The 71,840-nt window shown below is 40.2% G+C and overlaps 4 protein-coding genes across 9 annotated transcripts in view; 2 read left to right on the top strand and 2 right to left on the bottom strand.

The window, feature by feature from the left end:
• LOC111322475 (ATP-binding cassette sub-family C member 4-like) overlaps positions 1-20,563 on the bottom strand; it is a 21,931-nt gene extending 1,368 nt beyond the window's left edge. The window contains exons 1-8 of one of the 3 annotated variants that reach the window (XM_088761542.1): positions 15,911-18,009; positions 15,023-15,388; positions 9,613-10,326; positions 8,087-8,463; positions 6,098-7,407; positions 1,608-2,178; positions 720-856; positions 1-348 (exon numbers count right to left, since the gene is read on the bottom strand). The exon at positions 1-348 is cut by the window's left edge and continues 1,368 nt beyond it. In XM_088761542.1, the coding sequence (XP_088617668.1) occupies positions 1-348; positions 720-856; positions 1,608-2,178; positions 6,098-7,407; positions 8,087-8,463; positions 9,613-10,128 (3,259 nt within the window). In that variant the 5' untranslated portion in view covers positions 10,129-10,326; positions 15,023-15,388; positions 15,911-18,009. Of the gene's footprint in view, positions 349-719; positions 857-1,607; positions 2,179-6,097; positions 7,408-8,086; positions 8,464-9,612; positions 10,327-15,022; positions 15,389-15,910; positions 18,010-20,361 lie in introns of those variants that run through there. The other 2 variants (XM_088761541.1, XM_088761543.1) reach the window with 2 other exon arrangements.
• A 3,778-nt stretch (positions 20,564-24,341) lies between these two features.
• Positions 24,342-29,063, top strand: LOC148730696 (KRAB domain-containing protein 2-like). Of its 3 annotated transcripts, XR_016002175.1 has the most exons (4): positions 24,342-25,596; positions 25,680-26,124; positions 26,995-27,113; positions 28,325-29,063. XR_016002175.1 is itself a non-coding variant. In XM_088762317.1 (2 exons), the coding sequence occupies exons 1-2, from the start codon at positions 26,898-26,900 to the stop codon at positions 28,355-28,357; spliced, it is 249 nt and encodes an 82-aa protein (XP_088618443.1). In that variant the 5' UTR covers positions 26,767-26,897; the 3' UTR covers positions 28,358-29,063. The 3 variants fall into 3 exon arrangements, 1 of the variants encoding a protein (XP_088618443.1); XR_016002174.1 differs by having other exon boundaries at positions 24,342-26,124; XM_088762317.1 differs by lacking the exons at positions 24,342-25,596; positions 25,680-26,124 and having other exon boundaries at positions 26,767-27,113.
• Positions 29,064-39,702: 10,639 nt separating this feature from the next.
• LOC148730695 (uncharacterized) lies at positions 39,703-40,437 on the top strand. The gene has a single exon (XM_088761840.1). The coding sequence runs from the start codon at positions 39,703-39,705 to the stop codon at positions 40,435-40,437; it is 735 nt and encodes a 244-aa protein (XP_088617966.1).
• Positions 40,438-54,759: 14,322 nt separating this feature from the next.
• LOC148730694 (homeobox protein DLX-5-like) lies at positions 54,760-56,972 on the bottom strand. 2 transcript variants are annotated; one of them, XR_016002072.1, is made up of 2 exons: positions 55,854-56,044; positions 54,760-55,425 (listed from the first exon to the last, which is right to left on the bottom strand). XR_016002072.1 is itself a non-coding variant. In XM_088762097.1 (2 exons), the coding sequence occupies exons 1-2, from the start codon at positions 56,301-56,303 to the stop codon at positions 55,069-55,071; spliced, it is 498 nt and encodes a 165-aa protein (XP_088618223.1). In that variant the 5' UTR covers positions 56,304-56,972; the 3' UTR covers positions 54,760-55,068. The 2 variants fall into 2 exon arrangements, 1 of the variants encoding a protein (XP_088618223.1); XM_088762097.1 differs by lacking the exon at positions 55,854-56,044 and adding an exon at positions 56,163-56,972.
• Positions 56,973-71,840: the final 14,868 nt, after the last annotated feature.

The raw sequence follows: 71,840 nt of genomic DNA, 5'->3' as shown, positions 1-71,840 counted from the left end.
GCATGCGCAACAAACAAGCGATAATAGACGACTTTCCAGCACCTGTCCGTCCAACAATACCTATTTTCTCACCGGGTATGACACTAAAGCTTATATTTTTCAAGATAGAAGGGCCGCCTAAGAAATAGCTCAAAGACACAGCTTTAAATGTGACACAACCCCTTTGCGGCCAATCATTAGGAGCGCGCGAGATAGTTGTGTCGTAGCCTGGTTCTGGCTGAAGTTCTGTGTAGCTCAAAACCCGTTCAACGGACGTCATGTAATTCTCCGTTTCTCCGATGGCTTGAAGCATCCACTGAACTGTGTTGGTAAGCTGCAGACAATAGCTTATTGATAAGCCTGATAAAGCTGAGGAAATGAAATAAAGTTGTATCACTGGAAAACACACTACTCTTCAAATTCCTGCGAAATTACTCCCAGGACCCAAGCAGCGTGTCTTCCACGGTGACGATTTTGACAAATTTATCACCTAAAAACTTTCTTCCGAGGGAAAATAGAGGAGGAGGTACGTACAGAGGAAATATTAGCCGCCGAGCTGCAAGAATCCGAGGAAAGATTGTGCTTTGCCTTCAGTTTTGGGGTCTGCATAATAAAAAGAGCTGAAGAGGAATTCTGTTTTCTCGGGTACGAGACGATTTCTTAGCTCTTATCACCGTGTTATAATGAACTTCTAGCAGGTTGGTTACAATATATGATAGCAAAGAGCATGAGTCATTTACCTGTATCACCCGAAAGGAAAATGGCGGCTAAAATAACAACAGTAACTAGTAATGAACTTAAAGAATCGAGGCGAATACCAAGCCACTTGAGGGAAGCAGTATAGCAGAACAACGCTCTGTTGTTCGCATCTTGATAACTGAAAGAAAACAGACTTTGTTATCAAAAGAAACAAAAGCAGGAGGTCTTTAATCTTTATGATAGAAAAATGGTAACAAACTGACAAAGAAAAGTGGCCCATGAATAGCAAAATATATCGGAGTTTGAATACCCGTAGTGTTGTAGTTGAAATCTAAGAGCTACACATTCCAAAAAAGAAAATTTACAATCGAATCTACCTCACTTTGCGATGGACTAACAGCACGTATTCCAATGCGCAAATATCGAGTACATGCGCCCAACTACACAATGATACCTAAACGATTAAGCATCGTGACGACTTACAGCCACAAACAAAGAACAGACAGAGTTTTCTTTTCGTGCCAATCGCTAAAACAATTTCCCTATTACGGCAACCACAGGAGAAAAAAATAACGCTATGAAGAAGCCACCGCCTCAGCTAATGCCTTTGAGGCCACGCCGATGTTCAAATTCAGTTAATCTCATTAATTCTGTAGTTCCAGCAAAATTGTCGGCCTTGTTTGGTCTATATGCGGTTCCTTTCAGCATTAGCACAATGGACGAGATTCAGTCACGGTAGTGATAAGGAGTTAGCTGTCATACAGTAGATACAGTGCAGAAAGCCTGCATTCAAGAATTTCGTTTTTGATTTTAAACGAGTTTACTATCATGTCAAAAGGACGAAATAAAAAAACCAGTATCATCATGCACAAACCTCGTTCCCTTCTTAGTTGATTTACTTACGATTTTGCGATAAAGCATATAGTTACCTATAAAAACGATCCAGGAATACTCCCTCTCTTTTGTACACACGAATTGTTGCGATGCCCTGAATTGTGTCTGTCACGTGTGCGCAGACTGGGCTACTCGTAATGGCTTCGATTCTCTTAATCTCGCGTGCTGCTCTTATATGGCGTTTACTAACATACAGCGACAGGATTGTGAAAGGCACACTTGCTCCAATGATCCACAAGTTGGCAACAGAGATCAAAACCAAAATACTTATGGTGAACATGGCGTATTGAACAGACTCTGACAGGACATAAGGCAATACTTCGTCCATGCACCCGACGTCTTTAGCGAAGCGATTTAAGATACGGCCCGCTGGATTGACATCAAAGAAAGAAACAGGAGCTTTCAAAAGTGAAGTCAACATGGCGGCATGCAGGCGGGAAGAACTCTTGATCATTCCGTAGAAGGAGAGAATGCAGCGGGTTAAAGCAAAGATGAAGCAGCCGCTCGCCAGACCGATGTAGACATAAGCGTTGTCAGCATTCTGTTGATCTTCCCAGGATAGCTTAGTCCAATTTGCAAGCCAAAAGCTGGAAGCTAAAACAGCTCCTGTCAAAAAGCAAATGGACAGTTTCGAGCCATTGATTTTATTTTGGTGGGTAAATTCATTCAATTTTACATGTGTCATTTACTCATCTTATAATCACTTCAACACAAAAAATAGTTTTTTTTCGACGGCAGGGCAGCCCATAAAAACACTATCCTCTACTGGCTAACTACTTACAACTTTTGTTACATCCATTTTGAAATCACTGGTGGTCCCTGCAATCTGATTGGCTCTAATTGGTGCGATTTATTCCCAAATCACTTTTTTTTGCTCTAAGCCGCATCTTTTTTCTAGCCAATGAGGAATTTACACTTAAAACAAACAATCAATCAGATTTCAAGGCTTTTTTAAAGTGACCAATCAAATTGCAGGAAAATGAAAAACAAAGAGATAGAATAAATATATGAAAATCATATATTTTGAACTGCGGTATTTGATACGTATGATGCACGATCCTCGCAGTAGATAGCGCTATTTAAGCAATAGCGAAAATCAGACCTGAAAAAAATCAGGCCTGTACGGGACTCGAACCACTGACCTCTGCGATACTAGTGCAGCGCTCTTACCAATTGAGCTAACAAGCCAACTGAGAGAAGGCCGTTAAGTTGATTCGTAATGAACCCGTGATTTTCGCTATTGCTTAAATAGCGCTGTCTACTGCGAGGATCGTGCATCATACGTATCAAATACCGCAGTTTAAAATATATGATTTTCATATATTTATTCTATCTCATTTATCACTTTCACGGGTTCATTACGAATCAACTTAAGGGCCTGCTCTCAGTGGGCTTGTTAGCTCAATTGGTAAGAGCGCTGCACTAGTATCGCAGAGGTCAGTGGTTCGAGTCCCGTAAAGGCCTGATTTTTTTCAGGTCTGATTTTCGCTATTGCTTAAATAGCGCTATCTACTGCGAGGATCGTGCATCATACGTGGAAAAACAAAGAGTAGCATCCGGCAAATTTTGCAACTTTTGTTTCCAAAACTCTTATTTTTTCCCCTCAAAGTGGATGAGTTTAATTTCTTCCAGTTTTTGAATGATGACAATGAGATCCTTCAGGCTGAAGACTAACATGCCAGGGACTTTCCCACTTTTGTCTACATTTTGGTGAATATTTTGACGATTTTGTACCTTCTCAAGCTCAAAATCCGCGCGATCCTGAGTCCACCGAGTCAACAACAAACGAAGAAAATCAAAATCCACTCCAAGAGTTGGATGTTGCAAGACTTCCTATCATTTCAAGCGATGAAACACCCGAGCTTAAGTCTGTCACTTACAATAAAAATACGTCCCGCTCCACAAAACAATGGAGGAATGCTTTTAGAAGCTGGTGTCAATGCCACCATCTTGAATATGCCTTCATCGAAACAATGGCGCCTGAAGAACTTGACAAGGTCCTAAGTAAGTTTCCCACCGAAGTAAGAAAAAAGGATGGAGATGATTACGAGCCAGGATCCCTTAAAATCATGCAGAGTGCCACAGAACGATATCTAAAGGAGAAGAATTATCCATTCAGCATCGTCCAATCGAGGGAGTTTCACCCATCACGAGAAATCCTCAATGCGAAAGCAATTTCCCTGCGTCAACAAGGAAAGGGGAAGAGACCAACAAAGCTCAGCCAATCACATCTGAAGAAGAGTCAACCCTGTGGGAAAAAGGTCAGTTGAGTGATTTTAATAGAAAGGTCTTGACCAGTGTCAACTTTAAATATTTGACGGAACAACTGGGATTTCGTGGTCGCCAAGAACACTACGATGCTTACGTGGAAGACGTGATTATAAGACAGCGAGAAGGTGGAACTGAAGTTCTTGATTTCAGGGAAGGTCCCACTAAAACACGGAGCGGTGGTCTCACCATCAGGCGAAGAACAACACCAAAAGCAATGTTCAGCACCGATGGCGGAAAAAACGATCCAGTGCGGCTATTCAAGCTTTGGTTGTCCTAGCGACCCGAAGGAATGAAGAACACAAGGCCACTCTATCTAGGCATCATAAATCGTCCTAAATAAGCAGATGATTGGTACACCAAGGTTCGAATGGGACAAAACATCATCGGCAATTTAATGAAATCCATGGCCTCCTGTCTCAGGACGAATAAGAAGCTGACGAACCACAGCATAAGGAAAACAATGGTATCAAAACTGAAGAAATCAGGTCAACCGCGCGATATCATTTGTGAAATAACAGGCCATGCACGTGAATCTTCGTTAGACGACTGCGATGAAATAGACGAGAATCACAAGAAAAAACTGTATCACATCATCAGTGGATATAAAGACGTGTCAAACGAATATCAAGCAAACAAAGTCTCCCGAAGTCTTTCTTTTGATAAGCTTGACTGAGTTTTTGACACGTCAAAGTCTTTCTGTTTTTCACACAAAAAAAATGTAAATGCGTTTCCGGTTCCGCTTTTTTTTTAAAAACCGGCTCAGTACTGCATCAATAAAATATTTGAGTTGACCAAGTTCTGTATTTGGGCGATTTCAAAATGGATGTAATAAAGTGGTAATTGAACCTCGTGTGGTGCATCATACTTGCGATTTCAAATCGAACTTGCGCTGCGCGCTTGTTCGATTTTCAAATCACGCGTATGATTTCAGCCCAAATTGCACTCCACTCAGTTCAGTTACCATTACAAACAAAAAAACCATGTTTTACAGACGTTAAATCAGTGTAGAGGCTGCATCATTTGGATGACGTAATATCAGAGATTAAAATTATATTTTACTGAGATAGCGAGAATCTAGATTAGGTTATCGAGAAATTATTTCTACATATCACAACTTTATTAAGCGAGCGGAAGAGTAATGTTGCTAAATAACAAGCTTGGTTGATTAATGATGCTTTTAAAATAAATTGACTAAAAACTGGTGGATATTTCTTTGATACTTCTTTGAATTCATGGTATGCACTTGAGTAAATTTGGGGACATCAGCATTGACCACCTGTTTATGGAAAATGACTAGAACATCAAAACAACGTTAAGCGTAGACGGTATCAACTGAAGCAACATCGAAACTCCAAACAGGAGCATAAATCAAAAGCCTGAAATAGAACAGAGTACCACGAGAAAGTCCAAAGCACGGGAGGCCCGGCCACCGATTAAGCAATGGTCATTTCAATACCGCAGGTAGTCCAAACTCGCAAATTGAGCCCCATAAAAATGGAATTATGTTAACATGGCCCAATGGGATAAATACAACTAATTAAAAATCCAGCTCTTTAAAAGGCCCTAAATAAGCTTAGAAAACTCACACGGCAGAATGAAAAACCACTTAAGCAAGCTAAAGTAAGTTTGTTTGTTTGTTTTTTTTTCGAAACTAGTTCAGGTTGCCTGATTGTATGATTACTTATTCCTAAATAAATCCTTCTACTTCTTCCATTGCACAAAGTAAGAATATTTGCATATCTGCAGAGGCTTATCGCACAGGATTGGGCTACCTGTGTTAAAAACAGAAATTGTTCTTGAAATGTTCATTAGTACAAATAAGAGCAAGGCATCGAGTGTGGCAAAAGGGTTTTCGCATCTTTCAAATCATATTTTCTGTGCGTCACCATATTCAGTTTACTTTGTATTACCATCATAGTCCCCTTCGGAATCTTTGATCATAGTAATTCTCTTTTTGTCCTTGACTTTAGTTTAGGCACGGCTCTGTCGAATTAGATTTTTGCACTTTTCTTGGGGAATAATTCATAAATGCAAGAAAGAATATCCGCGTGGTTTTTAGCTTCATGTAATACTCAAAAGTTATCCAAACCCTTTCCTGTCTCTAACCACGCCTCCCTTCTCTTTAGATAAGGAAAGCTTTTAGATAAGGAAACTTACATAGATAAGGAAACTTACATAGCGCGATTTGTTCACCTGATAACGTTTCAAATGTAAATGCGCTAAGTGCGTTCTGCAATGTTCATATCTTGCTCACCTTCAGGTAAAACTACTAGAGCTCCCCAGATCATTATGAAGAACTTTGACACCCCATATGCAAGGTACCTCCAGTAAGTTAGATAGGAGACGGAACCAGTGAGGCGATCTTCTTCCTCAATTTCCAAACACGAGGAGTCGTCATTCTTACTTATCGAAGCTCCGTATGGCATCAGATTACTAGAAAGGCTTCCTTCGTTTGCTTTATCAAAGGATGATGCTATTGCAGAAATTTCAGATAATTCCTCCATTTCACAAAGCTCTTTATAGGTACCTTTGGTCAACTTGCTTTCCTTGTCCATCAAGAGAACCAGATCTGTCTTCGCAAGGAAATGAGGTTCATGGGTAATCATCAGTCGGATACGATCAGACAAAGCGCCACAGATACATCTCTGGAAAATTTCATTTGAAACTTTCACATCAACAGAGCTAAGTGGATCATCAAGAAGATAAATGTCGGCATCAGAATATACTGCGCGTGCCAAGTTTAGCCGTGCACGCTGACCGCCACTCAAACTTACCCCACGTTCTCCGACATAGGTCAGATCACCACAGGCAAGTGACTTCAGATCTTCATTTAACGAACAAGCATCGACAGCCTTTTCAAAATTATCGTGGTTGAACTCCTTGCCAAAAATGATGTTTTCGCGGATTGTTCCCGAAAACACCCACGGTGTCTGGCAGACGTAAGCAATTTTTCCTTGGCGACTAATTTGACCTGATGGAGTTTCTCCGAGGATAAAGTCAAATAGTATTGATTTCCCGCAACCCACTGGGCCTGTGATTCCGATTAACTGAAAGTCGGAAATGCATACGCTTAAATTGAAAGAGTCATCCCATGGACGGAGTTTCACTGCGTTTAAACAAAGGAACGGTTTTCCTTTATCACAAACGTGATTCGTCAGAAAAGTTGGTTCCACCGCTGAAAACAGATATTCGTTCATTTGTGTTTTGCTTCTATGACTTGCGTCAAAACTCCCCGAATAATCTTTTGATTGGGATGGATTCCGTTTTTGTGTGGAAGATAGTGCTTCATCGCAATCATCGTCGAGAAGAAACGACTCTACTCGCTCAAGTGTTGTAGATGCTTGAAAAAGAGCGCGGAACTCATACGAAAACAGAACAGTCACTGGTTTTTGGAGTGTACCCAGGAGGGCCAAAGTAGTGAAGACATTTTGAGCTGTAAGGTGATTCCCAGTCATGAGAAATGGAAATAAAGAGACAAAACTGGACACTATTGGGTAACAGGAATACGCTGAGAGGTAACCAGCTAAAATAACTCCTTTCTTGTACACAATGTTGAGTTCTAAGCTATATGGAATAAAATTTGACGATAGTGAATTAGAACCTTCGCAGAAAATTTGGAGTTAAGGGGCAGTTTGCAAACTGCTCTGTATCACTCAGCAGATAATGAGACAAGAACGGATGTAAGGCTTCTTCGATATTCCCTTTGGTTCTCGAGAAAGTCTATTTTAAAGTTGGAAAATAGAAAAAAAATTCAGTCATTGTCACGCGCCTTGAGGTCATAGAAAAATATTTAAAATTTCGTAGAAGCATCACAACCGTTGCGTATTAATATCTAATGAGTAATACATTTTGATCGAAATCTGACAAAACTACATCCTCTATTAATTCGTATAACCGGAAGCAACTTGCATAAAAACGAACCGCAGTTTACGGCCTGCAAAGATGCAAATTTTGCGGCGATTTTGTAACTGAGTTGTTCTTTCGGGTCTTACGTTTTGCGAATGGAGGACTGTACCTAAAATCAACAAAAACTGATACCGCAAAAACTTCTTCTCGTTGTCAGCAAATTTGAGAACATAAAGGGGCAAATTGAATTTACAGCATTCACTGCTTTTTTAGCTCTGATGATTAGATAGTAATTATACAATTGATTTTCTTTCCCTTTTGAAAATAATGTTGTTGACATATATATTGTCATCAGTATAAATAAGCTATAAATTTTTGTTGACTAGGAAATATTTACCTCCTAACTTTGGAGACCAAATCATAAAAGCACCATTCCCAAGCATTCATTTTTAGCACACGTATACCAGAAATGACGTCATATATCAGACGCAGTCTCTTATCCGTCAGCCTGGCGACCTTGTCCTGAAGTCTTTTGAAAACGCTTCCCAAAGTTGTTTGATAGACGATGAGAACTACTGAAAAGACCGCGCCTCCAAGTGTTTGCCAACCGACAAAGATCCACAGAAAAGGGAAAACGACAAGTATCCCCAGAGGAGCAGAGAGCGATCTAAGGTTAGAACAAGCTTCATAGACTGGGACCATGTCCTTAGAAATCAAGTTTATCAAATACCCTGAAGTTCTTTCAGTGAGAACACGATGGCGCGTATTCAGGATCTGCAAGAAAAGAACGAGGAAGGAAAGAGATAATTTATGATTAGGTGGATTGAGTGGTTCAACTCTATTATTCATACATTATCAAGGGAATTCTTGTTTTAAGAATCTTTAGAGTAGGGCCGAATACAGAGCTGGAGTTACAACAAGGAGGAAAGAGTGGATCATAAATGATACAGAAAAGTGCTTATGGATCACTAGGAAAAGGTCTCTGAGGTAACACAACGAAAGTGTGGGTGAAAATTGGTCTGCTGCAGCAAAATAAAATTGATGTTAATCTCGACATTTGTACAAGACGTTTACTTAAATATTTAATAAGAGAGTAAATAATCGTTTATCTAATAGTTTTCTATGTTGATCGCAGCGTCTCTACTACATTCCGGTTTCCGTTTTTTATTGCGAACCAAAACATGAAGAGCTACGCCCTAAAAGAAACGGATCGAGGAGGATATAACAGAGACGTCCACCGTTTCAGAGCATGCGCACAACATCGAAAACTCACCTGGCTGTGCTGTTGAATTTCAGCCAATCATGAATGAGAAAAGGTCATAATATGACGCATATACCAATTAGATGTTGTCGCCTTAATGACTCAGTATGCAGTCAAAACATCGCGATCCGCATGTGATAAACGATTAAACCGTATGTACAAAGTAATTGCCGCGATGGCAAACCGCAGCCCTAGCTTTTTATGATATTATTTTCGATATTCATCTCCTGCGTATTTCTTGACCCCAAATCCAGACTTTACTCCCTATACCATTAGATCTTCCATTACCAGGTGAGAGATGAAACATCTATTCAAAATTTCTCAGCTGGTTAAGCCTTACTTATCTTTTTATCCAAATTTGCTTCGTAGAGAACGCGCAAGACGAATACAAATATCACGCAATATATGTACTCCAGAAATATCCGCGAAATTCGCTCGCACTGAATAACAATTTGGCCGGTTGGATAATTACTCTCTTATTAAATATTTTGTTGTGTAGTACCGCTGATATTTTTATTTGTTGTCTGTATTTTGACTCGCCCCACTGGCACAAATATGGCAAAATATGGCACAAGTCATAAAAATGCTCAGCCATACTACACAACAAAACGTCTAAAAAGATCTATACATCATGACGCAAAAAAAAATCCTTATCCACCTACCTTCTTGTAAACTATACCTGTCAAGGAAGCTTTAACGTTAGCCGCCATTAGAAACGTGGCATAACCACCTTGGTGAGTAACAATCGTTTGAATGAAACAGCTCACACAAAGAAGTGTTGAATAAACAAGCAACATTTCCACATTGACGGGGGAATTAGAGGACATCTCGGTCAGGAGAAAGCTTAGTAGAACAGGCTGAGACATTGTGCAAAATGTCTCTAAATTTGCTAGTAGTAAAATCACAGTCATTAAGTATTTGTCGACGGCTCGTAGGACTGCATTTCTCAAACGAGGTTCAGACCTTTGGACTCTTCCAATTTGGATTTCTTTTTTCCACTCTAATTCCAGTTTTTCAGTCAAATACTTGGTGCTTTCAACATCTAAGGAAGGAATATCGTTTCCCTCTAGAGGTCGCTTGTTTCCTGTTTCGATAACACTCGATAAAAAGCCAAACGTAAGTCTACTACAGATTGTAGGTCCTTCTTCAGATTCCGCTCCCAGCTTTTCGTATTCCATATGTGGATCGTGTCGTGTTTGGTGTCAAGTTGACTTCTGACTGTTTTGTTTTGTCGGGGTTAATGTTGCTGGTAATGATAGTATTGATATTTTTGCTGTAGTTGTTTTCTGTGTTAAACAATGACGTTACTCAGGGCATCATGCAGCCGATCAGTTTACGATCTCTTTGGTTCATCAAGTTACCTTTCGTGACTTAACCTGAAAATAAAAAGACCTAATATATAGATTTAGCCAAGCCTAAAAGCGGAGCTCCCAATAAGTGAAAATTTAAGTAAGATTTCTTTAAGTAAGATTTCTTTAAGTAAGATTTCTTTACATGTATTAAAAAACTCATAGCCAGAAATTCATTCAGTATAGATTAAACCCATTGACACTTAACGTGTAACACGTGCCTGTGAAAAGTCAAAATTTTGGAGAAACCAAGAAAGTAAACACAATGCGGAGTAAATTTTTAAAACTCATCATTCCCGAAAAACAAGCTCCAGCGAAAGAGGACTAATTAAAGAACTTATTTCCGGCGAAAAAAACCATAGGTGCATGTTATGTTTTAACTCAAAAATCAAGATGAAAGATAAAAATTGCTAAATATTTTCGCATGTGTGGCAATGGCCATGTCGATCATATTTCAAAATGGAATTGCGAATATTTGCCCGTGAGTGAAGAGATCTCAAGTTCTATGGAAGCAAGACTAACTGAATGGCCAAGAAATATTTCGGGACGACAGATTTATTCAAAACAGTTTTTGATTTGCTGTTATAAGCGAAAAACATACGAATCTCTTACTAGTACAAAGCCCACGCGGTAAAATTCATCATACTTAGATCGCTGTTTACTTGCCCTCAAGGCCAGAAATTGCGCAGCGTTATGTTGAAAATTCTGAAAAAACTTCAATTTGGCGCAAAATCTTCCATTAAAAGAACCTTTTGAACACATTGTTACTCAAACATAAAATTTACCGCGTCATCGAATCATCAAATAGTCGCTAGGCCTTGCCGAAAGTTCGGTTTTCACTTTACGTCCATAATTCGCATCGCCTTAGAGAATCGTAGTGTCGTTGACTCGAGAGCTTATTCTGTCACCTTTAATACCTTGATATCCATACTTTTCCAAGCAGAATATTCTACAGCATTGTTACTTTACATTCTGAGATCCACAAGGTCTAACTCTATCGCAAATGAACGAAAACTCGGACCTGAAACTTTTGAGGGTTGGCCGCGCAGACGCCATATTTTCAAATTTGATATAGTACTTTCGTGATAGCATCCATGACAGAGGGCACGTACATATATACGCACATACGTACGTACGTACGCTCGGTCAGTCACGTGACAACCAAACGAAAAGAAGTTGACCGTATTCCATTAGAATGGAGCTCGGCCCAACCCGCGCGAAGCGCGCGTGGGAGCCCCCCTGTTACTTACATAAGACTTCGTACGCACCCTTTTTGCAATACAAAGGCGCATTTCGGAAAGGGTGTACAGTTCAAGATTACAAATGAAAGAGCTTAAAGTCAGTTTTAGGGAGTGATATTTTGAATCAAGAAATAATTCTTTATCCTTCCTTTTTGAACTTATTACAGGTGGGGAGTCCTTTCCACAAACCGCAATTATATCAAACCACTCCAGAGTTTTAGCTTCCGATTGTTTTTACACTTGTAGTAACATAGGATTCTGTAGTTAAGTAGGTTGAAAAGGCCATCTTTTGATTCGCACCCTAATAAGGATATGTCTGTGCAGGACTATTTGGCTATTGATATGAGGGGTAAAGCTTATTCAGTCAGGTCGAATGGGGTTGTTATTTTACAGCACTCGTGAAACATCTTCCTTATCATTCAATGCGAAAAATTTTGGAAGTCGAAAAGCATTATAAATGCACAGCAGGGGCGCAAATCTACTGGAGCTAACGCTGATATATCAATGTATGTCACCAGAATAAAAGAAGCCGTCGTCTCTTAATCATAATTAAACCACATTTAGGAAATAAAGTGACTCTCCCAGAATACAGTTTTGAAAGATCAGGTAAAGATTGAAATATCTGACAAATGCCTTTTATAGCACCTGTATTTAATTCAAATTTGGGTGTTTTCAAAAAAATTCGTATTAGTAGTGTGCATTTCAGTAACTGAAGAAAAGTTTTGAATTAAATAAGCATCGAAAATGCTTTGCTTCTACTAGAAAAAGCCAAAGAGCCAAATTATTTCAAAAGAATGTAGGGCTTATGGGAAAGAAATGTGTCCGTCGTGGGCTACTGATGACATTCGTGATGAAGGAGCTACGGACGAGAAGTAAAATGGAGAGCGAATTCAGGTATCCACATGAAAAGCCATCGTTAGCCGACACGAGATGGTCCGTATGATTTAAACGCAGTACAGCGGAGTGCTCGCATATATGGAGAGAGATGTAGCTTTCAAAGTTACAGTTATATCAATTGCTTTGATTACGTTTCCAATCTTATGGAGTGTATGTTTACGTTGGTATTTAAACAGAGTGGAGTGAAATTTGTTCTAAACTCAGACCAAATTTGCACAACAACGGTTAAGTACTATTATGTGTCACTTTAAATACTTATATTTTGAAATCGAAAAATTCAATAACTCAATAATTCAAAAACTATAAAGAATTTAAATTTTACATTTTTTAGAAAAAGGTCTCAGGGACAAAATTGCAGAATTCACCACTCAGTCTCCTAATATGCGATGGTTACTTAAAACATGCCTTCGAAGGTTTCTTTTTAGTGTTGCTTTCTCATTACCTGAGAAAAAAGTACGATTTTGATGCAAAAAAAACTATGCGATTTCTAAATTTTCTAACTGCCCAGGGCCAATCAGATTGCAAGGATCACCAAAAATGGCTGTTATAGGGATTTGCAACTAAGGGGTGTAATCGAGTATGATACATCGCCCTAATTTAGGCCGAAGTATACGTTTAACCTTTTGTGTTCTGTGTGGTATACGCAAGAACAACTGTTCACTTCAGTGTCGGTGAAAGTGGTGGATGTTTCACCTGGCTGCATTGTGGCTAAGTAACATCAATCGCTATTGTCGTTTATGCAAAGAAGGTTGGGTTTGTGGACCCACGGAATTTAAAGTTATTTTTATTACAATTTGCCGCATAAATCATGTGTTTTGGGTTTGTTATGGGATTCTAGAGAAACAAAAGTATTTAAATGCTCCCGTTAAATTTATGCACAATTTCAAGCTGATGATTTGAAGAGCAGAGGTCAGTCAAGCAGATCAATATTTCACCTGACGTGTACTGAGGTAGTGGAAAGGCAGTGCAAACCTACGAAAATAGTACAAAGTTTCTGGAGGTACCCATGACGGGGGCAACGCTTACATTAATTCGTGGCGTGATGCTTAAAGGGAAATTGAGATTATTATTTCTAATCCCTGATAGAGATTGAAGAATATTCTGACCTATTCCTTGTTTTTTCTCGACATGAATTGGAGTGTAATTCAAACTCCGCTAACAAAAATTAATTTGGGAGAGGAATGTTATCCATCGAATATTTGGGAAACTGACTAAATTTAGTAACGCTAACATCAACCACTTAATTAGCAAAACTTTTTTCTAACCGGTTTCTACTTTTTAAAAACTGAAAATACACCATAAAGTATATGAGGCTTCTCTGTATTTACACTGTAGTTCTCTAAGAACAAACATTATCTAAATGAAAAGGAAAATTGACATACACTGTATGCATTTGGTTAGCAATGGGAGATCTTACAACAGATTCCTAATCTGTGCGACAAAACTATTTTTAACAGTATTGAATTGTATTTCAAGTTTTAAAAGTTCGACTCAGTAATTAAATAATGATTTCTCGCGCTATTCTCCCTTGCAGCAGTGCTGGTTCTCTATTGGTGGTCGCTGGTCATCACGTGATAGTTTGTGAAAATGGTTTGGTTTGAGCATCTTTTCTATGACCGCTGAGGATTCTTCAAACTGACTGAACCGGTATTTCATGTAATCCTCCTGTTTGGCCGCTAACTTCATATTACAGTATGAAATGGAGTGTTATCTGATTGGTTGGATGTTCCTACTGGAGTGCCCCAAGGGACCCGTTTGGTTCCATGACTATATCTGGCGATGATAAACGATCTCCGTCTTCCAGAAGTTAGCAGGTTTGAGGTTTGAAGGTAAGAGTTAGAAGTTTCGAGACTTTTAGTGTTTTAGATCGACGTCGGATTTTTTTAAGTGAATAAAAACAAGATAACCGTGCAAAGTCCAGACAGTTCACTGTTGTGCCCTTGCAGCAGAAATTTTACTTGAAGCATTCACGGCAAATTTTGTGTAGACTGTCAAAATCAAACATAAATAATCAACCAACCTATTCAACGATCTTACATCTTCGGCCCTACGTTTTTGAAGCCGGCGTTCTATTCGCTCCCTGCAACCTTTTCCCTTCAGTTCTACGAAGTTTGTACCATCACTGAAGGCTTCACTGAGTCTCTGAGCAATTTTATCCCACTCGGCCGGTTTTTCGGGTCTATGGCAACTTACTTCCCTCGCTAAATGCAATTCTTGTTCCACAAGCAGCCAATGAAATGGAGGCATGCTTGGAAAAAATCATGAAAAAACAGCGATATGTTTTTCACGCTAGGGTTCCATTCGATTCTGAATAAACAAAACCGGCACAGATATGTTCACCGGTCCCAAAGTTGGAAGTACCATAACACATCTTTATCAAAACAAAAGTGAAATGTGTGCCGCCATCTTGAATTACAGACAGGATGGAAGTCTCATTTCAGTCACAAAATGTTGCCTAAAGTTTGGTTTTCTTCCGTCCCAAACACATGGGCTGAAACGAAAATACCTCAAATGACATATATTTACGGGACCTACGTGAGAACTTTCAAACAAGAAGAAGAAAAGCACTGAGGGATTTGACCAACCTGAAACTGCGTTTCCCGAAGTTGAAACGTGAACAGCTAACGGCAAACGTGACGGCTGGAGTCTGGTCAAGTGACTTGTAGCGGTTTCCGGTTACACGGAATAAGAAACAAACGTGGATCTAAAACTCTCTATTAATTCGTCTTCGTCCTCTGGCATCAAATATGGTCTCTGTGCAAACACTCTCTCCAGTTCCCAGGTTTCCAGAAGTCCGAAACGTGTTCCATAATTTCCCCTTCACCTTTCGTCGCCCAGTGGTTGGGCTGTATTGGTTTGTATCGCTATTCACGTAAGTGCTCATGGCGTCAGTGCCAACGCTTAACGAGTGCTCGTGGTTTTTTTGGCTGTCCTCTTTGAAGCTTCTCTTACTGCTCTCGGTTGTTGAGTTATCATAAGGTGAAATGAAACAAAAGATCAAATAATGATTTCATTCACTCACGGCTAAATATTCAAACATTTTAAAAATGGACAATATGCATCCAGCTTATGAAGCCTAGGTCTCGAAGCAAGGCATGGAGGTTATCATTCATATGTTTTATTCAAACTAACACGTTAATCTGAAAGTTCAGAATTAATTTGCACACCTTAACGTTTGTGTGTCGTACACTTTCCAAGTAAGTTAGCACTCAAGGTCGTATATTAACGGGAGATGGTTTTCTCTCGGTTTTCCATGGAAGGAAACTGATTTAGTCGTACAGTATTTCTTTGAAGTTTGAAAGAAAAAGATTTTCTAAAGCCCTATTTCCCTAGGACGCTTAAAAGACTAGAAATATAATCAGGAAAGTCCCTGAAATTGCTCTCTTTTAACCATAAATGGCATTTATTAAAACATAGTGCGAAATCGTTGAGAAATAGACTTAAACGTTTAAGATATAAGAAACTCTGCTTACCAGGAGGCAGCGAATATGACGAAGGAAGAAATGAGTTGCCTTAACACCCCAAAATCCGGGATATGGAATAGGAAACTGGTTCAGGGGAGACTGGTTCGAGGACAGGTTTCTGTGGAAGCACACTGGTCGAAGCCATTCGGGATGAAGAAGCCACGGACGAAGCGGTTCAGCGAAACAAGAATTGAAATTTCCACATGCGAAGCCATCGTTAACGGACAAAACACAGGATGCGCTTTCAGCCCTGATCTGAGTGATTTGAATGCAGTTTTGCGGAGTTGTTACTTATGTAGAGGTGTAGCTGTCAAGTGACAAGATCAAAGGCGGCGGATTTCTTTTCCGTCTTACAAGCATCGTACGTACCTTTCAGCCTGTTCGTGTCTTTCGGAAGCCGAAAAAAAGAGATTGCGTTTCGAAGTTTTACGGGGCCGCTCTTATCGTGCAAGCCGGAAAAGTAAAAAGCACTTCCGCGCGCTAACTTCAGTTCGATTTACTGTAGAGATCTGCAACTGTTACCTTTTACCTCGAACTCAAGATCAACTGTGTCTCATGCTGATTTTAAGTATTTTTCATTTCCCCTTACGCCATTTCTGAACACCTGCACTTCAGATGACTCAAATTATGTTTTTCAATAAGTGAAATAGGAATGACATCTGCGCAGCAGTCTGAGGGGTCAATAATTGAACAACACTGTTATCACGCTAACAATGCTTGTACTACCTGCGTTGGAAAACAACACCTGCAAGTAGGCACTTGTACCTCAAGTATCTCCTAACTATTTTTTATCTTTACTGTTGCTTGTAAAATTGCCGCTATCTCACAAAGGTATATAAGCCAATTGACCTTTAGAGTCGCCTCGTGGAGTTGAGATCAACAATTTATAAAATCACCAATCATGTTTCTCTAAACGAACTTACTCTGCGGCAATACTGTCAGCTCGATTTCTCTATTTTAAATGGCAGGGAAAGAGGGGAGAGACTAATCTTTGCTGGTCGCGAGTGAATGTGAAGATGTATGGGTGAATCCACTTTGACCCTTTTCCTTTTATCGGCCATAGTTTTTTAGGTTTGAGCCAGAGTTGTTTTTCAACTCTTTTAGGGTCTTGACCTCATTACGTGACAAATTGCTCTGCGTAGCCGTGAAACAGAAAAATGACAAACGTATGATAGAATGAGTGAGCCGTCAGATAAGATTAGCATATTCAGGTAAAACAGTGGTAAACCATTCCTGATGATAAACCAGTTTTTAGCCATCCAGTTTTCTCGGTCCTATCAAGGCATTAAGAAATGGTAAAGCATTTTTTATGGTAAACCAGTTTTAAGCCACCTCGAGTTTACTCGGTCAGCTCAAGGGCATGAAGTATTTGCCACCTGTTGCTCTATTTCTGACTGAGTTTTCTGCGTGGTTGAAACTATAGTTCATTTTGAGACAAGAGCGAAGAAACCTGAAGGTGGTGGCTAAGGATGCGTTTACTTTAATTTGCTGATCAAGAGAGAGCACGTGAAAATTTGCCACCGACAATTATATATATTTTCCGCGCGACACTTCTTTTAATACATTAATTTTTTTCCAAGCATGGGAGAAATATGGTCCTTGTGATCGCTTATCAGGCACATCGTAATCATTTCTCTAGCGAAAACTGAATATCAGTGTTTGTGCATTCTCAGCGCAATTTTCACGCAACCGAATATTGCAGAGTTTGCACCTCAAACGTTTTGTTCAATCCATTTTACTTCAATTATTTGTTTCTCATTTTAGCAGACATTTCAGCGCTAGCTACGCTATCGATTTCAGTCAGTCGCTCCGCTCAGCAGGCTGTTAAACGTTTTTAACCATAATTAAGCTAAAGTCACTAGAGCTTTTACTGCATGCCCTAGATATCTTCGTCAGCCGCCCTGTTGCTACGGCCGTCCGTTATGTGAGATTTCGCTCGTGCTAAAAAAATCTTTAGCTATGTGATAGGCTAAGCTAGTTAGCCGTTAAAGTGTTTGGACAAGATATTAAAACGGTGTCCATGCCGTTATTGGTCACTCTTTGACGGTTTAAAAACGTAAAGGCACAGGCTTTCTCGGGTACAGTCACGAACTGTCGCAAATACATAATCACGGTGAACTGAAGTGGTAATGAACTGTGATGGAGACGCACGGTTAATTGGAAAAAACGGTGGGTGAGGAACATCTCCGCGATGAAATTCCCAACCGTAGCTAGCAAATAGGAGGGCATATATATATGATAATTACTCTTCGACTGAACGTGAGAGCGACAAGTAGCTAACACCAATTATTATACATTGTAGCCACCATCTGTCGTCTCATTGGCTAAACGCCAACAGTTAATTCTGGAAAACAGCGCAACCTACAGATTATTCACTAATCTGTACCAACAGATCAGTGAATACTTTGTTGGTTGCGAGAGCAATGCATGATTTCCGGTGGAGTGTCAAGTTCACAGACGGCGAAGTAAGAATGGCTTCTCGATTCGCTTCATGGACCCAGCGAGAAATTGAGAAATTACTTGAAGATGAAGATTCATGAAACACTAAAAGAATGTATAATAAAACAATTATTGGATGAGGTTTTTGTGATATCCGGAATAATCAAGGTCTCGGTTAGTGTTATCAGCCTCAGCCTTCGGCTTCGGCCGATAAAACCTCATCCAATAATTGTTTATAATCGCGTGGACGAAATGTCTTAAAAGCGTGCAGTCTGCTGTGAACATAATAAAGCGAATTCGTTTATGCTGATGAACGTTCGTTCTAGATCAATTAACGCTGAATAGTTATGAGTACTTGTTCAACCAACCACTGCTACAAAAGGTGATGATTTTCGTCGGTGTTGGTGACTGCAAGTCACAAAAATCAGAATAAAGCCAAATTTATTCAAAAGCACTACGGTGTGTATTGCATTATTGGTCAGTCTTTAACGGTTCAACAGAAAAACATAAAGTTACAGGCTTTCTCGGGCACGGTCACGAACTGTCGCAAATACATAATCACGGGTGAACTGAAGCGGTTAAACTATTGCCGGTAGGGAACTGTGATAGAGACGCACAGTAAAATAGAAAAACAATGGTGGGTAAACAACATCTTCGCGACGAAATTCCTAATCGTACTTAGCAAATAGCAGGACAGAATATAAACTATTAATAGGAATTATCCAGTGAACGGAATGTCCACAATGTCCACAGTGCGTACGGTTTCTCTGAATATAAGGGAGGGGGGCATTGTGATCTATTAGAAACCGCGAAACCGCAAGAAAATCATCCAAAACCACAAAAGTGCAAAAAATTCTATCAAAACCGAAAATCGCCCGAAAAACATCAAAACCGATCAATTTTCACATCTCAGTCCTCCAAACCCTAAGAGATCCGATACGAGGCTAACAAGTGGATCATAAGGAGATTTCGTGGCTATTCGAGATCAGTGGAGGAGCATAATTGCCGCTAAGATCGAAGAGAAAACAAAACCTAAGTAGAAAAAAACCGAAAACCACATCGGATACCAAATAAGAAAAACATGGTAATATTTTTGACGAAGACGGGAAAAAACATTTGCTAAAAAACGGAAAATCTGCACACCGCAATGAAAATCAAAACCAAAATTTTGTCTGGCACAAAAATGAAAAACCGGTCTAAAAATAAATAGCCAAAACTGCAAAACCGAAAATCCCAATGCTCTCCTTCGAATGTAAGAGCGAAAAGTTATTAATAGCAATCAATGAATGGACGAAATGTCTTCAATGCGTGCAGCCTTCTCTAAACATAATAGAACGGATATGGTTTATGCTAATGAACCATTCGTTCTAGATCATTTAAGAACAGTTATGAATATTTGTTCGGTCAACCATTGCTACAAAGGTGATTATTTTCGTCGGTGTTGGTGACTGCAAGTCTCAAAAATCAGAAAAAAGCTGAATTTATTCAAAAGCACTACGGTTTCCTTACCATTATTAGTCAGTCTTTACGGTTTGTCAGAAAAACGTAAAGGTACTTGCTTTCTCGGGTACAGCCACGAACTGTCGCAAATACATAATCACGGGTGAACTAAAGCGGTTAAACAGTCTCGGATAGTGAACTGTGATAGAGACGCACAGTAAAGTAGAAAAACAGCGGTGGGTAAAGAACATCTTCGTAATGAAATCCCCAATCGTAACTAGCAAATAGGAGGGCAAAATAAAAGCTTATGTGATAATTACTTTTCGACTGAACATAAGAGCGACAAGTTGCTACTGCCAGTATAGTATCACTTAAATGCTGACGAACTTAACGGCTGTGTAGGAAAGAGTTGTCAATCAAGTCCCAAATCCCAAAACGTAACGTCTAAATCAAGGCTATTGTGTATATGCTTGTTCTTTTCTCATCACAAGTGTGAACCAGGTCGAAGAGTAATTAATTGTTCGAAATCGAAGTGGACTTAAGACTCTTTTGCCAAAGTACGATGTGGCATATTAACATACCTTTTGACGTATGCGCCGAGTGTAGCTGATCCCAATTGTTCAGGGAGTTTCAACAAGAGAAATTCACCTTCGGTGTATACCGCTGCTTCTTTGATCTATCTCAGCCTTGTGTCCAGGCTGTTTAGGCACAGCCGCTGGGCATTTTCAGGTTAAAAATGGAGATTCAGCTAGTGGGCTAAAATTGTGTGTCTGTTTTGTTTTGCTGGAGGGGCATTGTGGACATTCGCTTATGCAAAAAATTTTCTAAAACCTGTTTGTCATGCCCTGGTTGTTAAGAAGAACGGTAATCTGTCTCTAGAACGCCTGCACCCTTCCAAAGGTTTATAAGGGCTGGATTACGAGACTCGTCGCAAGACCAAAACCTTCCCTAATCTAAGACCAGCATTATCTAAAATTATATATAAAGCGCCACCTAGCCGCTACTTGTCTCGAGTACGTTACGCTCTGTTTAACTGCACTAAACAAGAGAAGGGACAATCTCTTTCTAATATTACATAAATTATTCACTCGCGACGTGCCACAATTTACCTACGACACAACCCACGCACGACACGCGAACTGCGACAGTAAGATCCTTTTATGGAAGAATTCAAGTCCAATCAGTTTTGAGCTTCTGTGCATGGCAATTGAAAGTAGGGCAATTTTTTACGGTGAAATTCGAGCAGTTTTTCTTAATCACGTGTTTCTGGGAACAAGAATCATGAACTGACCTATCCTTGGGTTTCACCCACGTGACACATACCTTAGCAACGGTTACTATCCGCCATCTTGGTGTCCCTCGAGCGTAAACAAACCGTATCTAACGAAGAGTTCATGTGAGAAAGAAGGGATGGTTTTATGCATTATTGTTGGCTGTTCGAGCAAAAGTGGAAAGCATAAAGACTAAGGATTTTTTTCGTATAATAATTTGATAATTTTATTATTTCTATAGCGCAAAATTCATTATATATATGATCTAATGCGCTATACCTAAGATCATCACAAATCAAGGGGAAGAACAGGAGGAACTAGAAGTTGTTGTATTGTTCGAGGCTTGCGGCTGTTGTAGATCCTCGATTTTTTGGTCGAGCTTTTCTTTGAGCTTCTTAGCCGATGAGAAATCGATGTCTTTAGCCCTCGCATACGGCACTTCATTGACCTATGTCGGCAAAATCCATGAGCATTTTACCTGAGTGCAAGTAAGCTTGGGGTGTCACGAAAACTCACACCCCGAAAACTCAGACTCCTCGAAAATTCAAGAGATAAACTCGACTCATGATCACTCCTGGTAATCCCTCGTGTATTTTGACCTTTTGGGTCTTCATCCAACTGAAGCAGCAAAAGCAAGGCCGCAAGTTGCACGTTTCGCAAAATCGTCCGATGGTTGAGTATTAAAACATTTTAGAGTGACACAAGACTTCATTTAGCTTAGATTTCCTCCATTTTTCCCGTTAATTTTGAACTTTTCATTCACAGTCACGGGATCAAATGCGCTCGCTCCAACACCAAAGTATTAAAATGTGGCGTGATTTTGACGAGCCGAAAGGGACGTTTGTTTACCTTTTTGTACTTCGTCGCACAGATCCTTGTTGTCGCTCTGTTAAAATTCTGAAATATTTCGCGATAATAACGGATACAAACAGAGACTCGGCCCACCAGTCCCAAAACGAAGACAATTTTGCGACCCTTGGGCTAGAGTTCTTAAATGAGGCAGAAAGAGAGAAACAACGCGAAAGAAGACTCGGCATCAGCGCCGTCACGATTCGCCTCACTGAAGAATCACTCTTGATATTGTTGTTCGTCTTTCGCGTCGGATTTGTTGCATTATTCCACCGGTTATATTATAAAAAAATTGGTTCATGCTTTATGCTATGCACTATCGAATTATGGAGCACTTCGGAAGCTTGGAGAACACTTCGAGGGACCTCAGTTTTCGGTGTCTGAGTTTTCGTGACACCCAGCGACCTTGCCATGAATTCTAGTAGTTGCCTCTAACACAAATAAAACACTCGCGATATGTGAGCATGACTCAGCCAGTCCAGCTTTGCATCCCAAGCAATGGGCTGACAAAATAGTCCCATCGTTTTCGGAAATGACCCAAATGTTCACTAAAGGATCATTCATATGCTGTGAATGCCAAACTCGTGCTCTCACGGCATACTTGCCGGCGATTACTTTGCCTACAACTGAGGTTACAAATCCCGACACCATTTGATTAAACGCCTCTAGACTCTTGAACGCCTTGAACTGCTTCTTGGTGTAGAGGCTGGTCTCAAGAACGAGGTAACTCAGCAAGTCCGACGCTTCCACAGGAGACAAGCATTTTGGACTGAACTTCTCGGCTGGTATGCTTGCAGGGTCACCCCAATGACCGAGATCTTTTGCAAACATCTTTCCTTCCAACTATCTAAGCTTTCGGCATACTCAGAGAGCACTGGGATACCTTAAGATGAACGCCAGATACTTTTATCGCTTTTTTCTTCCTGGATATTCATGTAGTTGGCGAAATAATACGGCGATAAGAGAGAGGGCTTCACTATAGAAATCGACTAATTATTCATAAATTTGACACCCGAGGGACACCAACATGGCGGACACTAACTTCAGCAAAGCTTGTGACGTCACCTGAAACCCAACCATAGATCCATATAATAAACCAATAGGGCCTGTTATCAACACGGAGTCTAACCCAAACCACGGTTTTACGAGGTCAGTGGACTTCAGGTTTTCTCTATCACTGAGAGGGTCTATTTAACCTAGCTTTCGGCACTCTTGACACTGTTCACAAAATAAATGTTCAGATAAAAGGTCCAACTGCACTGAAAATTGTTTAAGACGGGTAAAGTTTGTTTAAGTAACTGGCCCATAGCATTGATGTTCACGGGCATGAATTATGTTTTGAGAGTCATTTTAGCCCGAGCAGTTATGTGAGGGTTAAAATAACTCTAAGAAGGGCCCAAAACATATTTATACCTAAGAACATAAACGGTATTATTATAATTATAATGCGTTTGGGGGCACTGTGAAAAAGAATCGAAAAAAATAGTTTGGAAAATAATTCAAGCGAACGAGCCGGCTAATATACATTTTAGCCCATCCAAATTTCCATTTTTTTCAAACGGAAAAATGCACCACAGTGCTCGACAAGGCGATGATAACATGTAGGTTTCAGTTCTTGGTTTACCTAGTCTCGTATCTGTAATATGAGGGCTCTAACTCTAAGTACAGACGGACCTGTACGAGTCTGCAAATGATCCCAGGACCGCAAATGATCCCGGACAAAAAATGATCCCCAAATTAGACCCCAAATGATCCCAGACCGGAAATGATCCCTAATAGGGACCGCAAATGATCCCGACCAAAAAATAAGGAATAGCATGGACTTACATATCAGAGGGAGGTTAGAAAAATTATATTAAGGATGACATCCAATGCAAACGTTGGTTCTTGTGCCTTGCTTTTACTTTGTTATCATTTTACATGAAATATTCCACCATTGCTTTTTCTTGTTTTTCGAGGGATGTAGATAGACACAAATAATTGTTTACGTGCTTGTAAAAAATAAACAAAAATTTCATTGCCCTTAGAAATAAAAAGGCTTGTTCAGCTCTCTCCATCAAAATTGTACCCAAAGTAGCAGAAACTGTTTTTCTTCCTGGCATTCTTGGGTGGTCAGCCGACTGACCATGACCTGGGAGAACCGAGAAGGGTACTGGTTTCCAGAATGAGATGTTTCACCAGCGGTCGAAAATCATCTGAACTTTTTCACCGCCGTGTGAACTGGCTAAACTGCTTTTTCTAATAATCACTGCTGTTCTTGCAACGATATCATTTGTGAGCGTTCTCGGAGTAAACGACAAGAGCAAGCATGAAGCTGAAAGCGAAAACGAGGTAAATTTAAGTCCTGATCTAGTATAGCATTAATTGACTACTTCAATCAGTTGCACGCATTGTCTTTAAAGCGTTCTTTTAAAACAGAAACGAGTTGCATGATCGTTAGGCAATAACTATTTTTTCTTGAAACTTTGATAGACCTAAATAGGTATGATTTTCACTCGATGATGGGCTGCAAAACATAATTTTCTCTCTTCTCGATGCGAACGTGCTCGGACGTTACATGTAGTTCCAGGTTCGTATATTTAGCGTTACACAGATTTAGGGATATCTGGTCACGCAACTTTTAACCGCGTTACAGTTTTGAAACTCCAGAATATCATTTATGGACCGATCATGGGCACCGGGTTGTAAAATCTTGCACCTCGAGTTCAGCTGGCCGCCCAAGGATAGTTATCCTTTAGAGTCTTTAACTATTCGTCAATCGTCCTTGAAGGGTGGGTTTTTTTTAATGAATAAACAAATTGCGAATTTTACAGACTAAACTTTCCCAACCCTTAGCCTCAAAGAAAAAATCTGCCTTTGGATGATGACATCTACGATGCACTACACAGCATCTTAGCTGGTGAGAAATCACTGCACGATTTGCCTGAGAAAAGTGACATCTATTTCGTGAAAGAAATCCATAATCTGACAGTTAGACAGCCGAAGAAACAAATAGTCTAATAGGCAACTAACTGCATTGTGGTGAAAAAGCTGGATGTTTCCGAGATTACGAAACGAAAGGGGAAGGTGCTTAAAGATTGAGCAAACAAATGTCTCAAATTTACAGTGAGTTGTCACGTCGAATAATCCAGCCCAGTCTAAATTCGATGAAGTTGAAATGGCCACCGTAAACAGTTAAAAAGGTCACGGTTCGAGCGTTAGCCCTTCGTCGGAGCGAATTACCTTGTTACCCCCACCGACGCAGCACCGCAGTTTCTTTAGAAACTTATCCCCTAACTGGATGTTACTAAAACTGGTAAGGAGGAACGGGGAACGGTGAACGGTGAACGGTGAACGGAAAAGGATAACGAGGAACGGGCAACGGTCAACAGGCAACGGGCAACGGGCAACGGGCGACGGGCAACGGGCGACGGGCAACGGGCGACGGGCAACGGGCAACGGGCAACGGGCAACGGGTGTACAGCGCTAACCCGCCTGAGAATTCAAAATGGCGGAGTCTGTTGGCTTGACTTCGCGAGCGAGCGAAGATTTAAAAGGTTGTCTACGTTGAGATCGGCTGCAGGCACGTTCGTAGCTGACCAGACCGATGCGGGAAAGACAGATCCGCGGGTGGAGTAAAGGGAACTAAAAGGGTCTGGCAACTAGTTTTGAGCACGTGCTCTTCGAACGCGATCGTCGGAGCAAAAAGCATGGACGGTAAGTGTAGGTTTTATTGAAGGATTTTACTTTGAAATGTTGAGTGCCTCATAAATTTAGTTTTTGTCTGGCACACATTGCAGGTTGCATAGAAATCAAATCCTCGGAGAGGTGAGTATCTTACAATTCATGCACAACATTTGAACAATCAACTCAGAACTACAAGCTCGCGGCATTTATTCTTATATTCATAAAGTAATTGTACTGCAAGGTAATGAATTTTACCTCCAATATCTTCACCGTTACAACCTAGCAATATCAATAATGCTGTTAAGCAGCAAGCTGAATGACTTTCATGCCCATTATGGGAATCACTTTCTCTTGAATATGATCAATGCAGTGTAAATATTATTGTAAGCATTAGCATGAATGTGAATTCATACACCTACATTCTTGAAGACATAACTCATGTTTTCCTGTTAAATTAACTGTTATTAGAAGTTCTGTCAATGTTTGATTTCTCTATTGTTTACATGGAAGTATATGGGTCGACACAAAGATGAGTTCCTGATGTTATTTTGCGGTAAGGTAAGCAGATATGTGCGTGTAGTAATTTTAATAACTAGGCTGGTTATTACTTTTCCTAGCTCATTTCTGTTAATCTTAGATATTACCTCCTTGCTACTTATCTGCAAAAAATCCTGTTGGGCAATGCAACCAACAAACATACCCAAACTCTGCCAAAAGATGCAGATTTCAGGAAGGAAAAACAAAGAGAGACGTCAGAACAGGTGGTGGCAGCCATTGCAGAAACGTTGACTTCGAATTCTCGCCTCGGAATACTAGGCTTCGTGGCTTCGCCTGGGCAATAGTTAAATAAAAGCGAGTCGTCTAATTTCGCTGCAAACGGCGACCTAGCGATAAAATCAGTGTTTGTAAACATCGTTTACTCCGCCATTTTGAATTCTCATGTGGGTTACCGCTGTACACCCGTTCCCCGTTCCCCGTTCCCCGTTCCCCGTTCCCCGTTCCCCGTTCCTCGTTTTCCGTTTTCCGTTCCCCGTTCCCCGTTCCCCGTTCCCCGTTCCCCGTTCTTCGTTTTCCGTTCCCCGTTCCTCGTTTTCCGTTCCCCGTTCCCCATTCCTCGTTCTCTGTTCCCGTTCTCCGTTCCGTTTCCCGTTCCCCGTTCCCGTTCCCCGTTACCAATTTTAGTAACACCCCCCCCCCCCCCCCCCCCACCCCGCAACTTCCATGAAGCAGCAGCTAAAAGCTAGACCCCTTTTTCCGGAAAAATAGGGCGCGTCTCCGGCCAATCAGGGCATCAAAAGTACAAGAAAGGGGATCTCGTAAGCACGGTTAGCATGCCGGCTATGGTAGATGGTGATACTTATAATTACATAATGTCAGTTTATGACATTTTCAGTAGATCTTTTTTCTTTCGCCCTCTTCAAACAAAAGAGACTAGTGAAGTGGTGGAACATCTTTTAGACATTTTCATCGAACACGGCCCTCCAGAAATTTTGCAAGGCGACCAAGGTCCAGAATCTAAAGGAGTAGTAAAGACTGTTTGTGAAACGGTAAGCGTTTGCATAGTTAAAAGCTCCGTCTACAGTCCCCATACCCAAGGAAAAGACGAGCGCTCACCACAGAACGTAGAAGAAAAAAAAAGTTTGATTTCATAAAAAACAACAATGACGATCTCAACTGGGTGGAGTATCCGCAACAGAACCAGTAACTCTATAGGAAAATTCATTACCTGACTCGTGAATTCCGCGTTAAATTGCACGCGAAAACCGATATCGCACGATTCGTGCGATATCGGTTTTCGCGTGCAATTTAACGCGGAATTCACGAGTCAGGTAATGAATTTTCCTTGAATCGCATAACTGAATGAAAATGAGAAAACAAGAAATTAAATCGGCAAAATTATGGTTTGTTTTTATCTCAAGCGCGCTCTAGAAAGCCATTATAGAGCAAACTGTCAGAAGTGTCATTATGTTAGCGAATAGAAAGCAAGGTTAGTCGTACAAGTTTGAACCTTCGACAATTTTATTTGTACCTCGTGCTTGATTTCACATTAGTTTTCGACCTTTTTAAACAAGCTTCAAACTATGTTAGGATAATAGTGGTATTTCACTGAATTTACAAGCCGTTTATTGTTAACATCTTTTTTCAAAATTCCAAATAGTTTGCTTGAGAAGGAAAATAATTTACACCTTTTATCTCTTTGGTGGCAAACTGAGAGAAATGCAGTGCAAGCGAAAACACTGATTTCAAATGAAATAACATCGTGAATAATCAGATGCAATGAAATATATGAAGTTCATATATTTTGAACTGCGGTATTAGATACATATGATACACGATCCTCGCAGTAGATAGCGCTATTTAAGCAATAGCGAAAATCAGACCTGAAAAAAATAATGGCCTGTACGGGATTCGAACCACTGACCTCTGCGATACTAGTGCAGCGCTCTATCAATTGAGCCAACAAGCCAACTGGGAGCAGGCCGTTGAATTAATTCGTAATAAACCCGTGAAAGTGATAAATCAGATACAATGAAATATATGAAGTTCGAATCCCGTACAGGCCTGATTTTTTTCAGGTCTGATTTTCGCTATTGCTTAAATAGCGCTATCTACTGCGAGGATCGTGTATCATATGTATCGTGAATAATATAAGGTAAGTGCCTTGAAGTGTAAATACGTGCATTGATCGATACTTTATTCCTTTAAAAACAGAAGTGTTTCATGAAAAGTCTAAAAACTTAAATCTTTGTATTTGTAGAAATTCACTACAGGCGACTGCCATCATAGCTGAATCGTTGCGATGAGCATTCGACTGAAAGTTGATGGAAATAATCACTGGAGAGTTGTTGAACGATACATTGGTGAACAATCCACCTGGAACTCTTGCTGCTAGATCATCAATGCCGTTATTCATTGATGTTGTGTTCTTGCCAACCACTGATGGAAGTGTATATGGTTGCCGAAAAGTAGCAAAATTTGACAAAAAATATTTACATTCGATAAATGACATATTTTTATTGGCTAAAAATATTTACTCTATGGTGAGCAAGGGTCAATTAGTGGGTATTGACTGGAACCGCATCACGCGGCTACACAGCCAAACATCAGCTAGCGCATAGAAGCTCACTATGATCGACTAGATCACGGAGGGTCGTGGGTTCAAATCCCATCTGGAAACTCGATTTTTTAAAATTGTTTATTTCATCTTTACGTGCTCACTTTGGAGGCTGGTTGGCTGCATGTGATGCTTTAATGCATGTGATGCTTTAATGTGACAGCGTGATGCTGTTAGTGAGCTTCTATGCGCTAGCTGATGTTTGGCTGTGTAGCCGCGTGATGCGGTTCCAGTCAATACCCACTAATTGACCCTTGCTCACCATAGAGTAAATATTTTTAGCCAATAAAAATGTCATTTATCGAATGCAAATATTTTTAGCAAATAAAAATATGTCATTTATCGAATGTAAATATTTATAGCGAATAAAAATGTCATTTATCGAATGTAAATATTTTTTGTAAGATTTTGTTACTTTTCGGCAACCATAAGTGCGAGGCTGTTGACATAAATTTCTCGCAAAGCTTTAGTGCGTGGACCGTCGCAGGTGTTGGCAGCTGTGACAGTCGTAGTAGTACGACTGAAAACCCAGCCAACTTGCTTGACATCCTTTGTTGTTTTTCTAAAAGATTATGGCTGCAGATGGATATTGAACCCGGGTTGGCGTGACCTGTTAGCTCGGAAATTGTTTTTTCTGGGCCGCGTTCACAGGATTTTCTCGCCTTCGGTTGTCGCGAGCGAAAGAGGTTTTTCATGCCTCTCCAAGAATTTGAAGTTCAGTTCAAAACAAAGAAGAACCTCCGGCTCACTTTGAAAACGCTTTGTTTGTTTTTGCTCTTTATATTAGAAGGTGACAATGGTTTTGAAAACATTTTGAATTGACTTAGAAACCAAACTTTGTAACAATTTGACGATAGTTGTTGTGCTTAGTGACATAGATACGAAACAATTTCACTTAGCCTCGTTTTCAACTCGCAATTCCAAGGTAAATACCTCGCTCCGTTAACCAATCAGAATGCGAGATTGTATTCAACGATGCGATTCTAAGTTAAACTAATAAAAAAAGGCATAAATTGCTAAGAATCATGATATAACTAAAGATAGTCTTATATTAATACTCCTAAGATAGTTCTAAGCTACAAATAAATGTAACTCAAATAAGGCTAACATTGATCTAATTAAGGAAAGACATAACTAGGGATAATTTAAAGAAACCTAAAAGGAACTACTACTAAACAATTAATCTATTTATTAATATAGTTACTAAATCAACTATTTATTACTTACACGAGAATTTTAATAGTAGTATTGCCTACTGACACAGTGCTGGAGCTTCCCACAAATTTTCAAAGTCAGATAAACAGAGACGAAAGTGGTCACAGAGAATTCTCTTCTTGATATCATCGAGGATATAACGGATCGTACCCTCATGATTTTCCTTTCCACTGCAAAAAGTAGCATAATTACAAAACTTCCAACTGCCATACAAGATCGTTTTGATAAAAAAACGGGCCAGTCGCGCATTTTTTGGGCTGGCTGGAGCCCACTGAAAAAAGAAAACAGTTGTACAAGAGGGGAAAAAATTACCAAAGAGAGAGGAGATCACAGGAGTAAAATACGATCACACTTTTTTAACACGGGAACAATTAAGTAAACAGTGATCAATTGTTTCTTTTCGAGAGCAGTAGGCACATTTATCAGAATCAATATAGCCCCAATGTTTTAGGGAATCGCGGACTTCAATGGCCCGAAGGACAATTGACCACAACACATCATTCTTGTAGTTTTCAGAAAAGTCATCTCGAACCAATTTCCAGAGATTGTCAAGTTTGAAATCGATAGAAAGAAAGGGGGAACAAAAACGGTGAAGAATCGGGGAAGCAGAATTCTCTCTTAACAGCGCCTGATAGCATTTCTCAGAAGTAAAATCAAAGTCTTGCCACTCTTTGCGGGACACAATCTCGCGAAGAGTGGTAACCGTCGAAAAACATTTCTCGTAATATGGTGTGGAGTCATGCGAACTCGGAGTGGAATTGTCGCGAAGAGAATGCCACTCCGGCCGAAAAGAAGCAAGCCCAAATCCTAGTAAGTATTTGGTAAGGTGAAAGGACTTTGATTCGGGGTTAGAGAGATTAGACACTAGAGAGGCTAGCTTTAAGGAGTCCCCTTTGATTTGGAAAATGAAAATTCCAAGGCCACCTTTGTTAAAAGACTGGTGGCAGGTCATTTGAATTACTGTCTCAATACGAGAGCCCAAACAAAAGGCCAAATTAGTGAATTTACTTTACAAATAACCCATCGAGGAACGCCGCACAGAACCGAAGATAGATAGAGTAGTTTACTGATTCCTAAGACATTGATCAAAAGAGATTTGCCAACGAGCGAGAGAGAACGAAATTTGCAGAAATTAAGATGTTTTTCCAACTTCTCAAGTTTTGGTTGCCAATTATCCACTCCAGTATCATTGCCGAAAACAACTCCTAAGATTTTTAATTTGGTAGACCACCTGAGGCCATATGGTTGATCGCTCCGTGTACGCCACGCGCCCAAACCACATGGCCTCCGTTTTGGCGACATTTAGGCGCGCTCCAGAACCGCGTTCATAAATATTAATGGTATCAAAGAGAGATGCCAACGAACGAGTAGATTTAACAATACAGGTCGCATCATCAGCATATACCCCAACTTTATATCTTACTCCGCGTGCGCAGGGTAAGAGAAAGCCTTCTATGGCGGAATTGTTTCAGATTTTACAGGCGAGAGTTTCAACACATAAAATATACAACAAAGGTGACAGGGAATCCCCCTGTCTCTCCCCGCGAGACAAAGGTATCGCTTCAGTTAACCATTCATTAACGATGACTTGCATGTTAGCACCATTATATAGTGTGCTAACCCAGTGACAGAATGATGAACCAAAACCAAAACTGTTTAAGAGATTCAATAAAAAGGTGCGATTAACTCGATCGAAGGTTTTCTCTTGCTCGAGGCGGAGTAAAATACCAATTTCTTTAGTGCACTAAATATAGTCTAAAATATCCCGCAATGGGTGTAGGTTTGACGTAATTTTCCGTCCGGGCACAGAACAGGTTTGATCAGCATCAACGATAAACTGTAAAACTTTAGAGAGACGGAGAGAAAGAGACTTAGAACATATTTTATAATAGACATTTCATAAGGAAATTGGTCTCCAATTTTTAAGATCTTCGCGATCCCTTTCTTGAAAATGACTCGAGTATTACTAGTTTTCATAGACTCGCACATCTCTCCAGCTTGGGAGCATGTATTAAAAACTTGGCACAGATATGGACCCAAACGGTTCCAGAACTTCGAGTAAAATTCGACCGAAAGGTCATCAGGGCCGGGAGCTTTGTTTGTGTACATTTTATTCAGAGCGACAGTAATTTCCTCGAGCGTCAAGTGACCTTCACAAGAGGATGCCTGATCGGATGTGAGTTGACGTGACAAAGAATATAAAAGATCGGTTTGAACTGCGGCATCTACCGTCTCTTCAGAAAAGAGTCGAGAGTAAAAATCCAAGTGCGCTTTTGCAATTTCCTCTTGAGAGAAGACCTCATTGCCGTCTGAATAGTACACTGAAGAGATGTGCGATCTTTGCGCTTTACTTCGCTGTAAATCAAAAAATATATATATCGGCTGGGGCATTCGCCCTCTTCTAACCATTTGGCACGATTACGAATCATAATTCCTTCTATTTTTTCGGTACGGAGAGTTTTCAGGCGACTTTCCGTTTTGGATATAGAATCGGAGACGGTTGTGTCACCATTAACTAGACGTTGCCGAAGTCGAATTAATTTATTGGTTAAGAAAACTTCACCTTTATGTAACCGTCTTCGTTTCTTACGGGAAAAGGAGATCGCTTCTTCCTTAATGGATTGTTTTAGAAACTCCTACCAATCCTGGATGCAAACGAAAGCATGTAAGAAACGTATGTGATCATCGATTAAATTTTCCATAGTAATACAGAAATCTTTGTCTTTCAAAAGGGAATTGTTAAAATTCCATAAACCAGGACCGCGTTTTATGCTACTAGGAAAGTCAAAAACAAGGGAGACAAAGTTATGATCAGAAAATGAACAAGGAAAGATATCACACTTCGTCTCAGGGGAGAGCAATTCCTCAGAGATGGGAAATTTATCGAGTCTGCTCGCAATTGTTGAGGTGGAATTGATCCACGTAAATTGCCTTTGTTTGGGGTGCAATTTACGCCATACATCGGTAAGAATGAAAACACTTTTCAAGGACTCGTAATCTTTATGAATAGAGACATTGCCCCCAGATTTGTCTAAAGCGTTATCACAACAGTTGAAATCCCCGCCAATGATAGTCGCGGAGGACGGAATAAAAATTCATGGAGAGAGTCGAAAAAAACTTTCCGTTCAGATGGATTGGGGGGAACGTAAATATTAACGAAGTTCAAATCAACATCGTTCGTCCTGATCAGGATACTGACGTTACGACCGTGCGAGTCTTTCCTCCAAGATATGACTTAATCTGAGATTCTAGGGGAAATCAGGGTTGCCACTCCGCCTTGTCGGCCGATGGCAGGGGACCAAAAATTACGTCCCGGCCACCGATGAGACACGGCCTTGATTAGAGACTCAGAACTAATAAACGTCTCTTGTACAAAACAAAAATCAAAAGATTCTTTTCAATTAAATCAAATAAATAATTGTGGGTGAGGGGATTCCTCATGCCCCTCGCATTGATAGTTAATAATTTGAAAGATGTTTAGGAAGAAAGACTCGCTTCAGAAAAAACATGAAAGGAATTACTTTGTTTTTTTGAGTTTCTATTTTTTCCTTTTTTCTTTCCTGGGTTAGAGGTTTCTTTACGAGACGGAGAGAGGACGGAGGATTTTCGTTTCAGGTCGTGTGTAGTTTCCATGTCGTTTTCAGGGGTGTCTAAAGAAGAGATGAGTGTTGAGGTTGGAACAGGCCGTATGGAAGAGCGAGGTTTTCCGGTGACAAGAGTAGGTGAAGTTGGCTTTCTGGAACAGGTGAGAGATGGTTCGGTGAGACGGGCAGCTGTAGGGCGAGATGGCTGTTTAGCGGCTTTAGTTGAGGTAATAAGGCCTTGAGGGTCAAGGATCGGCGAATCAGAGGAAATAGGTTGTGTTGGCGACAATTCAGAAGAGGCAGGCAAAGAATCGGTAGATTGGTCGATCGTAAGGTTTTCGGCATTAGGTGGAGGGCCGTCGGTGGATGATAGATTTTCGGGCGTAAGATTTTCGTCGATGGATGGAAGATTCTCGGGCGTAAGATTTTCGTCGGTGGATGGAAGATTTTCGAGCATAAGATATTCGTTGCTGGATTTCCTGGGCGGAAAAGTGGAAGCGAGTGGAAGATTTTCATCAATTGATTGTTGGTCATCGGACGTGTCGATGTGTACGTCTTCCAATTGATCCGTTACCGTGCCATAGACCGCTGGAGAGACCCATGAGTATCGGCAATTAACCCCATAGTGTCCTTCTTGTTTGCAAATACAACAAAGAGTTGGGCGTGGGCACTCCCGCGCTTCGTCTCCGGTAACATCGCAATTAAAGCATATCTTATTCGGGCATACATTTGCAAAATGATCGGGGCAATTGCCTTTACGGCAGGTAGGAATCTGGCTGTTGCACTTGACAAAGATTTAAAATTTTCCGAAGGGAAGAAAACTCGGAATGGGCCTGCACACACGCACACGATAATGACACAGGCCGTTTTAGATATTAGGGGTGTAGGAATGTTTATCACGGCGATAATGTAGCACTTCGCAGTAAGGTGACAGTCGTTTGGTTATAGCCAAATTTGACAGCTCAAACGGTGCATCGTAAATCGTCAGGAAAGTTAAGGGCTCGTCCATACCTTGAATGGCGTAATTTTCCGAGTTCATGTGTAGAGAGTTTAGACGGAGGAAGTTTTCCATGGCAGTTATGGACTTAAACGTAACAACCACTTCGCCGTTGAGTTTTCTTTGTAGACATTGGATGTCAGTCGGTTCGACCTTCGAGAATGCCAGCGCGTCGAATACAGAGCGTGAGGTCATTAATTTGTTGGGAGTAAACAAAGTGGTTCTCCGCCGCTGTGGCATGTTATTCTCTACAGGCCACGCGTGTTATTCTCTAATTATGGAGCTTGTGCCAGTAGTATGGGCAGCTCTTGATGCATATGATTTTCCATTGACAATAGACGAGTTTTCGGCATTTTCATCCGAGGTGTTCAAAATATCTTCGACAATCCCCTCTAAATTCTCAGTAGATTCCATAATCAAAAGCAAGTAAATGAAGGCCCAAAGGGAAAACTAACCTCTAGTTTAAAGATTGGGTTGGTAATCCAAAAACTACGACCACTGTTTCGGCCTACTGTGCCTCATCAGTGCAGTGCTGATGCTAGGATGGGGGAGGACCGAGACGTTCACCCCCAAACGATCCCACATTTGTGGTATCGTCTAAGCCATGCCAGAGTGCTCAAACTAGAAAAGCTAGTGAGCTATGCGCAATGCTGGCGGCAATAACTCATCCCACAGTGCTCGATTTGGACATGCAAGCAGGGCTTTATATGCCAAAGAGCTATATATAACTGCAGATATTGATCTTAGGTAAAGTGCTCAATTTGGACATGCAAGCAAAGCTTTGTATGCCAAAGAGCTATATCTAACTGCAGACAGTACTCTTTTTTTTTTAGAATATAAAAGCCTGGAGACCAGGCGATTTAATTTCGTCACAATGATATCTATTTACAATTCTAATTGATTAAAGTATTCGAGTTCAATCATGAGTTACTAAAGATATTTTCTCTTACAGGCGGCACGAACAGCGCACGGGCTACAATAGCCCGGAGTAAGCGCCCACCTGGAAGAGGTAACAGTAACTAGTTTTCTATTTACAAAGAGTTTTGTCCCGATCATGTGGGGCGCAAACAGCGCGCGGGCCTGTAGTCCGGAGTAAGCACCCCTCATGCGCGAGGTTTAACAAGTTTTATTATGCAAAGGTTCACGGGGGAGCAAGAGAGGGGAACAAGACGGGTTTACCAGCGTCCACCGAACAAAATGCGTTTTTGAAAGACCAAAAATTCCTTAAGGTATCAGTGTCGCTACTAAGAATTCTGAGTTGGGCATCTTTCTTAATTCAGTCGATAATCGCGTTGGAGCTCAAAAGAGAAGCTTCGAAGGTAGCTTTATTTCTGGCAAGCCAACACCAATATATGATGGTTGCCTTGAGAAAGTTAGATAATGATATACCGGTGATAGAATAGTCTAGGGAAAAGGGGTAATAGATAGATGCAGGGAGATAGAGAAGGGGGAGTCGAGTAGAACACGGAAAAGGGGGAATAAATGGTCCCAGACTTTCACAACTCTGGGACATCCCAAGAAGCAGTGTTCAACAGTTTCTGTTTGACCGCAGATCGCGCATTTGTCATTATTGATGTATCCCCAAGACTTTAGGAGATATCTTACTCGGATCATTCTATGGATCGATAGCCAAATTAGATCGTTCTTCTTGTTTTCAATTGGCTTTAGACGAGACTTGCGCCACGCCCAGGCCCAACGATTGATGGGGCGGTCCACAGCAGACGCCCAAAAACCGGAGCACCGAGGTGCAACGCAGACGGGTTCAAGCAACAAAAGATATAAATTCTTACTGGTGAGTAAATCAGGTAAGGTACCAGTTTTCTGATGCAAGGTACGGAAATTATCTAAACAAAGCTGGTAGTAGTTGGAAGGAAGGAAGGAAGAGGGACCAGAATTGGTGGGAAAAGAAAAATGGGGATCTAGAATAGCTAACTTATGTCCTAAAAAATATCGAGCTAGGTAATGCCATTTGGATGTGCCAAAGTCATCTCTTAATTTGGAAAAAACAGAAAGGCGCAGGCTAGCGCACTTAGATTTAAAATTAACGACGTTGAGGCCCCCAGAAGGTGGGGGCGCACAACAGCGTTCGCGACTAACATTCTCCATTTTTCCTTTCCAGATAAAAGACCAAATGATCGATTTAAATCTATCGTGCACCCGACGGGGTGGGGGATGACTTTAGCAACGTGCCATAAACGGCTTGGGCCTTAAGTATTTACAATTAAGGTCCTACCGATAAAAGAAAGGTCTCTTTGTTTCTAAAGATTTAGAACCGAATTTAGTTTGTCTAATTCGGCCCGCCAATTGTCGTCGTCGACATTGATGAGGCCGTTTGAGAAGAAAACACCAAGCACTCTCATTTTAGTGACCCATTTGAGGCCATAGGGAGATTCAATTCTAGTTCGCCATTTTCCTAACCACATTGCTTCAGATATGGGCGTATTCAGTTTAGCACCAGATCCTTGTTCAAATTTTGATACGACTCGGAGAAGTGAAGAAAGAGATCTTTCGGATTTTAAGATGCAAATAGCATCGTCAGCGTACTGGGATATTTTATATTGAAGGCCCCCTGCTCCGGGGAGCAGGAAACCTTCAATATCTTTACAATTACGGATTTGCGTTGATAATACTTCTGAAACTAGCACATAAAGGAGAGGAGATAATGGGCATCCCTGTCTCACCCCTCTCCGTAAGTGGAAAGGGGGGGGGGGGACAGGGAGCCATTAACAATGATTCTAGAGAAGGCTTTAGAATAAAATAGTTTGACCCACCCACGAAGGGAGGGGCCGAAACCAAATTTACGCTATGCAATAGTCTCATCACGAATTCGTGGTCAACTCGGTCAAAAGCTTTTTCTTGATCTAAGGAAATGAGAACACCTGGTTCATTTGTTTTGTCAGTCATGTCAAGGGCATCACGAGGTAAGGCCAAATTTGAGAAGATAGTGCGGCCGACCACACCGCACGTTTGGTCTGAATGCACGATGGAGTTCATGACTTTTTTCAATCGTTCAGTGATGATTTTAGATGCTAACTTGTAGTCAGTGTTTAACAAGGAAATTGGGTGCAATTTTTTTTGCGAGGCGTCGATCATCTTTTTTGTTGATGAGTCGTAGGAGGCCCTCGTACTGGCTATCCGCGAGGAAGCCAGCAAGAAAGGCTTCGTTCAAAACAGAAAGGAGAGATTCGGTCAAATCGTTCCAAAAACACAAATAAAATTCTGTTGGAAGACCATCAGAACCGGGTGACTTGCCAGTCTGAAGGGCTTCCAATGCAGTAAGTAATTCATCATTAGAAAAAGGGCCTTCACATAGATTGCGCTCAAAATCAGTCAGTGAAAATTGAGGTTGTCAATTATTTCAGTTTGAATTTGCATACTGAGAAGATCTTTGGTGAGTAAGTTCTTATAGAAATTGGTTGAAATGTTTTCAAGATCATTTTGTGAATTTCTGAGAACACCATGCTCGTCAAAGAAAGATTTAAAACTATTCGTGTCAGCTCGTTTTTTCTCCAGATGGAAGAAATAGCGTGTTGGTTTCTCGCCTTCTTCGAACCATTGTGCTCGGGAGCGGACTTTAGCTCCTTCGGCTTCTTTCGAGATTAGAGAGGACAATTGGCTTTCCAAATCGCTAATTACACCTGGGTTATTTAAGCGATTAGAATGTAAAGCGTTTTTAGCACGGGTTAATTGCTTAGTGATTAGGATTCTTTTTGCATTTGCAGTTCTCTGTTTACGAATACAGTATGAAATACTTGTTTTGCGGATTTCAATTTTTAGAGCATCCCACCATTTGCGAAGGGAGGCGAATTCGGGGATTTCAAGCTTAAAGTTGTTAATCGATTTTGACATAATGTTTTTAATTTCTACATCTGAGAGTAAAGAGCTGTTGAACTGCCAAATTCCAGGACCGTGATTAGAAGGGTTAATCATTAGTTCAATTTTTACAAAGTCACGAAAAGATAGTGCGTATACGAATGGAAGAATATTACACTTCGTTACTGGGGTTAAGCCTTTAGCGATAAGGAAGCGGTCAATTCTAGATGCCTGCGTATGGTCTTTGTTAGACCAGGTGAAAGTTACTTTGTGCGGGTTCCTTTTGCGCCAAATGTCTGTAAATGAGAGGTCAGCACAAAGGGATCGGAGAAGTTTTTGATCAGACAATGGATGGCGGAACAATTTAGTTTATCTAGGACAGTGTCCACACAATTAAAGTCTTCCCCGATCACCAGATCTCCTTGGGGGAGAAAGTAATTATGTAGACGAGAGAAAAAGCTATTGCGGTCTGAGGTAGTATTGGGAGCGTAGATATTGACTAAATTAAGTTTAGAATGATAACATTCGATGAGTAAGCTCAATATTCTTCCGTCTGAGTCAGTCAAAAAACAAATAATTTTGCCTGGGAAGTTTAAAGAAAAAAGAATGGCAACGCCGGTGGACTTGCCTGTCTCGAAGGACCACAGACATTTGCCAAGCCAAAGTTTTTCGAATTCCTCTGCGTGCTTTTTGCAAGAAACGTGCGTTTCTTTTAAAAGAATGATATCACAATTCAAATGACCTAATTCCTGAATAATTTTTCGAGTTTTGCTGGTGGATCAAAGTCCTCGCACGTTTAAAGAAATTATTTTTGCTTGCTCATCAAGTTTAAAGTAAATAATTAATGTTTATACCGTCTTCTTCTATGGTAAGCTTTCTACCATCCATCATCATCTCTGGTTTCTGTGCCAGAGAGATCACGGCGGCTGGATCTGTCGCGCTCGTAGCGATAATGGTCCCGATAATATTTGTCATCTCTTTCTCTTCTATCGTCCCTGCGGTCTTCTCTTCGCTCTTCTTTTCTGCCATTCTTCTTTCCTTCATTCTCAGAACTCCTTGTGCGCTCTCTTCTGTCATCCCGTTGTTGCCCCTGTCGTTTTTCGTCTTGTTTACGCTTTTGCTCCTCCTCCTGCTTGCGCATAAGCTCTTCTTTTTGTTTAAAAAGGGATTTCGCGCTTTCAGATGTTTGGCGAAATTTGCATCCAATATCAAGAAAATTTACGTGGTTTAATTCCACACGGTCAATTGGGAGTAGACTTTGTTATGACGTATGCTGAGCACGTCACTCACCTCGTGCGTTGTTGTTGTTAGTACATCCGCCTTTAAACTAGTTAAGTTAATATTGCAATTGACTCTATTCTCGTCTCTCCGAACACTACAAATTTTAGCGATGAGTTACGGGATTAAGTAACATGCCCGGGGGATATAATACCACCGAGGTCGAAGTCGAAGGAGCGAGTGCAGCTTCATTCAGTGCTGCAGTTGCTGGTTATTTCGGACGAATGGAGAATTTTGACCCGAAAGTGGGAGAGTGGTCGACATACGTAGAGCGTTTGGAGATGTTCTTTGTGGTGAACAATGTTCCCAACGAGAAAAAGGAAGCCAGTTTACTTACCTTGATTGGTGGGAAGATGTATGCTTTGTTAAAGAGTTTAACTAAGCCGACTAAACCGACGGAGTTATCGTTCACGGAAATTGTAGAAGTTATGGGCCGACATTTGACGCCGAAACCGATTATCATCGCCGAAAGGTACAAATTTCACAAGTACAATCAAGTGGAAGGTCAGTCAATTCGTGAATTTTTAGCTAAATTGCAAAAATTAGCAGAAACTTGTGAGTTTGGGGTATATCGCGATGAAGCATTGAGGGATGGACTGGTGTGTGGCATCACCTCACAAACGATTCGAAGAAAATTATTAGGAGTAGCAGATTTAACACTAAAGAAAGCAGTAGATATCGCCGTTGGTATGGAGTTGACGGACAAGGAAATATTCGAGATTTCTAGTGAGCCTAAACCCGTTCGGAAGGTGGAGGTACATGATCCATGTTTTCGTTGTGGTAGGCGAAGTCATTCACCTGAAAAGTGTTTTCATAAAGATTCCGAGTGTCACATATGCAAACGAAAAGGGCACATCAGTCCAAAATGAATGCAGAAGAAGTCTGCGAAATCCCCAACCCAAGGTAATCCCAAGCCACAAAAATTTAAACAGGGAAAGAAGAAGAAAAAAGATCGAAGAATTAAGTTGTTAGGCACTGGAAGTGGTTCTGGTAGTGAGGCTTCTGAGTCCTCACCTACTGAAAACTCCGGTGACGCATATCACCGTGAATGGCCTATGTTTTCTGTAAGAAATTCCTCAAAACAAAAATTGGATGAAATATTGATACCGATTAATATCGATAATGTTCCCTGTAAATTAGAATCGGACACAGGAGCTGCAGTGACTGTGATCCCTGAAGAAATATGGCAAAAAGATTTGGGCTCAGTTCCTTTGAAAAAGTCTAACGTGACTTTAAGGAGCTATTCTGGGCAATCGATACCAGTGTATGGAGAAACTGCTGTTTATGTTAAGTATGGCTCTCAAGAACTTGACCTACCCATTATAGTTACTAAAGGGAAAGGTACGTATGATGCACGATCCTTCGCAGTAGATAGCGCTATTTATGCAATAGCGAAAATCAGACCTGAAAAAAATCAGGCCTGTATGGGATTCGAACCACTGACTTCTGCGATACTAGTGCAGCGCTCTACCAATTGAGCTAACAAGCCAACTGAGAGCAGGCCGTTAAGTTGATTAAGATAGACTATCTTATCCGTTGGAAAAGTCCGTTGGTCCTGTTTTAGACTTAACCCCTACCTCGATCCCTCCTATACAAATTCGTCAGATTGATACGAGCTTGCTTTCTTTTGCGCTTTTCATGCGCAAAGGTCATTTGCTTCTACTCAGGGCACTGACTTCCGCCATTTTACAGCTAACGACGCTCGTTTCAGTTTTCGTGAAGTTCTGGGATAGAGAAGCTAGTTTAGGAAAAAAAGAACCTTACCACGTTCTAAGTTGACTATAAGGTATCTCTAGGCAAAATATGAAGGTTTTCAATATTTCTATTATGGACCACATTTTTCGATTTTCAGTCAGTCAATTAAAACATTCACTCTTAACGGTTTAACAGAAAAACAAATAGGTACGGGCTTTCTCGGGTACCGTCACGAACTGTCGCTAATACATAATCACGGGTGAACTAGAGCGGTTAAACTGTCGTGGTTAATGAATGTGATGAAGAAATGGCTTAGGGGGAAATGAAAAGTACTTGAAATTAGCATGAGACACCGTTGATCTTGGGTTCGAGGAAAAAGGTAACAGTTGCAGATCTCTACAAGAAATCGAATTTCGTTCGAAGTTGGGCTGGGTTTGAGTAATTGGGAATCGACTGAGGTTAGCGCGCGGAAGCGCTTTTCAATTTTCCGTCTTGCACGATAAGAGCGGCCCCTAAAAACTTCGGAACACAATCTCTTTTTTTCGGTTTTCTGAATATATATATGAACTTCATATATTCATTGTATTTGATTTATCATCACGGGTTTATTACGAATCAACTTAACGGCCTCCTCCCAGTTGGCTTGTTAGCTCAATTGGTAGAGCGCTGCACTAGTATCGCAGAGGTCAGTGGTTCGAATCCCGTACAGGCCTGATTTTTTTCAGGTCTGATTTTCGCTATTGCATAAATAGCGCTATCTACTGCGAAGGATCGTGCATCATACGTATTTAATACCGCAGTTCAAAATATATGAACTTCATATAATAATTGTAAAGGGAACGGTGTTGCTCTCATGGGAAGAGATTGGTTGTCCAAGATTAAGTTGAACTGGCACCGCATTAATGCTGTGTTCGACAAGCTAACCAACCAAGACCCAAGTTAGAAGACGTAGTTCAAGAGTACCCCAAATTATTTGATGATAAACTAGGTACCATTACTGGATTCACAGCTCAACTCAAAGTGAAAGAGAATGCTACACCTCAGTATTTCAAGTCTCGTCCAATGCCTTATGCAGTCAGGGAGAAGGTGGAAAAGGAGCTGAAGCGCCTGGTGAAAGAAGGAGTATTAAAAAAGGTTGAAAGTTTGGATTGGGCCACACCAATTGTTCCCGTTCTTAAACCAGATGGAACAGTGAGAATTTGTGGCGATTTCAAACTCACCATTAACCCTTACTTAGATGTCCCAGAGTACCCTATGCCGACACCAGACGAATTATTCACAAAGTTGAATGGAGGTGGATTATTTACTGAGCTAGACCTCAGTCATGCCTACCAGCAAGTAGTCCTGGATGAGAAGTCCCAACCCTATGTCACCATCAATATCCACTTAGGTTTATACCGGTACACTAGACTACCATTTGGAGTGGCAGCTGCACCTGCAATATTCCAACAGATGATTGACAAAATGCTAGATGGCCTGACCCAAACTGGCGGAATATTGGATGATTTGATCGTCACTGATCAAAACGATGAGCAGCATATCGAGAACTTGCACCATACTCTCAAGAAATTTGAAGAATGTGGAGCTAAGCTTAAAGTCTCTAAGTGTGCTATTATGCAACCTAAAGTGGAATACTTTGCATTCTTGTTGGATCGGGAAGGTATACATCCTTCCCCAGCCAAAGTTCTAGCAGTCCTTGAAGTTTGTGAACCTGAGAACCGAACAGAATTGCAATCATGTTTAGGTTTGGTAAACTACTATTGCAAATTCATCCCAAACATGTCAACATTGGTCAGTCCTTTGAACCAGTTACTGTCGAAGGACACACCCTGGTGTGGGAATAGGGAGTGTCAAGTATCATTTCAAGCTCTTAAAGATACTCTGGATCCTTCAAAAGTGTTAGTTCAGTACAATCTCAAGCTTGAAGTTCAGTTAGCCGTAGACGCTTCACCTGTAGGCCTGGGAGCAGTAATTTTACACATCACTGCTAATGGAACTGAGCGTCCTATTGCTTACGCCTCGCGATCTTTAACTAAATCTGAACGAAATTATGCGGTAATTGAAAAAGAAGCTCTAGCCATCATTTTCGGTATTCTCAAACTCCAGCAATTTCTGTATGGACGCAGATTTACCCTTCTGACAGACCATCAGCCCCTAACGTTATTGTTTGGTTCCAAGAAGGCGATTCCAGCCGCAGCTGCATCACGGATTCAAAGATGGGCAATCCAGCTTTCAGCTTACCAGTATGATATCAAGTACAACAGATCAAAGCAGAATGAGAATGCAGACGCCTTATCAAGACTTCCGTGTAAAGGAACAGACGTTGGCTTACACATTGACGAAGAATCAGCAGACGTCAACAGGATCCAAGTTGCTAGAGTTCCAATCAATTCTAAACGGCTTCGGGAAGATGCAGCCCGAGACCCAGTGTTATCGAGAGTCATTCACTTCACCCTTTATGGATGGCCGGACAAGTCCGAGGTTTCAGACAATTTGAAGAGCTATTTTGCTAAACGTAATGAGTTTACAGTGGAGGACGGATGTCTTTTGAGAGGAACAAGAGTCGTGATTCCAGCGAAACATCAGGAGACTGTGTTAGCAGAGTTACATCTGAGTCACCCTGGAATTGTACGAATAAAAGCATTAGCTAGACTTCATGTTTGGTGGCCGGCGTTAGACTCAGATATTGAACAGTTAGTTGGAGACTGTGAGACCTGTCAGATAACGCACAGTAAAGCGCCACTAACCTCCGATAATCCCTGGATGTGGCCGCACCGACTTTGGCAACGAGTTCATGTCGATTATTGTGGTCCATTTCTTGGTGGTTTCTTTTTTGGTTGTCGTAGACGCGAAGTCTAAATGGCTAGAAGTGATACCCATGTCAAGCACAACAGCTCAAGCAACGGTGGACGCATTACGCTCACTCTTTGCTATTCATGGTTTACCCGAAGAGATTATCTCAGATAATGGCCCTCAATTTATTGCACAAGAGTTTAAAGATTTCCTAAGATACAATCATGTGAAACAAATCCTCAGCGCGCCAAACCATCCAGCATCTAACGGCGAAGCAGAGAGAGCAGTAAGAACCTTTAAACAAGCGATGAAAGCAGCTAAAAGTGAGCCTGGTACCATATCACAGAAGATTTGTTCATTCTTATTGAGCTATCGCACTACACAGCACACGGCAACAAGATGTACGCCCGCTGAATTGCTGATGAACCGAAGACTACGGACACGTCTAGATCTTTTACGACCAGATCTTCCAAAGAAAGTATCTAAACCCTCCAAGTTACAATCTACTGCGCCCAAGAGACAGCTTAGTGTAGGAGATCCAGTCTTGGTACAAGACTACAGGAAGATTCAAGATCCTTGGGTCAAGGGAGTGGTAGTTGCCAAGTTAGGACCTGTGACTTATCGTGTACAGGTAAAAGAGTTATTTTGGAAACGACATATCGATCAGTTGAAAGACCTCTCAGGAACGAAGATTCAACGCCATAAGCAGGAACAATCAGAGGATTGGGAAGTGAATGTGCCTCAGTCTTTAGCAGCATATTCGCCAACTGAAACGCCCGTCACCACAGTAGGACACGTTCCTTCACATAGTGAACCAACACCCAACCAGAGTCAACCTAGTGCCACGGAGGCGACACCAGCCCCAGAACAACCAAGAGATCTTGTAAATCAAGAAGCAGCCGTTTCATACAAGAAGTCTGATCGACGTGACCAGACTGTTTTTCCAGAGAGACGCTACCCAGTTCGTGACCGACGACCGCCTAAGCGCCTTATTGAACAAGTTCCTTAGTGAGCTTGAGACTGTCCAAAAGAACTCTGACGTTTTATTATTTAGTGTTCGTTGATACTTTTCCTAAGGAAGGGAGGAATGTTATGACGTATGCTAAGCACGTCACTCACCTCGTTGTTGTTGTTAGTACATCCGCCATTAAACTAGTTGAGTTAATATTGCAATTGACTTTATTCTCGTCTCTCCGAACACTACAGACTTGACAAGTTTTTTATTTCGAAAGACTTATTGTCACCCAATGTTAAGTGTGACATTCGCCCTTGTTCGCTATCAGACCACGATTTTGTTTTTCTTACCTTTGATATTCCCACCGCTGTAAAACGCGGTCCAGGCGTTCGGTGTTTTAACAACTCTCTTTTGAACGATAAGGATTTTTGCGCTACTATAGGAAACTAAGTGATGATCATGTACGTTTTTTATCTTGTTTTCTGTGTCTCCAAGATTGGTGGGAGTTTTTAAAACAGTCTATTAAAGAAGAAACGATCTCCTTTTCCCGCAAAAAGCGAAGACAATTGCAAAGAGACCAGGTAATTTTGACGAACAAATTGATCCGTCTTCGTGAATGTCTAGTTGACGGAGACAATTCCGTTATCCCTTTAATTTCTCACACCGAATGTCGTTTGAAAGCCCTTCGAACTAAACAAGTCGAAGGAATCACTATTCGTAGTAGAGCAGAATGGCTAGAGGAAGGCGAACACCCCAGTCGGTACTTTTTTTAATTTACAAAGAATTAAAGCTCAACGATCCGACATCTCTTCTGTTTATGATTCTACCGGTATCGAAGTCTCCTCCCAAGAGGAGATTGAAAAAGCTCATATCGATTTCTACACTCAGCTCTTTTCCGAAGAACCGATAGATGCTGCTCTTCAAGACGATCTTCTATCTTCTCTATCACGGAAATTAACTTTTGATCAGGCGTCATCTTGCGAAGGCGAGGTCACGCTTTACGAACTTACTCTCGCTATGAAAAATATGAATAGGAATAAATCACCTGGCCCTGATGGCCTTTCGGTTGAATTCTACGCTAGATTTTGGGATCGTTTAGCTCCACATTTATGTCGTCTTAAATGCATTCTACCGAACCGGAGAGATGTGTGATTCCATGAGGATGAGCAACACACGCGTTATTTTTAAGAAAGGAGATTGTAAGAATCTGAAAAATTGGCGTCCGATTTCCCTCTTAAGCGTTGATTATAAGTTATCCTCAAAAGTTCTCTCTCTTCGACTCTCTAAAGTTCTGGAAAATATCGTTGACCCTCATCAAACTTGCTCTGTGCCCGGACGCAAAATTACTTCAAACTTACACTTACTTAGACATATCTCAGATTACAGTGACCGCACGAATGAAACCGGCATTTTGCTCAGTTTAGATCAAGAGAAAGCCTTCGATCGCGTTAATCGCACCTTTCTGCAAAGCCTCTTACCCCGTTTTGGTTTTGGCCCGTCGTTTTGGTTTTGGCCCGTCCTTTTGTTTTTGGATCAACACTTTATATAATGGCGCCAATATGCGTGTTATTGTTGATGAATGGCTAACCGATGCGTTTCCTTTATCTCGTGGGGTGAGACAAGAGGATTCCCTGTCTCCCCTGCTCTATGTTTTGTGCGTTGAAACTCTCGCATGCAAAATCCTAAATAATCCTGAGATCGAAGGCTTTCTCCTTCCGGGCGCACATGGTCTCTACTATAAAGTTAGAAATTATGCTGACGATACGACCTGTATAGTGAAATCTTATCGCTCTCTGCAAGTTCTTTTCAACATGATTAATATTTACGAGAGTGGCTCTGGGGCACGCCTTAATCTCACGAAAACAGAGGCCATGTGGTTGGGGGCGTGGCGTACGCGCGACGACCACTTGCACTTGGCCATTTGCACTTGGTCTCCAATGGATGACAAGAATTAAAATTCCAGGTGTTGTTTTCGGCCGCGATACTGAATTAGACAACTGGCAGCCAAAATTAGAGAAATTAGAAAAACATCTAAATTTATGGAAATCCCGCTCTCTTTCTCTTGTCGGCCGATCGCTCATCGTTAACACCCTCGGAATTAGCAAGCTCCTATATTTCTCTGCAATTTAATCTGGCCATTTGTCTGGGGCTGTCGAATTGAAACGGTTAGCCGAGCGTCCTGCCACCAATCCCTTAGCAATGGCGGTCTCGGCATTTTGAATTTCCTGATCAAAGGTAACTCTCTTATATTAACCTCGGTAATTTCCAATTTAGATGATCACGAATCAAAATCCTTTTATTTGGCCAGATATTTTCTAGGTTCTAGGCTTGCCTCCTGTCGCTCGGAGTGGAGTTCTCTTCGAGATAACTCCACCCCGAGTACAGAGATCTCGACGCCACATTATGAGAATGTTTTCTCGGCTCTCATCCCTCTACGTGGGATTCTCTCCTGCACGGAGTGCTGCGATTTTGAATTTTCTTCCAAGAAATGTTATCGAACTCTCTTGAAGGAAAACTCCACATCTCCAATTCTTCATCGCTTTTGGACACCCTTCCTTCCGATTGACTTTGATCTTGACAAATTTTGGAATTTAGTGCGAGATGACTTTTCTGAAAATCGTAAGAACAACATACTCTGGAAAATTGTACTTCGTGCTATTAAGGTCCGCGATTCTCTAAAAAATTGGGAAAGTATCGACTCAGGTAAGTGCGCCTTCTGTTCCCGTAAAGAAACTAGATCACTGTTTTCTCAATTGCCCCCGTGTGAAATCTGTATGGTCCTACTTTTCCCCTGTCATCTCCTCTATCCTTGAAACTAGCTTTCTCCCATCCTGTACCTATGTTTTCTTTTTTCGTTGGACCCCCGCTAGCCCAAAACAGAATCGTATTGCTCGCTTTCTAATTAAGACAGTTCTGTACAGCATCTGGAAATTTCGAAATAAATCTACCTTCCACAATAGGAATGACCCCTCTGAGGGTATAATTCGCTATGCCCTCAGTGAGACCAAAAACAGAATTGCGTGCGACTACTACCGACTCTCGTTATCTAACTTTAGAAACGCTTGGGAGTCCCCATCAATCTGTACAATTGATAGGGACTCCTATAGAATACTTTTGTAAATAGGTTACCTTAAAGTGCTACTACGACGAAATTTTGATGATGTGTTTGTCAAAAAGAATCATTTATATCAGGTCATTAAGGAAGACTGTTACTTAATATTTCATTGAAATGAAGATTTTCACCCGACAAACTGGAAAAAATTAGCCCTAAAAAGTTGCAGTGAGCCTGCGGTATAGAGCTGCGGCTACGCGCTTTTGGCCAACTCTTTTTGTCGTGACGTCATTTTCTTAACTTCTCACGTATTAAATTCGCTATTTCTTGCTCCTTTCTCACTAAAAAAATGTCTCGTTCACCTTCACCTTCGTCTTTGAGCAAAATTTATTACAGTCACAGCGAAGAAAGTGAACCAGAGAGTTTTCCTGAAAAGCCTTTTCTTGAAATAGGCGGATACGATGACTCTGTGGAGCCGGTTCCGATCGAAGAAAAAGCTGCATTGCATCTTGAGAAGCTTGCCTTGGAAGAGGAGGAAGAGCAGAATTTACTAAGTCGTTTTTCCGGGGAGGAAGACATCAGAGATTGGTATGTATTCCGTGTTATGAAATACAAAAGCTTTCACAATACGAATCGAGAGAATAAAACTGATCGAATGTGTTTACTGAGTCTCTATAGTTCTACTTCAAAGCAAACCGCTTCGAATTTGCAAAGTTCACCGTAAGCACCGAGATATCAACAAGACGATCCAAGATCGTAAGTCGGGCTATAGGTAGACGTGCAGTTATGCATAAAATGTTTTTTCATCCCTGAAAGACACCAATTCTACAACAACACACTGTCACATATTTTTGGTGCAATACCCTAAAAGGTATCACAGGAGCTGCTGCTGTGGACCTTTTGAGGCTAAACAGCCTAAGGGGTACCAAGCTCACCTTTTTAACCCCTAAAAGGTACAACGAGCACCCCAGTCCTTTTTTTTAAGGAGTTCCCCTTCCCAAGAGTAATAAGTACATGCCAATTGATGCGTGTGTTAAAAAAGATATGTTATGAAATTTAAATCATAATGGTCTGAAAGCAAGGGAGTATATTTCATCGTGAAAACATTGTAAACACACCATATCAGTTAGGACCTTCCCTGATTTTCTCTTTGAATTAATTAATGCAGATATCAATAGTTCGGATTGTCTCACTCTTGTGCTGTTGTATAACTTTGAATTTGATTTTATTTCTAAAATATATGTTGCAGTCTTTTCATTTTTGGAGCGGGTTCCAAATTATCATAACTATAAATTCGTCTGTGCTTTTGCATGTGTCTGATTTGGTGCAGGTCCATGTTAGATGTGCAAGACAAAAATTTCATTTCATAGTGAATAATACCTGTTTTAAGTTTCTTTGTAACAATGTTAGAAATAGCTTGTACTAATGATGGTATACCACTTATTTTTATTTGTTGTATTGCAGGTTCACAAGTATCTTCATAGGTCAAGAAGAACACGTACTTTGCTCTCATTGTTTGTTGAAAAATACAAGTAATACTTAACAGTAACTTGCAAGCCACAATCAAAACCCTGTATTTCCCCTGTAGTTATTGAAAATTAAGTTTCCAACTTTCTTTTTTGCATTGTTTAAACCACTGGACAACATCTCGTACATAGCTATGAGCTTTAATTTGGACTGATATCTCAGCTCCACAAATATTAAGACTCGTGTATAAATCTGCCCTTTTTAGATGCCTGTTGATGCCCATGTTACGATATAAATTATTTCCTCAGTCAGCTATGCAACATAGGGTTATGGAATTCTGATAACTACAAGACTTTGCTACTGAGTAACACATTGCATAAAGCCCTAAAGCAGAGCATTGCTTACAAGAGCAGTTGTGTTCTTCTCTCAAACAGTTCACTGCAGTTATTTTATATGTACTTATCTGCACTTCTCCGAGTTTATAATTGTCATTGAGGGAGTCTATAGTCTGGAAATACTGTACTAAGCCCTGAATAGATGGTACCTCTAATAGTACACACGTACCTGAGGGATGGCTTCTACCATATTCGCCTCTTCTATGAGAATCAAATATCTTACAACTCCCATTATCAGTACAATAGATACTGACACTGTTTACATTCTAATGTCAGAATAAATGAAGAGTAATTTTGCGACACGAGTAATTCAAAAGCCCTCTCTGTAGACATACTGTACTGATATTCCTCTATTATTGAATCACAAAAATGTAAATTACCAGTGTAGCTTTCACTTTACTTAAGCTGGTAAGTTTTCTCAGACAAAGCAATCATTGACAGTCATTCTGTTTGCATTAAATAAAACTTCCCTTTACATCAATCATAACAGTGTTGAATACAATTAATTACCCATCTCCAAAATTTGTACCAGGTATGTGCTCCTTTTATCTTATTAGAAATCAGAGCAATCAAACTCATAGTAACACATTGTTTTCCAGCATTTTCATCGAAGTACATAATATCACCTTAACTATATGGTGCCTTGATTGTTAGAATAGGATCAATACCATGTTTTGGAGACCCAAAATTTGTTTCAATGTCATTGTACACATTCAGTGTAGCCCAATGACCTCTGTGGCTTGCATTCTTGTGCACACTTGATAATGTATTACAGCTATACAAGGATAGATATTTGCTCAGAGTCTCTACAACTCAACAATTTTCGATTCAGTGTTGACTGTTTCGAAAGCCACTTCTTTCTCATCTTTTGTACAAACTTAATACTGTCATTACTGCTGCTTTTTCTAACTCTGCATTTGACGTAGCAATACATTTTTGATGAGATAGGAATGTTTTTAAGAATTCCCCCGCACATCAGTTTCTTAATTTACTTGTTTTTACGTGAAAGCTTTACTAGTTTTTTTACTGGCATTCTGCTATGCTCACGATCGAATCGTCTTCGCACATAGTACTCACCACTGTTAATATCACAACGATTAACAAACACCGCATGATGAGATCTGAATTCTTTTGCATATTCTATTTCTTTTGCAACATCATTTTGTTGAGCACACAACGCCGATTCGTCACACTTTTGTTCTATGCATGGCGCTACTTTGTCCAAATTATACATCATAGCATTTATTTGACACCGCGTTATTTTGTACCAAACAAACATTCCTGCAGAACAAAAACGTGAATTTAAAATTCGCAAAAAAGCGACATAACTAATGAAACGAACAGAAAAATAACAGCGGATAATATACTCTGTTTGAGCAAAAGCATAACAAATGTAAGCTTAATAATCACGATAGAGGACACATAAATATAACAATCATGTTTATCCTCACTGGTGAAAGTCCAACATGGCATCTTTGTTGTCGTTTCCCAGGATTTGATCACGAGGCACCTTGCATTTATCCTGACGCTGTGTCGGACCGAAAGCTCGAATCAAACAATTTTCCTCGAAGTGCACCGAGCAAATCACAAATTAAGCCTGTGGTTGTGGAAAGGAATTCTTCCTTTTGATTCTAACAAACCGGACGCACAGATCTCTCGTTCTGTAGGTTGGACTCGCATGCAAAGCCACTCTTGCCGCATTGTTGGTGCGGTTGCTGCAGCCCTGAACAACACAACGACTTCCTACCATATTGAGTTGAAAGATTTACGTACTTTGCTAAAACATAAACTCGCTGGAATTGTCTAAGAAATTAGCCATGTGTCGGGTTTGACTTGGGAAAACAACGTCACCAGGTTTCCTGCGAAGTTTCTTGCGACCTGCCCTCAGGCATTGGTAACCAGATCGTAGGAATAATGGTGGAATAATGACGGATTAATGGTGGGCGAAAATTATAGATTATAATCGCGAAAATAATAGGGTTTTCGCCATCGCACGAAGCTGAAATTTGGTAATAATGTTGATGGGGATGTTAACTGTTAATTGAGCGGAAAAGAAAGGTGTGTCAAAATTTCATCGTAGTAGCACTTTAAGCTTTAGTTAACATTAGATCAAATTGACTTGGAATTATTTGTAACTTAAAATTAGTATTAAACAATCCTAGCATTACATTAATATTAGTCTACATTAGCCCTAGCCATACCAGTATTATAGATTAAGCCTATATTAATATTAGACCTAACTATTTTGGAATTATTTATAACCTTAAATTAATATTAGGGATATTTAATACTCGTAAATATTTAAGAACTTTTGAACTTTGGAACTTTGGACTGTTTATTAATAATTAGTTGGGGCCAAGCCCATGTGCATTAGCACTTTTATTTTGTAACTTATGTGGTTTGTTAGGAATAAAACCCTCTCAAAACTTAATATATATATATATATATATATATATATATATATATATCATTAAGCAGCAAAAAATCATTATCCACCTACCTTCTTGTAAACTATACCAGTCAAAGAAGCTTCAACATGAACCGCCATTGGAAACGTGGCACAACTACCTTGGTGAGTGACAATCGTTTGAATAAAACAGCTCACACAGAAAAGTGTTGAATAAACAAGAAACATTTCCACTTTGACGGGGGAATTAGAGGACATCACCGCAGTCTCGGTCAGGAGAAAGCTTAGTAGAACAGGCTGAGTCATCGCGCAAAATGTCTCTAAATTTGCTAGTTGTACAATCAGAGCCATTAAGTATTTGTCGACAGCTCGTAGGACTGCGTTTCTCAAACGAGGTTCAGAACTTTGGACTCTTCCAATTTTGATTTCTTATTTCTATTTTAATTTCAGTTTTTCAGGCAAAGATTTCGTGCTTTCAACATCTAAGGAAGGGATATCGGTCTCGTCTAGAGGTCGCTTCTTTCCTTTTTCGATAACACTCGATAAAAAGCCAAACGTAAATCTGCTACAGATTGTAGGTCCTTCTTCAAATTCCGCTCCCAGCTTTTCGCACTTCATATGTGGATTGTGTCTTGTTTGGTATCAAGTTCACTTCTGACTGCTTTGTTTTGTCAGGGTTGATGTTGCTAGTAATGATATCATTGATATCTTTGCTGTAGTTGTTCACCAAGTTACCTTTCGTGACTTAACCTGAAGATAAAAAGATCTATTACTTATCAAAGACTTCGAACGTACCCTCTTTGCAAAACAAGGGCGCATTTCAGAAAAGGCCTTACAGTTTAGGATTACAAATGAGAGAACTTGAAGTCAGTTCTAGTTTAGGGAGTAGTATTTTGAATCAAGAGAGAATGCATTATCCTTCTCTTTTTGAACTTAGTACAGGTGGGGAATCCTTTCCTCAAACCGCGAATAAATCAAACCACTCAAGATTTTAGCTTCCAATTGCTTTTACATTTTAACTTTCCGGAGACAATTTTAAAATTATCGCGTAAAAGTTACCTATCCATTTACTATTTGCGCAGCAATCAGCTTTAATTTGTAGTACCATAGGATTCTGTTGTGAAGTAGGTTGAAAAGGTCATCTTTTAATTCACACTCTAATGAGGAAATGTCTGTGCAGGACTATATGGCTAATGATATGAGGGGAAAAGGGTTTTTCAACCAGGTCGAATGGGGTTGTTACTTTCTGCGCTCCAGAAACATCTTCCTTATCATTCAATGCGAAAACTTTTTTGAAGTCGAAAACAATTATATTTATTGCGATATCCTTTTTGTAATAATATTTTACTTAATGTACATAATTCTTAAAGTAGGTTGTAATTTTTATTTTTGAATATTTTTTTGTGGGCTTTCTAGAAAGTAGCTTGTAGCTAAGTGTGGTGCCACATTAAATAAAGAACTACTACTACAGGGGCGCAAATCTACAAGAGCTAACGCTGATTTATCAATGTATCTCGCCAGAATGAATTAGGTGGTAGTCTGTTGGTCATCATTAAACCACCTAGTCTCCTGAAATGTGGTGGTTACTTAAAAGTGCCTTGGAAATCTGATTGGAAGTTTTCTTTTTAGTGTTGCTTTCTCGTTATCTGGGAAATTTGCGCAATTTAATGCAAAAGAAACTGTGCCATTTCTGAATATTTCACACTCTTTAGAGCCAATCAGATTGCAAGGATCACCAAAAATGGCTGTTAGAAGAATCTGTAACTAAGGGGTGTGATACCAGTTTTATGTGTTCTGTGTGGTATATGCTAAAACAACTGATAACCTCAGTGTCGGTGAAAGTGGTGGATATTGTACCTAGCTGTTTCGTGGCTAAGTAAATATCGCTATTATTGTTTACGCAAAACGAGTCTGGTTTGTGGACCCAGGGAATTTAGAATTATTTTTATTACAATTTGCCGCATAAATCACGTTTTGCGCTTTTTATGGAATGCTGGAGTAACGCAAGTATTTGAATGCTCACGTTGTGTTTATGCAGAACTTCTAGCTGACGATATGTAGAGGAGAGGTCAGTCAACCAGATGGATATTTCACCTTACGTACATTTAGGTAGTGGAAAGGCAGTGTAAACCTATGACAGAAGTACAAAGTTTCTGGGGGTAGCCACGACTGGTGCGACGCTTACACTTATTTGTAGCGTGATGATTCAGGAGAAATTGAGTTTATCATTTCTACTCCCTGATATGGACTGAAGAATATTCTGACCTATTCAGTTCTTTTTTTCTCGATGTGAAGTGAAGCGTAATTCAAACTCCGCTAACAAAATTTATTTGGGAGAGGGATGCATCAATCGAGTATTTGGAAAATTGACTAAATTTGGTAACGCTAGCATCAACCAGTTAATGAAAAACATTTTTATTCAACCGGTTTCTGCTTTTTAAAACTGAAAATATACAGTAAAGCAAGGCTTCTTTGTATTAACATTCTAGTTCACTGAGAACAAACATTGTTTAAATGAAAAGAAAAATGAACATACACTGTATCCATATGGTTAGCAATGGAAGGTCTTACAACAGATTCCTAGTCTGTGCAACAAAACTGTAACAGCATTGAATTGTATTTCAATTTTCCAAAATATGACACATTAGCTGAATCATAATTTCTCGCGCTATTCTCCTTTGCGGCAGTGCTGGTTCGCTATTGGTGGTCGCTGGTCATCGCGTCACAGTTTGCAAATTAAAGATGATCTGGTTTAGGCAACCTTTCTAAGACCGCTGAGAATTCTTCAAACTGACTAAATGGGTATTTCAAGTAGTTCTCCTGTTTGGCCACTGACTTCATATTACGGCATGAGCAGGGCGCATGTTCATGTGGGTATGAGGGCAACATTCTTGGCGAAAATCCAGCCTGCCAGGTAAACCGTGGAAGATATGGGCCGTGGAAAGCTGGGTAAAACAGATTTTCAGGATGATACGATGGCAGTGGAGGTGGAGGCCGAAACTGGGCAAACTGGTTTGGCCGGCTGGTTCGATGGACATCATTTGAGACTTTCGCTTGTTTCCGTAACTTGGCCCGACGATTTTGGAACCATAACTGAAAATATGAAGGTAAATAGTCGTTAGTAACTTGTGTCATGCGGCTGGACAGAAGGCTAATGGTTTTGTTAATATGAGTTAAATACCTAATAAACATATACAAAACCAGAATCAAAGGAAACTGTGAATAAATGTGGATACATTGCGCTTGAATGAGTTTTGAAGATAATTGAATTCCAATGGACGACTCCCGGATACAGTTGAGACTTCTTGGTATTATTTTGAACTGCTGGGGTGATTTTGAGCGAATAGTCAGAGTTCACATTTCAGCTATCGGTCAGTACAAAATACAGACTGCAAACCGGTTACGAAATGCAGACTAGGTACAAAATGCAGACTGCAGACTGGGTATAGAATGCAGACTAGAAATTTTGAAAATTGTTATTTCTTCTGATACATGACAACATATGTCATCTTATAACTTACCGAGTGTCACGCAATCGCCTTTTTGGCAATCACTTTCATGATCATTTGCACTATTTCGGAATATTCCTTGCCCGTTTCTACGCATATTTTGTTTTTAACAAAGTGGCCACTGAATTCTGTTTTTAAAAAACTGGCCACAATCGTTCTAAAATAGAATTTCAAAGCCATCGTATAGTAAAAGAGAAAAGACAGCTTTTGTATGTGTTACGAACTCTTCACCTTTTAAACCGATATGAGTATATTTTCAATTTGTTGACAAAAATGTTGACTGTAAAATGTTGACCAAAAAGATAAGTTAAAAAATCTTACCCGTATATTCCTTGTAGTGAGTCCAAGTTTTTGTACTAATTCGTCTTCGTCCTCTTGTATCAAATATGGTCTCTGAGCAAACACTCTCTCCATTTCCCAGATTTCCAGAGGTGAAAACGTGGTTCGTTGCTTCCTTGTCATCTTTGGCCGCGCGGGGGTTGGACTACATTGGTTTGTATCGCTGTCCACGTCAGTCCTCTGGTTGTCGGTGTCAACGCTCGGCAAGTGCTCGTGGTTTTTCCGGCTGTCCTCTTTGAAGCTCCCTCTATCGCTTTCGGTAGTTGAGTTATCATTAGCTGAAACGAGACAAAAGATCAAAGAATGACTTCATTCATTAATGGCTAAATATGTAAACATTTTAGAAATTAACTATATGCATCAAGCTTCTGAAACCTAAGTCTCGAAGCAAGGCCTGGAGGTCATCATTTAGATATTTTATTCAACGTACAACTACAGAACATGGTTAATCCGAGAATCTAGAATTAATCTGCAAACCTCATCGTTTGTGTGTTGTACACTTTCCGTGTAAGTTGAGCACTTAAGGCCACGTATTACCGGGAGATGGTATTCTCTTGGTTTTCCGAGGAAACTGATTTAGTCGTATTTCTTTCATTGAAGATTGGAAGAAAATGATTATCCAAAGTCGTTATTTTCCTTGGACACTTAAATGACTGGAAATACAATCAGGAAAATCCCTGAACTTTCTCTCTTTTTCTCGTAAATAGCATTTATCAAAACTTAAAGCGAAATCGTTGAGAAATAGACTAAAACATTTAAGATATAAGGAACGCAACTTACCAGGAAGCAGCGAATATGACGAAGAACGAAAGGAGTTGCCTTCACACCCCAAAATCCGGGATATGGAAAAGGAAAGTGGTTGAGTGGAGACCGGTTCAAGCATAGGTCTGTGTGGAGGCAGACTGGCTGAAGGCGTTCGAGATGAAGGAGCCACGGACGAAGAGTTCAGCGGAACACAAACTGAAATATCCACATGCGAAGCCATCGTTAACAGACAAAAACACAGGATGCGTCTTCTGTATTGATCTGAGTGATTTGAATGCAGCTTTGCGGAGTTGTTACTTATATAGAGGTGTAGCTGTCAAGTAACAAGATTAAAGGCGGCCGATTTTTTTTTTGCGTCTTAGAGGCACTGTCCTCACCTTTCGGCCTGTTTGTGTCTTTCGGAAACCGACAAAAAGAGTGTGCGTTCCGAAGTTTTACGAGGCCGCTCTTATCGTGCAAGCCGGAACATTTAAAAGCGCTTCCGCGCGCTAACCTCAGTCGATTCCCGATTACTCAAACCCAGCCCTACTTCGAACGAAATTCGATTACTTGTAGAGATCTGTAACCGTTACCTTTTTCCTCGAACCCAAGATCAACGGTGTCTCATGGTAATTTCAAGTACTTTTCATTTCCTCTTACGCCATTTCTAAACAACTGTTCTTTAGATAACTCCAGCGATGTTTTTTGATAAGTGAAATAAAAGTGAAATCTGCACAGTAGTTTAAGGGAGTCAATAACTGAAAAACACTTTTATCACACTAACAATATTTTTACTACATGTGTTGGAAATAACATCCGCAGTAGACCCTTGTTCTTATCTTTGCTGTTGCTTGTAAAATGGCCGCTACCTTACAAAGGTATCTACAACAATTGACCTTTAGAATCGCCTCGTGGAGTTGAGATCAAAAATTTCGAAAATCGTCAATCGTGTTTCTCTAAAACGAACTTACTCTGCGGCAACATTGTTGGCTCGATATCTTTGTATTACAAGGTAGGGAAAGAGGGGAGAGACTAATCTTTGCTGGTCGCGGGTAAATGCGACGGTGCATGGGTGAACCCACTTTGACGGTTTTCCTTTTATCGGCTATCACTTTTGAGGTTTGAGGCAGAGTTGTTTTTCAACTCTTTTAGGGTCGTGATCTCACTGCGTGACAAATTGTTCAGCGTAGCCGTGAAACGGACAAATGACAAGCGTAAGAGAGAATGAGCGAGCCGTCGGATAAGATTATTATATTCAGGTAACATGCCGTTAAGAAACATAAACAGTGGTAAAGCATTCCATATGATAAACCAGTTTTTAGCCACCTCGAGTTTTCTCGGTCACCTCAAGGGCATAAAGTATTTGACACCTGTTGTTCTTTCTATGTTTAAATTTGCTGTGTGGTTAAAACTTATAATGGTTCATTTTGAGACAACAGCGAAGAAACCTGAAGGTGGCTAAGGGTATGTTTAGTCTAATTTGCTGATCAAGAGAGAGCGCGTGAAAATTTTGCCACTGACAATCAGTGAACTTCAGCGCAACATTTATTTACAGTTATTTTTTTTTCTCAAGTATGGAAGAAATGTGTACGTTAGGATCGCAAATCAGGCAGATTATAAACATTCCTCTGACAACAACTACATGTCGGTGTTTATACATTCTCAATGCAATTTTCACACAACCGAATATTGCAGATTGTTTGTGCCTCAAACGTTTCGTTCCATCCGTTTTACTTCAATTACTTGTTTCTCATTTTGGCAGACATTACAGCACTGAGCTACGCTATTGATTTCAGTCAGACGCTCCGCTCTTAAACGTTTTCAACCAGCCATTAATCCAACGTTACTAGAGCTTTTACTGCGTACGGAGAGAGCGCAGTGAGGTCCGTGTAGATCGCTAACGCCTTATTCCTTTCCTCTGTTCATTTTTCTTGTTGTAATAGTGCTAAATGTAGTAAAAATTTCGCGTGCGCTTTCTTTGTGTCATTTCGTAACGTTACGTAACGAAGCATGTATTTAACCGTATTGTTCATCGTAGTTTGTGCATTTCTGTCCAGTAAGTTCCACTGTATTGGTCATCGCTTCGTGCAGCTATTTCGCCACTAGGCAGGGAATCAACAATATCGCAACAAATTTTTAACTGTGTCGTTTCGCCCCTTTTGTTTGTCTCCTCGATCTATGCCGGCCGCCGTTATCGGTTATTACAATTAAACGTTCCGAAACCCGTGTTGATAATTGTGTTAGAGTTGTCTCTCCTTATTAATTAATTAAAGGGCAGTTATAGTCCGTATAAAAACGACCAGGCCAGTATTTCCCAATACAGCTCAAGCAAGCGATGTTACTATGTACTTTATCATAACATTCGGGAAAACCTCTTTAATCTTAATTTTTTGGCTTTCGCGAACAAAAATATACGGCTTATGACCGCGTCCGTGTAAATGGTCCGTATGGCAAATCCAGACCAAGTAAGAACGAATCAGAGCGCTCAGATTTACCTCAAGACAGTCCTGCCTTATACGACTTTCATAATGGCGGGCGTAGCGCGAGGCCTGGTGAGAATAGCATGAAAACGAGGTCACAAAGGCCTCAAACTTTCACTTTCCTCCTCGAGTTGCTTACGCGATGATTCTTTCAAAGCGATTTTTCTTACGGAAGATAATATTCCAGGCGCTTCTCTACTTGGACGAAAGCCTGAAGTGCTGAAAAACACAGAACTACGTTTGTGGCTTAAGTGCCACGATACATGCATACATACATATACTTTATTTCGACTCTAATTTTTAGAGTAGCTCTGTTGAGCTAATATCTTCGAGAAAGAAAAATACACAAGTCTTTCAAATTATAAATGGAACTACTACCAATACAATAATAAGAAAAAAATTGCTACTAAAAGTTCATTTTCCTTATGGCTATCTAAAAATCCTTAAATGATGTGATTGTTCTCCCGCTGTCCGGGAGGGAATTCCAAGTTTTTGCTGCTTGATATCGGATGCACTCAAGACCATATTTTGTTGTTTTTGGTATAGGTAGAGTCGGAATATTCTTTCCTCTCAGTGAATAACTTGAATTACGAAGAAAAAAAAAGTTAATTTAGATATCCAGGGTACATAGAAACAAATAAGCTCTTGAAAACTACCATTAGAGTTTTATAATGTCTTCCAGTATGTAAGGATGCTATCTTTGCTTTCTTTAACAGATCATCATAACTAGACAGTGAATCATTAAAAATAAATCGTAAAATACGTTTGTTCAAGGACTCTAAATCATCACAGTTAATCTCTATTGCCATAAAAATACCAAATAAGAGAGCAATATTGAAAGTGCGGTTGAATAAAAGCTTTATATAAACGCAGCATTACATTACTGGTAATAGTGTTTTTAAATCTCTTAAGAACACCAAATTGTTTATTAACCTTACTACACATCTGTGAGATGTGACAATTAAAGCTCAAATCCTTGTCGATAGTTACGCCCGATAATTCAATTGAATTCTTGACAGGAAAAGAAAATTCATATTCACTATTCGCACCAATCACCATTGCCTGATGCTTTTCTGGATTTACAATCATGCCATTTCGCTCGTACCAACTGTTAGCAATACCAAGTTCGTATTCCAGTCATGTGTTTAGCGTTTTGAGGTCCTTGTCAGACGAGTACAACTGTTGATCATCGGCATAGGCATTCAAGTTTGCCTGCTTAATGTAATCGAATAAATCATTGATGTGAATGTTGAAAAATATGGGGCCAAGGACACTTGATTTGACACGATGATTTGGGAAAAGGTCTGAAGACAGAAGCGGAGCTCGTGAAACGAGTGTGCGAGTACATCAGAACTGACAAAGATAAAACTATTGTTGACCCAGATCCAGACAAGATTTACAGTCGCAGAAAAGAACGATTGAGCACCTTCACTGAAGTTAGCGGAGAAGAGGGTATTTCGGTGCAGTTTCCCGACAACGGTTGGGGCACTTTGCTCGAGAAAATGCCAGTGTTTACCAGAGTCGAAATGAATCGCCAAGATAGTTGTACACCGCCTAAAAAGCATCGCAGTTATTAAAGTGCTACTAAGACGAAATTTTGATGTTGTGTTTGTCACAAAGAATCATTTATATCAGGTCATTTAGGAAGATTGTAACTTAATATTTCATTGAAATGAAGATTTACACCCCACAAACTGGAAAAAATCAGCCCCGAAAAGTTGTTTTTTCGCGTCCGCCATCGTGAATTTACGTTCCAGTGAGCCTGCGGTATAGAGCTGCGGCTACGCGCTTTTGGCCTATTGTCTTTTTATAGTGACGTCATTTTCTTAACTTCTCATGTAGTAAATTCGCTATTGTCTTGCTCCTTTCTCGGTAAAAATATGTCTCGTTCACCTTCACCTTTCGTCTTCGAGCGAAAGTCATTACAGTTACAGCGAAGAAAGTGAACCAGAGAGCTTTCCTGAAAAGCCGTTGCTCGAAATAGGCAGATACGATGACTCTGTGGAGCCGGTTCCGACCGAAGAAGAAGCTGCAGTATATCTTGAGCAGCTTGCCTTGGAAGAGGAGGAAGAGCAGATTTTACTAAGTCGTTTTTCCGGGGAGGAAGACATCGGAGATTGGTATGTATTCCGTGTTATGAAATACAAAAGCTTCCACAATACGAATCGAGAGAATAAAAGGTATGATCTTATGTGTTTACATTTTTGCCTTCCTCTTACTGCAGATGAAGAAGTGAGTTCAAAGTACTTTTGTGTATCTGACTAATTAATTAATTAGTCAGATACACAGATAAGTACAACTCAATGTCAATCATTTTTATGGTGTACACAGAGCTTGAAATACAATGTTCTTTTTATATCAGGTTCAAATGTATACATCAAACTCTGCGAGGCACTTAACAACTCCTTCTTACTGAGGGGAATAAAACACCACTACAGCAAACAAACTGCCTTGAAGGTTACCAGTCTGCTGTGAACCAATTTGCACCCAAAATGTTAGCATTCTCATATCATGGAATTCTAAGCAGGTATTTTAAATGAAATAAATTACTTAATTAGAAAAATAAATCACAAAGCCACAAATGTTTGGTTCACAGATATTAGTTAATTCCATTCTAAATTAGTTTCAATATTTGCTTGTATTTTCAGGATAATTCTAGCTGCTCTCCACTTCAACTGGAACTAAAACAGAGATCAGCAAAAAGATTCCCAGCGCAAAACAAAACTTCGTGTTACCTATCCTAAGTTTAAAGAAGGAGAGGGAAGATTGAGGGAATGCCGTGTCAAACAAAATTATGGTATGACAAACTTTTTAAACGAAACGAGTGTGCGAGTACATCAGAACTGGTAAAGATAAAACTATTGTTGACCCAGCTTTTGAGTTTCTAAACCAAATTGGAAAAAAGAAATTCATAAGATGTGTAAGTGTGCTTTGTAAATTGCAACTAAGCATAATTTGCTGTTGCTGTAAATAATTATAAGTAATGTCACTGAATTTAGCGCAGGTAACTCACTCTTCCCAATATGTGCCAGAGGTCAAAAAAAGTGATCTCTAATAGATTTTCCGAGGTGTGATATTTCGCACAATCAGCGCATAAAATCGTGTCTGTTTATCGATAGTTTATATTTTGGCCTCGCTTTTTTTTCGTAATTTTCTGGAAAACCAGAATTGCATACAGTTTTTCCTTAAAATCTACCGATTTAGTGGGTAGTATAGACCATATATTCTAGGTGGAAACGATTACCAGCTACTTTTTAGTAATTTAGTCCTTGCTACCACAATACAAAGTCCTACAAGCGTGCGATGGCAGGCAATCGAAATCGGAGGAAAGAAATCTTATCACGCACTTCTGATATACTCGCTCCAAATTATCTCGTTACTCCCACCGACGCAGCCCCAAACAGTTTCTTTCGAAACTATCAGCCTTTATTCATAAAGTATACACTACTTACAACAATAAAATACAAATGTATCTCGTCAATCCTGACGTTTCGAGCGTTAGCCCTTCGCTCCGACGAAGGGCTAACGCTCGAAACGTCAGCTTTTGTAACGTTACGGTGGCCAATTTACCATTTCAACTTTGTTGATATATCCAAATTATATAGTGTAGGCTTTAAATTGGCGATACTAAAATATCAAACATCTTGTACATGAGAGCGAAAATGTATAACATAAGAAGAACCCATAAGAACCTAACGTTTTGCCGCTCCTTCTCCTTCATGCGAAGTTGTCTCGTTGAATCCCATTCTGTAGATGGCTCCTTTCTTCTCCATGTGCTAGGCAAAGAACCGGGTTTAAGTTGCCGACGCTGTGTCGGATCGAAAGCTCGAGTAAAATAATCTTCCTCGAAGTGCACCGAGCAAAATGACAAATTGAGCCCGTGGTTGTGGAAAGAAATTCTTCCTTTTCATTCGAACAAACCGGACCCATAGATCTCTCGTTCTGTCGGTTGGACTCGCATGCAAAGCCACTCCTGCCGCTTTGTTGGTGCGGTTGCTGCAGCCCTGAACAACACGACTTCCTACCATATTGAATTGAAAGATTTACGTACTTCGCTAAAACATAAACTCGCTGGAATCGTATAAGAAATTAGCCATGTGTCGGGTTTAACTTGAGAAAATGACGTCACCAGGTTTCCCTCGAAGTTTCTTGCGACCTACCCTCAGGCATTGGTAACCAGGTCGTAGGAACATGACGGATTAATGGCGGGCAAAAATTATAGACTATAATCGCGAAAATAAAAGGGTTTTCGCCATCGCACGAAGCTGAAATTTGGCAATAATGTTCCTAGGGATGTTAACTGTTAATTGAGCGGAAAAGAAAGGTATGTGAAAAGTTCATCATAGTAGCACTTTAAAACCAGTGTAAAAAGCTGCTGCATTTTGCTTAGCTGTCAAGTTCTCGAGCACAAATTGTTTCTTTGTAAGGTTTGTGATTTGCCGCTGAGCATTTTCTAATCGCAATTTTATGTGATTGAATTCCTGTTTTAATTCTTCAATTCTTTTATTTTTTTTGCGACGGTTTCCGTCAAATCACTGATAACATTCCTTTTCTGGAAAGATTATATTCTGATTCTCAACAACCCTAGTAGTCAAACCGATACTTACTTCCCCTTTTTCTTCCAAATCAAATTCCACAGCACTCTCAGCAGATGAATTCGATCAAGAAGCAGCGGAAATCGACGCCACTGGTTCGCGAACGTTTCTTTCTGTTGTTGGCTTCCTCTTGCGAGGCGACGTGCGAATCCAGGAAAATATCGAAGGTATGGCACCAGGTTTTGGACATATTTTCCTCGCAAGAGTCTTTTTTAGATCTCTATTTCTAAAATGTCTGGAAGAGACCTTTGTTGAGTCGGACATTTTAAAGTCTTTTCCTTCGTCTCGCCTGAGGGCCTTTATCCATTTCTTCTTTAATCTATGATTTTTTCCTCAAGGAAATTGGAAGTACGAAACTTTCAACCTATGCTCTTCGCGATAGTCTTTTTTGGCGCATTCTGGAACGCAGCAGCGTGTAGGCATTCCTTCCTGTTATTAAACGTGTATTCTAAGCGGTGATTGACCCCAATTGAGTATTACTGTCTTCACACAAAAGAAAAACTTGACCTAAAACCACTATACATGCGCTATGTTCACGTCTGAGAGGCCTTTGTGGCCTCGTTTCCATGCAAAATCGTTACCAGTTCCGCGCGCCTTCAGCCATTATGAAAGTCGTGTATATAGTGAGTTGTTATAGCCTTCGAGCTCGAGGTATTCTCATAAAAGTTTGTTTTCTCAGTAAGCTTGTTTGTTTGAAAATACATGTCCTTGTTACTTTTTACTTCGTGCTTGCGTTTTTCTGCTGGAAATTCATTGTAGAGAAAGAGACACATTTAGAGTAGAGTACCGAAGTCGTGACGTCACGTTACCATGGAGGCACTTTTGGAAGGTTCTAAACAAACTTATCAATATGGCGTCTTGAGTCGTGTAACGCAAAGTTCACTAAGTAAAATGGTTCAGTGCTTTGCTCCTGACTATATCACCAGTCAGAAAGGAAAACCTGTAGGTTTTACAGATTTCCTAAACACCCTGGTGAGTTTCAACGATGGATAAAACTTCTAAGGTAAGAATTATTTGCGATTCTCTCCACGCTTTATTGCTGACATCGCGTGATTGTCGAAGATTAAAAATTATCATAATCTTTTGACCTTAAATCGCTTTTAATGGTCTAGCTTTTGAAAAATATAATCTGAAGGTTCTTTATCGCAGTATAAAGTAATTTAAACGATCCTTTTAATTATTATTTTGAGGACGACAAGACAGAAAGCCAAGTTCATGACAGGACCGAAAATGCGTGCACTGTAAGTACCTCCCGTTGTCCCATACAAAGCCTTAGAAAACGCGTTTTCCGTCCTGTCATGTACCTCGCGTGTTTGCAGCTGCCATTTTCGTGGTAAATTGAAAGTCAATGGTCCCAAAAAGAATGCAGACAAAGTTTTTCCAACGTCTGAAACACGAAAGCCTAAAGTAGCTAAAAAAGGAAAGTCACCTCCTAAGAATCAAGAGTCGATGTTGGTAAAAGAGATAGCAGAAATGCCCAATACCTCTGCTAGTGAACAAAGCTCTGAAACAGCCTGTTCATCAGCTGATACTTCAACTCAAGACGTTGTTCTGCAGATTGAACTAGAAACTTACGAGAGGAATTGCGAGCTTTTAAGTCGAGAGAAAAATATCAAAGACAGGTTTACTCTGTAGAAGCATTGAGTGATGAACTGATTTGTCTAGAAACTGGCCTAACAAACAAAGAAGTATTCTAAATTGTTGTGAATTATATCAAAAGGTTTTCTCAAGATATCAATAAATTTTATGATGGCCGGAAAGTTGAGAAGATTTTGCTGGAAGATCAAGTGTCTATAACACTAATGAAAGTAAGACAAAACTATACTAACTTGCATTTGGCTGAACTTTTTAACTACAGCGCAGCAACCATCAGCAATATTGTGTTCACATTCTGTAACTGCAGTAACCGTAACCTCACAACACCATGATGATAAAGACGATTTATTCGGTGCGAATGATGTTGACGGTATGTGGGTTGAAACTTTAAACAATAAATGAATACGAAATTACAACAATTGACTAGTAAAAGAGACGGGAAAGAAATTCACTGAACGAACTGAACAAACTTGAAATGACAATACTTACATTGTTACGATTTCTACGAAACTGATGGACGAATATAAACTGCCCAAAGGCGAAAATAAGATAAACTGGAGTGACTGCTCAAAGCGAACTACTGTATGACTAACGGAAGACTAAACTCTGAACTTGAGAAAAACTAATTTATGTATGCGAAAACGACTACCTAACTTTAAGTGCAATTAGCACCTATATTACGAAAGAAACTAATGAACGAAGATACGTGACATAGACACAACAGAAGCTAACTAACCAGCGAAAAAAATACTAACGAACGACGAGAAACAGCGACAACACACTTAGACATATCTTAGATTACAGTGACCGCACGAATGAAACCGACATTTTGCTCAGTTTAGATCAAGAGAAAGCCTTCGATCGCGTTAATCGCACCTTTCTGCAAAGCTTCTTACCCCGTTTTGGTTTTGGCCCGTCGTTTTGGTTTTGGCCCGTCCTTTTGTTTTTGGATCAACACTTTATATAATGGCGCCAAAATGCGTGTTATTGTTGATGAATGGCTAACCAATGCGATTCCTTTATCTCGTGGGGTGAGACAAGGGGATTCCCTGTCTCCCCTGCTCTATGTTTTGTGCGTTGAAACTCTCGCATACAAAATCCTAAATAATCCTGAGATCGAAGGCTTTCTCCTTCCGGGCGCACATGGTCTCTACTATAAAGTTAGAAATTATGCTGACGATACGACCTGTATAGTGAAATCTTATCGCTCTCTGCAAGTTCTTTTCAACATGATTAATATTTACGAGAGTGGCTCTGGGGCACGCCTTAATCTCACGAAAACAGAGGCCATGTGGTTGGGGGCGTGGCGTACGCGCGACGACCACTTGCACTTGGCCACTTGCACTTGGTCTCAAATGGATGACAAGAATTAAAATTCCAGGTGTTGTTTTCGGCCGCGATACTGAATTAGACAACTGGCAGCCAAAATTAGAGAAATTAGAAAAACATCTAAATTTATGGAAATCCCGCTCTCTTTCTCTTGTCGGCCGATCGCTCATCGTTAACACCCTCGGAATTAGCAAGCTCCTATATCTCTCTGCAATTTAATCTGGCCATTTGTCTGGGGCTGTCGAATTGAAACGGTTAGCCGAGCGTCCTGCCACCAATCTTTTAGCAATGGCGGTCTCGGCATTTTGAATTTCCTGATCAAAGGTAACTCTCTTATATTAACCTCGGTAATTTCCAATTTAGATGATCACGAATCAAAATCCTTTTATTTGGCCAGATATTTTCTAGGTTCTAGGCTTGCCTCCTGTCGCTCGGAGTGGAGTTCTCTTCGAGATAACTCCACCCCGAGTACAGAGATCTCGACGCCACATTATGAGAATGTTTTCTCGGCTCTCACCCCTCTACGTGGGATTCTCTCCTGCACGGAGTGCTGCGATTTTGAATTTTCTTCCAAGAAATGTTATCGAACTCTCTTGAAGGAAAACTCCACATCTCCAATTCTTCATCGCTTTTGGACACCCTTCCTTCCGATTGACTTTGATCTTGACAAATTTTGGAATTTAGTGCGAGATGACTTTTCTGAAAATCGTAAGAACAACATACTCTGGAAAATTGTACTTCGTGCTATTAAGGTCCGCGATTCGCTAAAAAATTGGGAAAGTATCGACTCAGGTAAGTGCGCCTTCTGTTCCCGTAAAGAAACTAGATCACTGTTTTCTCAATTGCCCCCGTGTGAAATCTGTATGGTCCTACTTTTCCCCTGTCATCTCCTCTATCCTTGAAACTAGCTTTCTCCCATCCTGTACCTATGTTTTCTTTTTTCGTTGGACCCCCGCTAGCCCAAAACAGAATCGTATTGCTCGCTTTCTAATTAAGACAGTTCTGTACAGCATCTGGAAATTTCGAAATAAATCTACCTTCCACAATGGGAATGACCCCTCTGAGGGTATAATTCGCTATGCCCTCAGTGAGACCAAAAACAGAATTGCGTGCGACTACTACCGACTCTCGTTATCTAACTTTAGAAACGCTTGGGAGTCCCCATCAATCTGTACAATTGATAGGGACTCCTATAGAATACTTTTATAAATAGGTTACCTTAAAGTGCTGCTACGACGAAATTTTGATGTTGTGTTTGTCAAAAAGAATCATTTATATCAGGTCATTAAGGAAGACTGTTACTTAATATTTCATTGAAATGAGGATTTTCACCCGACAAACTGGAAAAAATTAGCCCTAAAAAGTTGTTTTTTTGCGTCCGCCATCATAAATTTACGTTCCAGTGAGCCTGCGGTATAGAGCTGCGGCTACGCGCTTTTGGCCAATTGTTTTTGTCGTCACGTCATTTTCTTAACTTCTCACGTATTAAATTCGCTATTGTCTTGCTCCTTTCTCACTAAAAAATGTCTCATTCACCTTCACCTTCGTCTTTGAGCAAAATTTATTACAGTCACAGCGAAGAAAGTGAACAAGAGAGTTTTCCTGAAAAGCCTTTTCTCGAAATAGGCGGATACGATGACTCTGTGGAGCCGGTTCCGACCGAAGAAAAAGCTGCATTGCATCTTGAGAGCTTGCCTTGGAAGAGGAGAAAGAGCAGATTTTACTAGGTCGTTTTTCCGGGGAGGAAGACATCAGAGATTGGTATGTATTCCGTGTTATGAAATACAAAAGCTTTCACAATACGAATCGAGAGAATAAAACTGATCGAATGTGTTTACTGAGTCTCTATAGTTCTACTTCAAAGCAAACCGCTTCGAATTTGCAAAGTTCACCGTAAGCACACAGATATCAACAAGACGATCCAAGAACGTAAGTCGGGCTATAGGTAGACGTGCAGTTATGCATAAAATGTTTTTTCATCCCTGAAAGACACCAATTCTACAACAACACACTGTCACATATTTTTGGTGCAATACCCTAAAAGGTATCACAGGAGCTGCTGCTGTGGACCTTTTGAGGCTAAACAGCCTAAGGGGTACCAAGCTCACCTTTTTAACCCCTAAAAGGTACAACGAGCACCCCAGTCCTTTTTTTTAAGGAGTTCTCCTTCCCAAGAGTAATAAGTACATGCCAATTGATGCGTGTGTTAAAAAAGATATGTTATGAAATTTAAATCATAATGGTCTGAAAGCAAGGAAGTATATTTCATCGTGAAAACATTGTAAACACAGCATATCAGTTAGGACCTTCCCTGATTTTCTCTTTGAATTAATTAATGCAGATATCAGTAGTTCGGATTGTCTCACTCTTGTGCTGTTGTATAACTTTCAATTTGATTTTGTTTCTAAAATATATCTGTTGCAGTCTTTTCATTTTTGGAGCGGGTTCCAAATTATCATAACTATAAATTCGTCTGTGCTTTTGCATGTGTCTGATTTGGTGCAGGCCCATGTTAGATGTGCAAGACAAAAATTTCATTTCATAGTGAATAATACCTGTTTTAAGTTTCTTTGTAACAATGTTAGAAATAGCTTGTACTAATGATGGTATACCACTTATTTTTATTTGTTTTATTGCAGGTTCACAAGTATCTTCATAGGTCAAGGAGAACACGTACTTTGCTCTCACTGTTTGTTGAAAAATACAAGTAATACTTAACAGTAACTTGCAAGCCACAATCAAAACCCTGTATTTCCCCTGTACTTATTGAAAATTAAGTTTTCCAACTTTCTTTTTTGCATTGTTTAAACCACTGGACAACATCTCGTACATAGCTATGAGCTTTAATTTGGACTGATATCTCAGCTCCACAAATATTAAGACTCGTGTATAAATCTGCCCTTTTTAGATGCCTGTTGATGCCCATGTTACGATATAAATTATTTCCTCAGTCAGCTATGCAACATAGGGTTATGGAATTCTGATAACTACAAGACTTTGCTACTGAGTAACACATTGCATAAAGCCCTAAAGTAGAGCATTGCTTACAAGAGCAGTTGTGTTCTTCTCTCAAACAGTTCACTGCAGTTATTTTATATGTACTTATCTGCACTTCTCTGAGTTTATAATTGTCATTGAGGGAGTCTATAGTCTGGAAATACTGTACTAAGCCCTGAATAGATGGTACCTCTAATAGTACACACGTACCTGAGGGATGGCTTCTACCATATTCGCCTCTTCTATGAGAATCAAATATCTTACAACTCCCATTATCAGTACAATAGATACTGACACTGTTTACATTCTAATGTCAGAATAAATGAAGAGTAATTTTGCGACACGAGTAATTCAAAAGCCCTCTCTGTAGACATACTGTACTGATATTCCTCAATTATTGAATCACAATAATGTAAATTACCAGTGTAGCTTTCACTTTACTTAAGCTGGTAAGTTTTCTCAGACAAAGCAATCATTGACAGTCATTCTGTTTGCATTAAATAAAACTTCCCTTTACATCAATCATAACAGTGTTGAATACAATTAATTACCCATCTCCAAAATTTGTACCAGGTATGTGCTCCTTTTATCTTATTAGAAATCAGAGTAATCAAACTCATAGTAACACATTGTTTTCCAGCATTTTCATCGAAGTACATAATATCACCTTGACTATATGGTGCCTTGATTGTTAGAATAGGATCAATACCATGTTTTGGAGACCCAAAAGTTGTTTCAATGTCATTGTACACATTCAGTGTAGCCCAATGACCTCTGTGGCTTGCATTCTTGTGCACACTTGATGATGTATTACAGCTATACAAGGATAGATATTTGCTCAGAGTCTCTACAACTCAACAATTTTCGATTCAGTGTTGCCTGTTTCGAAAGCCACTTCTTTCTCATCTTTTGTACAAACTTAATACTGTCATTACTGCTCGTTTTTCTGACTCTGCATTTGACGTAGCAATACATTTTTGATGAGATAGGAATGTTTTTAAGAATTCCCCCGCACATCAGTTTCTTAATTTATTTGTTTTTACGTGAAAGCTTTACTAGTTTTTTTACTGGCATTCTGCTATGCTCACGATCGAATCGTCTTCGCACATGGTACTCACCACTGTTAATATCACAACGATTAACAAACACCGCATGATGAGATCTGAATTCTTTTGCATATTCTATTTCTTTTGCAACATCATTTTGTTGAGCACACAACGCCGATTCGTCACACTTTTGTTCTATGCATGGCGCTACTTTGTCCAAATTATACATCATCACATTTATTTGACACCGCGTTATTTTGTACCAAACTAACATTCCTGCAGAACAAAAACGTGAATTTAAAATTCGCAAAAAAGCGACATAACTAATGAAACGAACAGAAAAATAACAGCGGATAATATACTCTGTTTGAGCAAAAGCATAACAAATGTAAGCTTAATAATCACGATAGAGGACACATAAATATAACAATTATGTTTATCCTCACTGATGAAAGTCCAACATGGCATCTTTGTTGTCGTTTCCCAGGATTTGATCACGAGGCACCTTGCATTTATCCTGACGCTGTGTCGGACCGAAAGCTCGAATCAAACAATTTTCCTCGAAGTGCACCGAGCAAATCACAAATTAAGCCTGTGGTTGTGGAAAGGAATTCTTCCTTTTGATTCTAACAAACCGGACGCACAGATCTCTCGTTCTGTAGGTTGGACTCGCATGCAAAGCCACTCTTGCCGCATTGTTGGTGCGGTTGCTGCAGCCCTGAACAACACAACGACTTCCTACCATATTGAGTTGAAAGATTTACGTACTTTGCTAAAACATAAACTCGCTGGAATTGTCTAAGAAATTAGCCATGTGTCGGGTTTGACTTGGGAAAACAACGTCACCAGGTTTCCTGCGAAGTTTCTTGCGAC

This window comes from Stylophora pistillata, chromosome 5, assembly GCF_964205215.1.
Source record: "Stylophora pistillata chromosome 5, jaStyPist1.2, whole genome shotgun sequence".
Lineage (NCBI taxonomy): Eukaryota > Metazoa > Cnidaria > Anthozoa > Scleractinia > Pocilloporidae > Stylophora > Stylophora pistillata.
Note: the sequence above shows the minus strand (reverse complement) of the source record. Positions and strands in the feature narration are given on the sequence as shown.

Bases quoted from the DNA above. Each gene is read 5' to 3' on its own strand.
- LOC148730696 (XM_088762317.1), top strand. From the start codon at position 26,898: ATGCCGGCTATGGTAGATGGTGATACTTATAATTACATAATGTCAGTT. The intron at 27,114-28,324 runs GTAAGCGTTTGC...TTGTATTTGTAG, and splicing joins TAAAGACTGTTTGTGAAACG to AAATTCACTACAGGCGACTG.
- LOC148730694 (XM_088762097.1), bottom strand. From the start codon at position 56,303: ATGACAAGGAAGCAACGAACCACGTTTTCACCTCTGGAAATCTGGGAA. The intron at 55,426-56,162 runs GTAAGATTTTTT...TCATATTTTCAG, and splicing joins TCACTACAAGGAATATACGG to TTATGGTTCCAAAATCGTCG.
- LOC148730695 (XM_088761840.1), top strand. From the start codon at position 39,703: ATGCCCGGGGGATATAATACCACCGAGGTCGAAGTCGAAGGAGCGAGT.